Source organism: Chaetura pelagica, unplaced genomic scaffold (genome assembly GCF_000747805.2).
Source record: "Chaetura pelagica isolate M959 unplaced genomic scaffold, ChaPel_1.0 scaffold47, whole genome shotgun sequence".
Classification (NCBI taxonomy): domain Eukaryota; kingdom Metazoa; phylum Chordata; class Aves; order Apodiformes; family Apodidae; genus Chaetura; species Chaetura pelagica.
Window position 1 is genome coordinate 299,404 of NW_009954140.1, and position 67,037 is coordinate 366,440.

At 42.8% G+C, this 67,037-nt stretch overlaps 1 protein-coding gene across 1 annotated transcript; it reads right to left on the bottom strand.

Annotated features, from left to right (window-relative positions):
- Positions 1-34,653: 34,653 nt before the first annotated feature.
- LLGL2 (lethal giant larvae homolog 2 (Drosophila)) lies at positions 34,654-60,540 on the bottom strand. Its single transcript, XM_010002645.1, has 25 exons — positions 60,437-60,540; positions 54,091-54,188; positions 52,994-53,075; positions 51,626-51,741; positions 50,859-51,017; positions 49,921-50,083; positions 49,618-49,750; positions 48,797-48,851; positions 48,459-48,613; positions 44,916-45,133; positions 44,346-44,413; positions 43,249-43,402; positions 43,039-43,143; positions 42,470-42,762; positions 42,108-42,261; positions 41,622-41,772; positions 40,816-40,932; positions 40,147-40,313; positions 39,155-39,419; positions 38,328-38,481; positions 37,576-37,613; positions 37,101-37,148; positions 36,509-36,551; positions 35,721-35,782; positions 34,654-35,336 (listed from the first exon to the last, which is right to left on the bottom strand). The coding sequence occupies exons 1-25, from the start codon at positions 60,509-60,511 to the stop codon at positions 35,329-35,331; spliced, it is 3,081 nt and encodes a 1,026-aa protein (XP_010000947.1). The 5' UTR covers positions 60,512-60,540; the 3' UTR covers positions 34,654-35,328.
- Between the last annotated feature and the right edge of the window lie 6,497 nt (positions 60,541-67,037).

Consider the following 67,037-nt stretch of genomic DNA (forward strand, 5'->3'; position numbering starts at 1 on the left):
GCCTTTGTTCACTTGGGCCACCACTTTGCTCAGAGAGCCAGAGCAGGGATGCTCTGCATCCAATCATGGATCTTCTGAGCAGTGAAGAGGCTGCATAAGACAATATTTGAGATATGAGAAAAGTAGAAAGTCCCTGTAACAAAGGCAGCAGTTTCTGCTGCCTTGGCTATGCAGTAATGGATAACAGGAAAACTAGACCAGTAGAGATGCACAACCAGAATAAGCCCTCTGTTGAGATGGGCCCAGACCCAGAAGAATCTCATCCCTCAGCCTGAGTATCAGGTCTGAGGTCATTGCTCAGGCTTTGATAGTTTTGGGTATCGATTTAGATGCTTAAATCCCCCAGGGCTGTACACCAGCCAGAAGCAACTAGTGTTCAAATCCCTCTTTCCTAAGCTAAGGGAGGTATTTTCTGAATGCTGATTTCTGCCCTGGGAAAGTCCTCATGAACTACAAGATAGCAGAAGGGATGAAACGAGTTACCGTTAAAGGTATGAACATCCAGAATCATCTTCCCTCTTCTCTGGTTTGCAGTCCACTCCAGCTGAGTGGGAGGGTAGGCCCGAGAGAAGGCAGAGTCTGTGTGCTGTGCTGCTGTCAAGATCTTCCGCTGGCAGACAGCGTTGTAGCCCTCTGCACCATGATCTGACACAAACCTAAGAAAAGGCAACTGCCTTCAGCACACTGCTCATCTCTCTTAACATTAATGAAAGTATAGCTTGGTCTTTTCTCCTCCTTACTTTAGCAACGGCTTCTCCAGTGCTGGTGAAGGGGCAAAGCAGCTCAGCAAAGTTGTCATCAGGACCCATGCTTGCTGGCTCTGCTCCATGTCTGGGTTCTTCCATGTCTGGGCAACCACCTGACTGAAGATTTCATCACGCAGAGCCACATTATTCAAACCTCTTCCAGCAATGTAGTTGCCCAGAAGTACCTCCTGCCAGCCATGGAGATTCTTGTCACCAATGAACCGCAAAATCTAGAAACATCCAAGGGAAAAAAAAACAAAAAAAAAGAGAGAAAGAAAAAGAGAGTTTGAGAGCTGTACCCCTTGATTCCAAACTGTGTTGGTGAGGTGGGATCGTAGATTCCAGGGTATTCATGAGCCTAAGAAGAGTAGTCAACACTGAGATCCAGATTTGTTCTCAGGGTTTGTGCACCATCTAAGTTCTGGAGAATCTGGGAGGCAGTGTTCATGAAGATTGGACCCTGACCAAAGGTCAGGATGGCTTCAGCCTCTTCTTAGTTATGCCTCTGACTCAGGACTTCTTGTGTAAAATAATTCCCCTTCTTTGGGGAGAGCTCAGATACACAAACAAGTTACACTGGGCTGTTTGTTACTGTGTCTGAGCCCAGACTACCTAGCTGTAAAGATATGTAAAAGAAATTAATTTGTGTAAAGATTATTTGTATGTAACTCTCAGAAGGATTATGAGATTCACTTAGAAATTATCTGAAGTTTCATTCTATTTTCAGAGAGTTAACATTAACATTTTTAAGAAGAAATATGATTTTCATCCACAGAGATTAAATAACACCACCCCTCTCATGCAAACACTACAGAATTAGGGTGTGGTTCTAGGTGTAGTTTTCTTGATGACAAAGTCTTTGCCTTTTTCCAGCCATTATGCAACAGTTCACTGTCTTCTGTTGTCTAGTGACACAACAATATATTTACTATAAATCACATCAAGGAAAAGATATGGCTTAAGCTTTTTATGACTGACAGATAAGGATAAGTGCTTGAGAAGACAGATCTCTCTTATACTGTCCTTGCTACTGAACCTGGAATATTTGGAACTTAGCAGTCTAATTCCTGTATGTCCTGCCAAATTCTGAAGCTATATCACCAGGCAGTTCACTCTGATCCCCTTGGGCTGTGGCTGGTTTATGCCTCACTAAGAACACAGCAACCCAAAGGGGCTGCATGTGATCTCTGCCACACTGCTCCAGGGCCTAGAAGAAGCAATCATTTCCACTCTCCTTACACCACATGTATTTTAAGAATAGTAGCCACCACCAGCACCTTGTTAGATAAAAGCATCTAAAGATTTTCTTATGCCCACCTGTTCTTCAACAATGCTCTGGTCAAGCAAGACATTTCTTACCAGCTTGTTGATCTCCAGTGCGCTCTCCTGATGTTCAGTGTTCAGGTGGGTTAAGGGGTGCTGCAGAGGCTGCCCAGGGGCAGGGAAATCTGTCCTCTGCAAAGGAACAACAGGACAGAAATAGTTCGTTCCTGGTACTGCTAAGACTAGGGTGTCTCCTAGCAATGAAGCATATAAAGCAATGAAGACATATAAAAAGAGTTCCCACCTGGAAGTGTGACTTAATGAAGGAGGAGAAAGGATAGCTGTTGATGTTGGGTGGTAATGAAAGGTCATCTTTGACCCTGACTTCTGGAGGTAATGTCTCAGTTATCTGGTTGTTCTGTGCTCTGTACTGACCTGCAAGAGAAAGAGGTCTTCTGTTGTAGGAGTTGGAAAGGCAGCCAGAACACATCCCAGACACATGGCTAATGTGCATCTGACCTTGCCCAAGCACCTGCACCAACCCACTGGCTCCAGGGACAACGAGTCCACCCCTGCTGCCCCAAACCCCTAAGCAGGCACATCTTCACTTTCTTGAGACCACAAGGCCCAGCTTCAGGAGAGAGCTTTTATAGCTCTGATCTTTCAGACTCTTCTCCCTGGTTAACACCCAGAAGACAATTAGCACCTGGAGCTTCAGTTCTGTTATAGAGAGTTTACAAGGCAGGAAACACCAAGCCCCTGCAGACATACTGCTGACAACTGTGCTGTCTACAAGTACATGAGAGGACTTCATGATGAGGCACTGGATGAAGGATTTAGCATGGATACAGGAGCAAACATCTTTCTAAATGAAGAGATTTCTGAAGGCAGCACAGCTTCCGTGCATTCCTCTATCTCCAAAACATGTCCCCTGATGCTTTCCTCCTCCCTGTTTACATCCTTTCATTTTCAGCAGTTTCATGTCCCTGGAGCTCCTTTATGTAGCAATGCTCACTAGACCAGCTGATAGTCCCTAGACGGGTATGCCATGAAATATGACAGATTTGGGAATCCAGAACAGTCTGCACAGTTCACAAGGCTCTTCTGCCCCATTGTATCTTACAGAAGGCCAAAGATACAGCTCTGAATTTGTTAAGAGGCCAACCTAAAGAAGCAAATCCTGCCTCTATGCATTGCACAGAGTTACAGAGGAAACAAAACTGCAGATAACTTGCAGTTAAAAATGTTCAAGATCAGGTCAACAACTTGGGAAATTATTTCAGTTAATGGTATTATGATTATTTGAAAACAAAAAGTCTTTCCATCCCAAGCAAAACATTTTAACACTTTAAATCATTATATTGATACATCATTAAGATGTTACATTGTTTCTACCTACTTCTATTTTAAAAAAACACAATTACATTTGAAGAAGTAATTTTTAATGAAAACCCAAAAATATTTCTTTGAAAGTGTCAAAATTGTAGTTTTGGCTTCTTCACCTTCAATTTCGTTAAAGATTTTTGAGAAGAAAAGACATGGGTTTAAAGTTCTCACACCACAGAAATCCACCTCTGCAAGAGATCTGGTTCATTAAACACTTTGCTGTCACATAACTTTGACCAAAAAGGTTTGCACCATCCCTGTCATCAGTTCTATCAGCACAGTTCAATAGGGTTGAAAAGATAACAAAAATATTGAAGTTTAATCTGATTTTCTGCCCACTGGCCCAAGTCACTTTTCTGCCAGTCGTGTTGAGAAACAACACACAACACCATTTGCCTTTATCGTATTTACACTGCAATAATAATAAATCAAATTCAACCCAGGTGACAAGCAGCAGACTGAACAAGCATGTCTTTAAATTGCTAGAAAACAAGGAAATTAACAGTAAAGTAAAAAGCTGCAGGAAAGGGAGGGAAGAAGGGGGGAATTTCTCACCTTCAATTGACTGCAGGAGGGCAGCAAGCTCTGCAGGGATCTCCAGCAGCCCCACATCCTGTGGGGAGAGTGGGCAAGTCAGTCACTGGGGCACCAACAGTGAAACAACACACAAACCCTGAGCTGCTCTGTTGAATAAAGCTGCCTTTGAAAGGCTGGCAAGAAAAAGGACTGAGCACCTGAGCAAAGCCAGTAGTTTCTGCCTGTGCAATATTCAGTAACTTTACACACAGGGAAGTGTGATATTAACACAGGTATGTGACATGGGTCAGCATAGGAGGGAAAGGTGAGTAATTCCTTAAAAAAAAAAAAATCAACTGCCACAAGGGGAAGTGACAGGAAAAAATTGATTTTCATTGACTCATCTCTCATTATGAACAAGTTTGGCATACTGCACAGAAGAGATTGCAGTTGAAGGGTAAGGGCCATTTCCTCCTGCTCCTTTTTCTGTCATCTTAATTTTTATTTTTCAGCATCCAACAGTACAACAGCAGAAATAAAAAGATATCTCATTCTAATATTTGATGCATGCCACTATTTTGGAGGCTCCTAAGGAAGCTCAGATTTGTACCTGGGTAATTCAGATGAAAATCTGGCCAAGAAGCCTTGATTTTTTCACTGTTTTGCACCTTGCATGATACATGCCTTTTTGCAAAGTAGGAAGGAAATGGGCCAATGCAACACAGTGTATCATCATCAATGTCTGTTCTCTACAATATCTTCCATAAATATATTTGTGCAAAACTGTCTCATTCCCACCCTTCACAACAGAACATGATTATCAAAAAGTCTTCCTCTGAGCTCCAAAGAACTGGTTCACTGCTGGGAAAAAACAAAATACTTTGCTGCAGGACCACTTTATGATGCAGGACTATGCCCAGAGATTGGGAAACGCTGAAGTCATGAGATAGTTATGTATTAAAAGGCTCATTATACCAGGCTAAACTGCATCATTGCTGCTAGATTCCAAGTATACACGTGGGCTCTGTACACCTTCCAGATTATTTGCTGTTTCCCAGCAAGCCTGGGCAGAGGAGGCACAGGGGAGGAACAACACCCTGAGAGTCTGGCTTGTTTTATCTCAGAATCCCCCAGACTGTTTGACAACTCACCATTCCTTGGTTGGGACTGTTCTCTGTGTCACCACTGGCCAGAGACCTCCTTTGTTTCCCTTCCTCTAACTCCTGCTGTTAGGAGATGAAAGGGAGATAGTGGTAGGAAAATTAAGAGCTCAACCCCAGCTGCTTCTGGGGGCAGACTCCACGGATGGGCAGGAGTTGGTGTCCTGCTCCACCAGATTAAAAGACAGAACAGCTCCAGAGCTTTACTGGGACTCAGCACAGTATACTGAGGAGATGCCCAGGCAAAGCCCTTAGCTTTGCTGCAACACCACCTGCCCTTCACAACACAATTCAAGAGCATGAGCTTTCACAATGTGCCCAGCATCTCTGCCACATCATTCCTCCCTTGCCTAGCATTTGCTGTGTCTCAGGACAAAAGCACAGACAAGCTGTCAGAAACATTCACCTGCCTCCCCCGGCTTCAAAGAATATGGTAACACAGCCTGAATATGGATGGACAAACTTGTCCATGGAGAGGGACCCCTTTAGAAGGTGTGGGAGGGATACCAAAAGCCAGAGTCCCTTGCAGGTCTGCCCTTTCCCATCCATTCTATTATTCTCCAGCCTTACTACTCACCTGACTCTTCCTCTGAGATGGAAAAGGAGGATCTCAGTCTCTCCTCCTCTCTCTCCTGCTTGTCTGTGTTGCAGAATGGTGTGACTATATGGGAGGTTATGAGGGCTGGGCTGAGAAAGACAGTAGGCATGCTGAAGTCCAAAGGGCAGGGCTGTGGGGTGGGGGGAAAGGAGGAAATGTGCAGCAGGTGAACTTTGAGACTTTTATTGTTTCTATTGCATGTATGGAGACCTCAGCAAGCAAACACTGGAAGAACAGAAACTGTTTCATGAGAGTTCTGCTGTTGTAGTTACCCTGGAGAAAGAAAAGCTGGATCCTGTCCAAGTAGGAAGGGGCAAGAAAAGGAACAGAAACACACACTGCAGTGAGCATGGCATGACAGAAGGAACCTCTGCTGTCTTCCAACAAAACTGACCCTTAACCCTCTGCCCCATCCATTGCTGGTCATGCCAGGAACTGTACTGGGTCCCTCCCTCATGAAGCTGTCAGCTATAGGGATGTTAGTTGCTACTCTAAGAATGAGTGGTCTGATTTCCTGTCTTCAATTTTCTTTTTAATAGCTTGTACAAAATACATTCAACCCCTGTAACAGCACCATGGCTTTCTCCTGCACGTAATTTTCCATCTTCTCAAACCACTGCCAATCCGTTCTCACTCCAACTACAGGCCCAGCTGATTTCCCAAAAGCTCAGGATTTCAGAAGCCTGAGGCTGTTGTAAGGAGTCCAGGGAAGATCACTGCAGACTGAAAAAATCTTGCACTTCAGCCACCATTGGGGAAAACACAAACAATTGAAATGGACTACTGAAAAAGAAAGTTGAAGGATTTGAGCAGAACAGCAGCTCTGAAGGCCACCAATGGAATAAGCTCATGTCTTGTGTCAGGCAACCTCAAGAACCTCACACACAGTCACACGAATCAGCTGCATTTCTACTGCCTTTGCCAATTTCAAACTTCTTCTAGAGAGAGAAGACTCCAGTTTCTGTGGTTCCTTCATTTAACTAGATTTATGGCAGCCAGAGAGTGAAGGACACCTCACTGAATCATTTCCAATAAACTCTCCAAAGCTGTCCCTGCCCTGGCCTCACCCAATCACTAAGTGTCTTTACTTAGGACAGAAATATTTCCTGTAGTACACCTGGTCCTGAGAAGAGTGTTGTTACCTGACAGTGCTTCCTCCTTCGAATCAAAGTTCTGGAGATTAAAATCATGGTATTAAATTGCACCAAAATCTTCTTCAACCTCCTGTAACGCTTTCTAGAGGGATGAGAAAAGAGAAAAATTGCTAATAAGGGAAACATCAACAAAATTTAGGCAGACTATGGACTCAATTCAAGGGTATGGACCAAAGAGAACATTAATACCAATCAGCTAGGCCAGATTTGGTCTTACTGCATTAAGCCTAGTCCTCTCTTAGATGTTTTCCTTACATCATTTACATCACAGTATCAGCCTTAGCACAGCTAAGTTACTAAAATAGTTTTGACATCTGCTCTGTGTCAGGAACCGGGCTGGGAATTTCCACCATTCCAGTAACAGGATACCTCTCTGCAGAGTGAGCCAGGAGCCTACATGAGGATGGGCCTGGCCAGACACACATCCCCACCATGCTGTCCTAAGCAAGGCCAAAGGCCTGTACCTGGCCTGGCATTTGACTCCTCACCTTGCCTGGTAACCTCGGAAGTGAGCCTGGATGATTGTAACTTTCTCCTGAAGGACACGGAAGCGTCTGCGGTGAAGGAGACGTCGGATTTTCCTTTGCAGAGTAACAACAGCCCAGCTCTGCCTCTGGTTCCATCGCCTCTCCAGAAGCTGCCTGGCCTTCTCCTTCAGAAAGACCTGAGCAAAGGGAACAGCTCTTGACCCACAAGGAAAACAACCAACTTCTCTTAAGCATTGGTGAATAATAAAAGCTGCTGGTTTATCTCTTTGTAGCCTTTAAGGCTCCCTGCTAAGGAAACTGCACAGTCTTAATTGGGGAGGCAGGAGGTGCAGGGGAGAGATGGATAAATTTGTGGAGGATAGAGAATCTGGGAGTAATAAAGGTTAGTAGGCAGAAGCCTAGATCTACACCAAGGAATGCTGGGTAGACAAAGGAGTTGGCCATGCTACTACAGCAGCCTGGAGCCAAAGACTCCTGTTCCTTTAGCTAAAATGCTGTAAATCCCACCTTCATACTTGAGACAAGAGACAAGCTGCCCACTGTCCATTGACAGCCAGTGAACAGATGGCTGGGCCTGTGCAGTTGACATGGGATTCTCTGTAGGCATCACCTTTGTTACTCCAATCTGATAGAGATCTGAGGGGTTCCCCACCACATTAGCCAGCACTGCCATGCAGCCTTCTCTCTCCTCCAAGCAGCTGTGCCTTCGTTCAACCAGGTGGCCATATCTGGAAGGTGAAATGTCGATAAGATGGAAGCCAGGGCTGTAACAAGTCTTCAGAGGAGAACAAATCACAATGTGCTGATCAGTTCGTTCATCCAGGCTTTGAGTGGCTGGGGCATCCCAAACCAGTAGACCACTGTACCTGGCAAGGAAGTTGTGGAATGAAAGACGGACTGGGTATCCCTCCTTTTTAATGTGGATAGCCTCCAGTATCCCAGAATGCCGCAGCTGACAAGTGACATACTCCACATCAAAGATATTTGACAGCTGTGAATATAAGGCAGAATAAAAAAGTAAATAAGAAATAAAGAAAGGAGACAGAAGGCAGAGAGCTTAGAAAGGGTTTCCTTTTATTGTCTTGTCCTTGAGAAGTGTTGCCATGGCCTATGGGTGATGGAACACAAAACTCAACACATCCTTTCGTGTCCAACTGACAATGGGTTCTTATTCTCCAGCATGTGGTCAGGTCACAATGAAGGGTGAGGGACAAAGAAAGCAGAAAATAAATTTTAAGCTATCAAATGAAACAAAGTAGTCCAAACCCCAACAATGCAAGGATAGCTGCTGGAGAGGACTAGGCTTCAAGGAACTGAGGGACTCTGTAAGGAGCTCAGGGTGCTGCCCTACCTTTTTGGGATTAGGGGTGATGCACCGAATGAAGAAAGCATGGCTCCTGCAAAACAAAAGGAAGAATCTTTCATCATCCTCTTCTCTGTGCTGACCAGGGAAGACTTCACACACTTGTGGGTGCAGCAATCAGCCCAGAGCAGGGGTGACACCATAACAGTATCTCACCTTCTCAGCTTGGCTGTAAGGTCCTGCAAAGACTGCTGGAATTTGGACACCAGTGTGGAGGCCTGAGGCTTGAGCCCTTTGCCTCTGGCCCCCAGCTCCCTCTGCTGACTATAGGCAGCTTTAGCCTTCTGGAAAATGTGAGACACCACCTGCAAAAACAAATAAATTACCAACGGTCCCTGAAATACAGGGAAAGAACAATCTCTTCTACCTGAAACTAGGGGACTATTCTCCTTTGCCTCTAGCAGTGCCAGGAACCCAGCTCTACCCTCAGGCAGTCCGTGCATTTTATACATAAAATGCACCAATTTGAGGCAGAGACAACTTGCTCAATTCCCAAGAGTCCTTCAGTAGAACAATACTCCTCAGCTCTCCCGACACCTAATCAGGATCTTTCTGCTTCTTACATGAAAGCAATAAGTGGCTTGGTGTTGCAAGAGAAATCTCCATCCTGAACGGTACCTTGAGGCGGCTCTGGGAGAAGATATCCAGCACCTCCGGCCGCAGGCGGTCACGGTTTTTATTAAGAAACTTGTGGACCTGCAGAGGCAAAATCTGATTTAATGCACCATTCAGACCACCAACTAGACAAACACCCATCTCACACACACCTTGACTTGGAGCACAGCTGGAGAGGTGGAGCAAGGGGAAAGCCCTAGAAATGGAGCTTGCTGTTCCCTGCTGCCACCAGAAGTGGAGGGGACAATGACTTCTGCTTTTAGGAGGGATTGCTCCGTTTCTCCTTCACATTGCCCAGCAGGCTCTGACCCCCCACTTTATTTCAGCAGCAACAGATTTCCTGGATTTCTAGGCCTCTGAGACAAGTGATGTAGGCTGTTGTATAGCTGAGGCCATTATCTATTTTGCTTCTTCCCAGAGGCAGCTTAGTTGCCTCTCCCAAAAGGAACCTCCTTGTTTCTGATAAACTGATGCTCTAGGGGGATGTGCAGTTACAAAGAGAGGGCTTGGATCACAGCACTCAGAGCTGGTCCATGAGGACATCCACAGTGTGCTTCCAAGCTGTCCTACTGCTCCAACTGCTCAGAGCCCCCTGCCAGCTCACCTGATAGGTGACAGGGCCTGCATAGTGCTTTACAGTGAAGACTGGCAAAGGCAACTTGGGTTTGGTGTACCAAGGGCTGTTCCCATGATGGTAATGACACTTCTGGAGGAAAGTGTGGTCGGTGGCCTGCAAAGGAGATGACAAACATGTTTTCTGTTGCTGCAACATATTCAGTAGCCTGAAAAGATGCTGTTAAACCAAAGGTAAAAACATCTAATACTTGTGTAAACGCAGTCCCTGTTCAATATGCATAACTGCCTCACCACAACCATCCTCTGAAAGGGACCACATAAGATGTAAGAGCTTCTCACCTGAGTAAGTGAAGTCTGGTCATCAAGGATACTCAAGATGCCATGGGGCTTTGCAGCAATGAAGTCTAGGCATGACTCACTGTACATCTTGGAAATAGGAATCCAAGTTAACTGCTCTTGGCTATATTCCTCCTGTACGTTAAAGACCAACCAGTCAAACCCAGCCATGCAAACAAATGGAGGGCGTTAATTAAGGAATTTGAGCTATTCATCAGGAAGCTGGTGTTGCCCTGCAGTTACAAACTTGCCTAGAAATACCTGGTCTTGCCTTATGAAACTTCTTCTAAAGCCACTAATTATTTTTCTAATTTAAAAGAGGAAAGTTGCTAAGCAGAGTGACAAGTGAAGCGTAAAAGGCAACAAGTCTGACGAACACAATTCCATCTCCAGGTGGTACATAAAATCATACCATGAACCTACCAAATAGGCTTTAAAATTACCAGGTGAGATCTAGGGTTCTTGATCCTGACCAATTCACAAAATCCATAAAAGGAAGTCAGGCACTTAGAAACAAACCTTCCCTTATAATCTACTACAGGATTAGTCAATAATATTACATAGCCAGCTCTTTAGACTAGGATTCCATGGGTATGGCTTGAGAGGGGCAGGTCCATTGAGCTTCCTGATTCCCCACTAAAGGATGATCTCCAGCTAAGGCTGTCTCTGCTCATTCCATATTTGCTGCCTTTCACCTGCTGGCATGAGTTCCATTTACCTCTTCCTGGGCAATGACAGTCTGGCTGAAAAAATGCTGGAGATGCTCATTGGCAAAGTTGATGCAGAGTTGCTCTAAGCTGTTCACACCTAGATCCTGCAAAGACAAAAAGGCATCGTCATATCCAACCCACAGCCCTCTCAGGAGGCTACATCTTCAGTGAATCATGAACAGCACCAGATGGTGCTGAAATGAGCTGCTGGCTCAGGCAGCTTCAGTAAGGGTGAATGAATCTGAGAAATCATCTTATGTCTGATTTCCAAGCTCTCAGCCTGGTTTATTGACTAGGCTGAACTGCAAGAGGCACAACAAGCATCCTACCTAGGTCATGCAGTCATGGAAGACTATGGGCTCTTTGAGATAGCATTAATAACAAGAGTCTACAGTAAAAGTGTTAAATCACATCCTGAAGGAGCACTTCTCTACTACCTCTGAAAAAAATCCCAAATACCTCTGCAAACACAGACATGTACATTACATGGTAGTTACCTTCTCCTTTCTGGAAAAAAAAAGAAAAACAAAAAGAAAACCTACCCATCAGACACCCTCCCATTTCTGTCAGTGACTAAGGAGAAGCAGCACACATACTTGCAGTCCAGACAATATCAAAAGAGTAGGAAAAGCAACCTCAAAACCATGTATGTCCACAATGCCCACAGCACAGTCTGATTCCCAGGGAGCCAACCACTCATTGATCCTTAGCAGCAGCCACTCAAAAATCAGGTAATACAGAGTCTTGGCAATAGAATCCCTAGGTAGGACAGGGGAATAAAAAACAGTTACTACAAAGACAGCATCCTTGGATGCACCTCATCAACCCAAGACAACAGTAGAAGTCACCTGGCATCAATGGCTCCTTCTACAGACAAAGGACTGAAGATCTGATCATAAGATGTCACCTGGATACATAAAGAAATGGAATTTACTGTTATGGTCTCACAAAGACATTTTTTAGAAATCCACAAGGAAGTTGGCTCACTTAATAAAAGGATTTTTTGTCTATTTGGCCTGAGAATTTACCCAGGTATCAAAGGCAAAAGTAAAACTGGAATTTTGCTGCCACATTTCAGGGTAGGAGTCAGCTGACCAAAGCCTGAAGCCACCTCAAGCCAGAAAAGAGCCCTCCCACATGTGAGTTCTGCCATCATTACAGAGCTGCCTTGAGGGCAGTGAACTTGAGCAGATCCAGCACAGCAATCATTTTACTCCTGCTGTTACCTCCCACATTTTGGACCTTCTAAGGTGGTGGCCCTTCCTCTGACAGAGCACTGGACTAGGGAATTTCATGCTTCAGGATGAACGAGAAATCCCCCCCCAAAAAAAACGGTACTCACAGTGACCCGGTGAGTGACAGCACTTTGCAGGAAATCTGCTGAGACACATAACAAATTGGCCACAATCTGAATCTCAGTGTCACTGGCAATGGCTGCATGTTCATAGGATTCTTTCTAAATAATGGAGAGCAACAGATTCAACTATGGATGGGATCCTAAGCTCCACTACTACTAATATTCTCAACAGCACCTCAGCTGCAAACAAAACACCAGCATCTAGGTTCATTTTGGCTCCTCAGAGAGCCACCCAAGCTCTAATAATCTTTGGTTGCCTCCCATCTTCTGTCCCTGCCTAAGTCAGTCTAGAGCCTAATATCAAAATAAAAGAATAGTCTTCAACAGTTATATCTTCCATCCAGAATAAACTCCCTGGTCCCACCACATGGGTAACAAGAGTTACAGCACAGACAGTCCATTCCCCAGCTGCCCAGGGTAAGTGTACCTCATAGGAGGTAAAGCAGATATTCCCCAGTTGCAGAATGGCAGCCAGGACAGCCCAGGTGGAGGCCAGCTGATCCTCTGAGAGGCTGATTCCCTCCAGAGCTTGCACCAAGACCAGAAAGTCCTGACTGTCCTCCTTCCCCAAGATGTCACATGCTCTGCCCTGAGAGAATAGAGAGAGAGCACCGTGGTCAGCCCCTTTTGCCCCAGGCTGAAGCTGAGCTACCAGCAGCAATTTTCAAAGAAAGAGTTCAAAGTTTTTAAGATTCCTCCAGTTCTTAAAAGATCAAAGACACCACTAGTGGGGGCTCAGCATTCATGACAGCCAAGTATGTTTTTTACTCTGGAGTTTTAGGGAGTAAGATCTGTCTTGCCCACACATGCTTTTTTATTATGGTTCCAATATAGGCACTCCAGCTACCCCTTGCCCACAGCTATAGTGCAGCTTGAGAGAAGGGACGACACAATCTACTCCCAAGTCAGTCATGTCAGAATTGCTATGTGAAATAGCACCAGAACCAAATGTATCAAAGCAAATCAGTTCCTGTGCACCTAGAGAACCATCCTGGGCTATAGTCTCACTCACCTCTCTCACAGAGCTTCACTACAACACGGACACATCACTTTTATCCTTCTTGTGCTTTTCTTGTGCATGTGGACACTCCTAACAACTGAGTGTGTCCTTACACTTCATGGAAATCCTGGGTCAAGGGGATCTATAGAACCTGTTTGTGTACAAGGGCATTCTTTGAGAAAAGTTTCCCAGATTCAGCTGAGGACAAGACTAAGGCCCAGGCAACCCTCGGGCTTCTTCTTGCCAAGACAAAGCCAAGAGAGATTTTGTCAGTCTTTGCTAACTTCTTTGCACATGATCTAATATTTTTCCCTTCTCCGCACCAGGCTGAGACACTGTTAAGTATCACGAAGAGTTTAGTTTACAATACAGATCTTCTGCCAGCTAAGAATATTACCCCATTAAGGGTTGGGCCCTTAATTGCCCTCCATCCTTGAGTCATTAATGGTACTTGTCCATTCCTTGCCTGAAGGAAAGATGATAGCAATCAAGGATTCCTCTCATGACCACAGCTGCTGTAAAGGGTTTGCCCACCTGGGAAAGCTGCCCCACACAGCTGAAATGGGAAAGATATCTTGCTAATGCTGTGAACTGCTAAGTACAGAAAACATTCCTAAACAAAATAAACTATGCTCCAAGATGATGGCTTGCCCTAAGCCTAGTGAACAATTTTCCAATTTAAATAGATTGTATTCAGCAGTACATTTCAGTGGTTTAAAATTTCTACCCACTTTCTCAGGCAATTAAGTAAGTTTTTAGCCAAAGTCAGGAAAGAAAGATCCTCTGCTCTTTTCAGTCCCACGATAACTTGCAAACCAAGGAAAGTAAACGAGAAAAGGTTTTCTTCACCACACGGTGGAGCCATGGGCATACACGATGACTCCTTTTCAAAAAGTCCTTTGTAAGCAGAAGGGGCGCAAAAGGTGAGATACAGATCAAGACAGAAACAGACACAGCCTTTCTTAGGTCGGGTGTAAGAAGGAGCAAAGCAGATTTTAGCATAGTCCTGTGAGGGGCACATCAGGAGGGAAGTAAAGTTACCAGGTGTCTCACTAACCTAACAGAAGTGATGTCTTGGCCATTTCACACTATCAACTGATGCAGAGCATCCTCATCTCACTCACCTGATTCAGGTAAAAATAAGACTCTGCCTCTTGCAAGTACAACTCCTCTTTCTGCTCCACAGACAGCCCAGCCAGTAGCTCATAAAACACATGGTAGTTCCTCTCCCCAAGGGCCTGACAGGAGACAGTTCAGAGAGTTCATATCCAGTTCTAAAACCCTAGGGAATACGTGCTGCCACAAACTAAACACAGAACACAACACTGACACTCTGAAGTCAGGAAGGTGAGGCCAGAAGCCACTCAAGAACTATTTCATTTCAGAAGTTTCCAGGGGTTTTTTTTTCACTGACACCTTAAGAACATTGCATATGAGAGCAGTCCCTTTCAAACAGCTCCCATATCTGACCTTTCCACACTCCAGACATTAAGAGAAATTACTTGAAGAAAGATTTAACTTTTAGTAATCCCTAATAAATGGCTTAATTCAACCTGTTTGAGACAGAGTGACCTCCTATTTTATTGAAATAAAGTGATCACCTCGTGCTACACAGAGGAAACATATTTCTTCCTAAGAGGAAAAAAAAAAAGGGAGCTATTTCTCATACTTACTCCCATTCCTGTTATTTAACAGTAAATTTAAGATTAACTATGAATAAGGGAGAGAAGGACTCCTCTAGGAGGAAGGGTGTCATTGGTCCTCACCTGAAATACCACGCGAGACTTCTCCAGCAAGTACTGGGAGATGGATGTTCCCACCACCACGCCACTGAGCATAAGACAACAACAGATCCTGTCAGAAAGTAGTGACATTTCTCTGAGGGTTTAGTAGAGGGAGCTGTTGCTGAGAAACAAGGGTATGACCTGACCAACTTGGTCTGAATTTTGAAGCTTTCCAGCACTGGAAAGCTTATATCAGTCTGTTACAGGAAAAGCAGTTACGAAACATACATATTCAAGGCTAGGGTTCTGAACAGCCTCCAGAGGACAAAGGAGTTTGGACTTGAATGATCCTCATAGGGTTTGTCCTGAAAATAGTCCAGGGAATATGCCATTTCCCTTCCCTTCAGAAACTGGAAAACAGCAAGAATCTCAATAAAACTCCTGAGCTGCTGCAAATGGTTAAGAGCTTATAGAGAGTTAGAGAAAAGCATTATGTGCATTTAGCATTTTTACTGTTGCCTGTATGAATGTTTGTGGCCAATGTTGGAGACACAAGATTCTATTAGATGGCTTCCTGGTATAAACCAGTTCAGCCATTGTTATGTTCTTAATTTATCGGCCATCTTGAGAGGTGAAGATCTATTATTTTGTGGAGGAAACCTAGAAGCAAAATAAGGGTGTAAACTCACCCTCTTCCTATCCTCTTAGTAACAATAGAGTAGGGGAGGGTGGTCTATTGCATAAGCTGAGAAGGAAAGAATCCCAAGATGTTCCTTTAGCTTACTGTTGCAGATGGACATTCAGAAGCTTTCCAAAACGACTTGAATTGTCATTGAGGATGGTTCTGGCATTCCCAAAACTTTCCAGGATGGGTAGGACACTACAGGGCTTAGAAAAAAGAGGAAGAGAACACTTCAGTAGGAATCACAGGTTTTAAAATCCAAAAGGGATTTAAGTAATCAAAGAAAAAATGGGACTCGACCAAAATAATTATTGCCTGGCTAAAGTGTCTCTTAAAATTTATATTGGTATCATTACCTCTAGCCACAGGTGAATTGCTCTATGAGCTCTTCACCTTCACTGCTATCATCTTCCACTTGTCGTCTGTATTTGTTCAGATTCAATTCCCAAACACCACTATAAGGTCTCTAAGACAGGAATCAGCCATTCTCAGTTGTGTCTTACCTTTCTGATCCTGTGGCTGTCTGGTCTCTGGTACAGCATGGTCAGGTATTGCACAATACCTTTGGCAGCTTCTGTTTTACCTGATCCACTGTGCCCACTGAGGAATAAAAGGTAAGGAAGCTGGCATCAAAACAGAATTACCTAATGTAGACATATTAGAGGACCTGTTTACACTAGATCAGTGAAGTTGTACTGATTTACAACAAATGAAGATGACATACTGTTTGAAAGACTGAGATAACTTGACAGAATAAGCCCAAGTAAGATTCCACTGTGGAATGCCAAACACCTTCTCTTGCACACCTTCAAAATGATCTGAAGCTAAATTCAAACTATTTGCACAGAGTAAAATAAAAATCCATCTCATATCTTTTCCCTACTGACAGCCTTCACTCAAGAGCCAGAATGAGAAACTCTTGAACAGTGAAATACAAAGAACATCTTACAAAAAGAAATGAACAAGCCTGCAGAAAAGTACTGTTGCTTCCTACCTGATGATGACACACTGCTCTTGATCTGATGATTGGGAGAGCGTGTAGGCCATTTCTGCTATGGCAAAGATGTGTCTAGATGTTAAAAAAATAAAATCCCAGTTAACTGACCTCACATTTCTACCTCACAAATACAGCACCAAAATATTACTCATCAGTGATTAGAGATAGGCCAGTATCTTGAGCTAAGAAATGTGAGGAACCAGGGAAATCTGAGCTTTATTCTTTCCTGATATCAGGTTAATACCATTTTATAAGCTACTGCAAAGTTGAAGTTCCTTCAGGATCTCTTCAACCTAACCTGAGTACTGTTCTGTGTCGTGGTGTTTAATATAAGGGATAGCAGTTTAATATATGACCTGCACTAGAGGAACCTGTGTTGCTGGCTTTGTTAGGGCTGCAGCTGTGTTAGCAGTGGGGAGCAGAAAGTGCCAGAACTCCTCAGGTGCAGTCCCAGCAAGCACTGACTTCAGGACCTTCAAGCAATACTCAAGAAACCTGACCTACAGAGTTTAACTCTGTACCATTACATGTCCAAGCAACCACAACTTTACCAAATGGATTGCTCATTTCCTGTGGAATTCATCTTGCTCTGTCAAGCAGCTGGGGGTAAATAAAATACTTTCTGGAGCACAAGAACAGAGTTTAAGGAGTTATTTGAGAAAGAGATACATACGGGGCATTTTTTGATAGTGTCCCTTGGTGGTACTGGGTAGCCACATCTTCAGAGTAGATATTGAGGTCTTTGAAAGGATTCACAGAAACCAAAATTTGCCCAATGTAAGTCTAGGACAAAAATGAGGGAAAAAAGGATCTGGTGGCTTCCCAGAATTTTCTGAATAAGGAATGCAACTGAACACATGTATTAATACAAAGATTAAAATGACCTTTAAAGGAATACTGTCTATTCTGACTATACTTCCATCTTATGCAGAGCATAGCACAATTTTTCAGTAGTCATTTTCAAAGCCCTCTCATTAGTATTTTGGGATAAGTTTGCACTCACTGGTCCATGGACATCTTCACTGATCACTGTCTATTCTCCAGGAAATTACAGGCACAGGTCTGAACACCTGAGCCAATAAACAAGAAAAGAGAACAACTAACTGTCCAGAACTAGGTCTGGGCTGCAACACTGTGAAACGTTTGCAGAAACTCTGAAGTTTCTTAAGATTCACAATTTTTATTCAGAACTGCTTTGCTAAGACCAGAGAGTTCCACTAGGAGCAGCTGAGGCTAAAACTGAATCCAACTATACTCATGGGCTGATAACAAATACCAAAATGCAAGAGAAACTCTGAACTTCCAGATTTTCTCGATTTTCTGAGCACTTATTGCTGTGCCCAGTAATGAGTGAGCTCTTCAGCTACTTGGTGCATTATTAAAGCTTGATGGAATGATAGAAAATATTTTCTCTTCAAGCTCATTGTTCAGAATGAATAAGCACTGAAGAAAAAAACCCCAAACACAAACCACACTACCCATACATAAATTAGATTGCGATGGAACCTCTTCTTCAGACACAGCAGAACTGAGTTCTCACAGACTTCCCTACAAACAGAGGAAAGGACTTGTCAGCCATAAACTTCACTTGCATGTGTTAATAATAACCTTTCTGCCCTCTCAGGGATTTTGTAGGAGGTTCAGAACTGAAACAATTCACTGCCATCACATGGTTCCAACATGTCCAGGATTAAACACATCAGAGAGAACAGCCAAAGCTCAAAATATCCAGCCTGTTCATCTCCATGCATACAGCCTTTACAGTTGTTTCCTTCAACAGGATAGCAAGGGTAAAGGGTGCAGCACATATGATAAGCAGTGTTAGGTGCTCCTGTTTTAACAACAGCTGTGAACCCACAATTTAAGAGCTGTCAAAGACGTAGGATGTGAGTTTGCCATAGCTGAAGGCAATGGGAGTCACTAAAGCCGTAGATGCCAGTAGACAAACAACACTGAAAGGTGCCTCTCATCCTGCAAGTCTTCCTGACTCACCACCCACTTCATGCAACAATGGTATGTCAAATTCCCAGTTCTGTCCCCCTGCAACACTACAAAAGTCACAAAGCTCCTAAACTACCTCTTCCCTATCCATGAAGCATATTTGGGGTTTTTCTACAACCCATTTCAAGACTGGGAACCATTTAGCAGGAGAGGTAGAGTTACCCACATGCATCTATAATAGTCTACTAACTCAGATGAACTGCTCTCCCTCTCTCTGGTGTGCAACTGCAGAGATTCCACGTGCACTGTCTCTGCAGCAGAGCCTGGGGACACAAAAGTCAGGAGTTCCCTCTGCAGTTGTGCTCCTCCCCATCAGATTCACTGCAGGTTCAGAACTTAATAATGCAATTCAGCAATTTTTCAGTGATACATGATATGTACCACATTAATTCTATTTTCTCCTGTTGTGGTCAAGTTCTATAATGTGCTCTTGCTGAGCCAGCAGTAGCTTTGAAGGATAACAAGCAAGGTCCTGTGACCTTGAATTAGCTGCAGAATTCCACTGACAACACATACGCCAGTCTGGTTAGATCCTCCACCTCCTCAGCTTCTACACCGTGATCGTCACAGAAGTACACCTGAAATGCACAGGAATGTTACTGAAAATCAGGAGTTCAGCTTCATTCTGGAAGAATGGAGACAACATTTGTACCTGTTTCTGCATGAATTCCATCTCTAGCATATTGTCAGTGATATCTTCTGCCTCCCATTGATCCTTACAGACCTTAATCACATGACTCTTGGCCAGATGTGGGTCCTTGTAGATGGCCCATTTGCTTAGGTTCTCAACGGTTAATCGTGGCAGCAGCAATTCAGAGTTCAGCCATGCTGCAGGATCACATCCCTGAGCCTGCTGCTGCGACCAGTGAACACAAGGTGTGACTACGGACCCAGCAGTCTGAACACTTGAACCCTCCTTGCCATCTACCCCAGTGGAATAAGCTGATGTACATGTTGGATCCTCTTCTTGAGGTGGCAGAGAAACAGTGAACCGGGCTTCCGGAGGGCTTTGATCCGTCAAACGTCTGGGAAGGTCACATTTCCATCTACAACCCTCTTTCACAGGCATCACAGATTTTCTGTCTGATAGAGACTTCAGTTTCTCTAGGGAATAACCATTCCCAGAGCCCCTGGATAAGGAGCTCTTGGTTTTAATCATGCTGTGGACTCTGGGAAAAACTATAGCAAACTTGGCATCGGTAGCATTGGTGTTCTCCTCGTCCAGGCTAAGTAGGTATGGAAAGGAACTAGCTCCATGAAAAGGGGAATCACCAGGAGGCAGATCAATTTGTCCCACTTCTGCCATTTTAGGACCACCTTTCCTCATCACTGATGGAGAAGAAGATTCTTTGTCATTCAACTCCTCCATCCCCAGCTTTCTGTCTGTACCTGGAAAGGCTGTGCCAGATCGACCAACCCACCCTGCAGTGCTTACAATCTGGATTGCCACTCTACTTCTGAATCCAAAAGGCTTGCTGCTCCTCTTCCTCTTCCCAAATTTCTTCAAGAGCCATCTTGAAATACCAATTGCATGTGCCACACTAAGCAGACGAGCTTTCAGGCTTGCTTTCTTGGCAGGTTTTTGACCAAGACAGCTGGTGACTTTTCTAAAAGCCAAATGGTTCTGCAAGTACTTGGATTCTTTCTCATCAAACACATTTTCTTTTTCAGCAGGTGCCTTTGCAACGTCATCTTCTGCTCTCTTTTTTTTTGTCTCTGAATTCTGGCCTGAACTAAGTGTAACTTTTCCAATAACTTTTCTAACTTTCTTCTTCTTGCCAAGGGGCTGCTTTTCAGATGATTTTTTGGTAACAGTGGAGCAGGTTGAAATATTTGCAAGATTTAATCTTTTCTCTTCAAAACTCTGAACTATGTTGGGTTCTTTCTGTGTACTGAGAGCTTCTAGACTTGTGGGTTTTGAACAGATACTTTCAACATTTTTCAGGTCAGAGTTGGTTTCTAAAGCCATCTGGACAGCATCTGGTTTACAGCTTAATAGTTTGGTCTCAGCATTTTGACATTTGGTCTTCAGACTGAGAAGTATTTGGGACTGAGAAGAACATTTCTTTGCAAGCATCCTTGCTTCCAACTCCTGCTTGCTGCAGTCTGATGAGCTGTCCCTCTGTATGCTTCCTACCACTTCACCTTGTTCTGCAAACTCACATCTCCTGGATTTTTCTTTCAATGTCATTCGATGCTTAGAGAGCAAAGAGCCACCTTCCAGTGCACTGCCTTCATCATTCACATTCTTCTCCTGTTCAGTTCCTTGAAGTACTTTGCTAAGGAGAACATGGAGTTTTGTTCCAACAGCACTAGGCAGTGCTTGTTTTGTTGCATTTTCTTTTCCTTGGTCAGTGTTCTCTTCAGTGCTGTTCTCCCCACTGCTGTCAGAATTATCATGCGCATCTTTTAATGTATCTTGAACTTTGTAATTTTCTAGCATATTTTCCTTGCCTGCTTCATTATTGCCATACTCTCTGTTCCTAAGACTTTTAAGGTGGAATTCTGAAATACTTGCATCATCATCTTCTTCACCGTTGTCAGCTAGAATAGATTTTGGTTGTCTTGGCATGTCATCTTGCTTCTTCATTTTCTCTTCTGCCTTCAATCCTGTAAAGTCGGTGCCTTCATCCTCAGATTTATTCCCTGCACCTGTGGTCACCTGCTCTCTTTCAGTTTCATTAGATGCATCATTGCTTTCATCAAGCAGTGCCTTGGAGCCTTTTCCTTCTGCCACAGGAGGATCTTCAAGTATGCCTTCCTTCTCACTACTGTCATCATCCTCTGAAGAACTACTCTTCTCTTCACTGGTTGTAGAGTTCTCCACTACAGCCTCTTTTGCATCTTTTTTATGTGTCCAATGACCTTCATTGCTGGAGTCAGAGCAGGACTTATCTGAGGTTTCCAGGATATTTTCTTCTGCACTTTCAGTGAAAACAAGCCTGGTATGTGTTACAACTTTCTTTTTCCCAGTTTTCCCACCTTTTCCTTGTGCCATAGTGCCTTGAGATTGAGATCCTGACTTCTGCTCAGAAGCTTCCTTAAAGCCATGATTCTTTTTGTGCTTTCCCCTGGGCCTGGCACTGTGCACTTTCTGGGGCAAGTCCTGTTTCTGAAAGGAACCTTCAACACTTTGCACCATGACTGATGTTACAGGCTCTGGCTCAGTGACTCTTTCATTAACTCCAGGACACTTTCCACCCTTCTTTTTAAAACTGTGTTTCTTGCTGCTTGTGGTTTCCTCCTTATCCATGCTGTCCTCACTTTCTTGTCCTGCTGTCATTTCCTGTTGTTTGCAGGCCTTTCCCTTTTTCCCCTCCAATCTGGACACTAATTGTTCTCCATGTTTTCTCCCCAAACCAGATTCTCTTTTATCATTTATCTTGTTGGCTCTTTTCCCCCTGAATAATTTTTTGTGGCCATTTTCTTTCCTTCCCTGAAGCCTCTGGTTTTCTAAGGCATCCTCTTCCAGGGTGTTATCTTGTTCAGGCAATGACCCTTTGCCCTTTAGCTGGCCTTTGCTCTTACCTTCACACTGTCTCCTACCGCGGGTCTTTGAATCTCCTGGGGAACTTGCCTTTCTCTCACAATTCAGCACATTATCTTTCCCAACCTTTTTGTGCCGAGTCTTGGATCGGGAACGCAGCATTTCTCCAGTGTTCAGAAATATGTGAGGGTTTATCTCAATTCACCTGTGAAAGGAAACATTGTGCACTTTGCTGTTAAACAAAGCTACAAAGAGAGGCCAGATCCTCCTCGTTATTACCCCATTTCTGTAGAGCCAAACCAAGGTTTGCAGAACCATACCTGGGCAGGTGAGGAGTGCCAAATGTTAACCCATTCCAGGTTAATCTCTGTATTATTTTCTTATGAATCACTGTTATTTTCTTTTATTAGGACTCTTGCCAGAGGCCAGTCATATACAGGCAACACAATGAATGTCCAAAATTTTCCACAGTTAAAAAAAAGTTTGGTCACCTTACAGTTCAAGAAAGAATGATTTTTTAATTTCAGGTTTTGCTTCTCTAATAACCACCTTTGTGCTACAAGAAGAAAGCTGCATCAAATGAATGCACCGTAAAGAGATGACTCGGGCTCCTAGCTGTTCAGAATCACAGCTGGTCCTGTATGAGCAACACTGGCTTGCAGGTTGAAAATACACAATACTGTGTTGATGCTGTATTGCTGAGTAGAATTTGTGATCTTTTCAAAGATCACAAATTATTGTTAACAAAAAAAAATTAACTCAAACTGTACAAGCTAAATTGATACCGTAGTACTACAACCTGTACAAGCTGAGCTGATATATAATTAGTAAAAAGGATGCAAAAACATAAGCCCTGTTTTTTGTGTTTATTTATTATTCTTCCTGTTATTTCAGCACTGTCTTTTAACAAGCAAGTAAGTCCCTGGTAAATTTAAGTATATATGGCAATTACAGTTAAATAGGATCTGATTTTCCAGAGGATAACTTTTTACATTTTCTGCAGTGCAAGAGAAAGACATTAATGAACAGATTATACTCAAGTATTGATTTGTCATGAAAGCAGTTCAGCCCAAATAGCAAAATTTGAGGAAACCAGCTCTCATAGCAAATAATGTCTGACCCTTAATAGCTCTCCTAAAATCTTACTGGAGAGAAGGCTAAATTAATAAAGGAATTAATGATTAATGGGGAAAAGAGAAAATAACAAAGTGGTAGAGTAACATCTGTATTAGACAATAACAATCCAATCAAGTAAACTGATAATCTCTGCAGGAAAAGGCAGCAGAAGCTAAGTAGGTTAACTTTGTCACAGAAGTCTACACTTCAGAATTGCTTCTGAAGACATAAATTAGTGACAGAAGATTGATTGATTTATTATTAATTTTTCTTTTAGGATAGTGTATGTTAGCTGCCCATAGCAAAAAGATTTCCAGATCAGTATAACTGATTCTACATCAGGATTTTTGTTGCTATATAACTGTACTGCAAAAATACAGTGCTGCAGATGTAACAGCATCTCCACATGACTTGTCCTGAGTGCACTGCAATTAGCTGGCAGTTTAGGAAAGATTCTATATTCTAAGTGTTAATCAACACTGTGTATCTCTTTATCTTTCCTCTAATCATAGGCAGGAAATAAAGGATGTACAAGCACCCAAAAGATTAGTCCTGACCTTTCAGTCTGTTGGAAAATGTAACTTCCATCCTTTGCAGTCATAAATATCCCTTGTTTTATGAGTCAATCCTTGCTCCTTGAGACAAACCAAAATAGCACTTAGGCTCAAGACTCCACTTCCACCCATTTGTCTGAGTGAAATGCTAATGGCAGAGCCTGAGTTTGATTCCCCAGTCACTCCACACTCTGAGGCAAAGGTCCAAACCAGAGAACAGTAAGGGCATAACTGAAAGGAAACAATGGACCAGAGCAAGGAAAACTTAAAGGTGAATGGAAAGGAGAATGGGAGTAAGGGAAAAATCTTCTAGCAAGAAAACACAACAGAAAATGTTAAAAAGCTTCCTGTTAGGAGCATTTGTAACTACCTCAGAGATGACATTAGCCATTGATAGGGAGGAACAAAGCACCCCCACATTCCAGTGCTCTAGGAACAAAATGATACAGAACACAATGATTAAAGGTTTGCCTCACCTCAATCACACCAGGGAGGGCAGCAAAAGCACATTTGAGATTTACACAGTTCAGGAAGGCTGATGCTCTTTTAAAAGCACATTAGGCATATGTAAAGCACATGGTTTTCTTGCAAATGGTTTGCATGCTACCCATTTTGTACTCTTCTGCATCACACAAAAATCTTCCAAGGCTGGAAAAAAAGTATCTCCCTTTTCCTCAGTTGCAACTCTGATACTGAGCAAAGAGCTGCTGCCCTGAAAGCACTGTTGTGTACAATGAAGGATTCCTCAAAAATCTGTGTCTCCAGTGTTCCCTTTAAACTTGATTTTTTACTCTGATCTAGAGCTGGCACTATTCAAAACATCATGGACACATACATTGCACAGTCTAGAGTTCACCTCGTAACAGTGAATCCTCTTTTTTTATCCCTCTCTTTAAAAAATATTCTTTATAATACGTATGTGCATGGTCACCTCATTTCAACTCTCCCTCTCTGCTCAATACACCAACACTAGTGGTCTAGATCTCTAAATCCTGCAACAAGACTTCTCTTACAGAGACTAATACTAGCTGAATTAGACCCTAAATCCTCGGTACAGAATAGTTGTTAATATTTTATCCTCCTGGGAGCTTAAAGGTGACACTGTTTCTCTGAAATGCCAAATGTAGTCGGAAAAAAAAAGTCTGCTTTTATGCACTTCACCATTATTACTGGGAATAGTAAGATGAATCACTGCTTATATAAACAATTCCTTTGACATCAGACTTGCTTTGATTAACTGCCCTGGACCATCTGCCTCTTGGACACACTGGAGCATGTGAAAGATCCTCCTCAACAGCCTTTCAACTCCCCTCACTATACAAACTTCATCTAAATCACTACAGAAAAAAAGAAAAATTCATTTTTGTTCTTCTTTTTTTAGAATATGTAAGAATACATCAGAGAAATTAGAACCTCAGTGCTATTTAGAAACACAGCATGAACCTACAGACAAAAAGAGCAACAGATAGCTCATGCTGTTATTTTAAGACTAGTAGAGAAGTGAGTCTTATCTTCCCTAAACACAGTAGTTTCTCCCAACTCATACAGAGGAAAAAGTTCAACCATTAATCTTAAAGGGAAAGGCTGGGAATTTAATACCTAACAGCTTGTTTTCATTCACCTGTACAAATTGGTCAAGCTCCTTATCACTCTGCACAGTAACTTTGTCAACATACCTACACCTTCCGTCCTAATTCCAGCAAGGTTCTCAGTGCTGCATACCATGGGTCACTCCACGTCTATGGTGACATTCCCTCCTGTACCTTGTTTCTATGCAGCCTGGAAACTGTTCCAGCGTCCCGGCAAGCCTGCCCAGCTGTGGAGCCTAACATAAATTCTGCCTGGGCTGTGCCCAAACAGCAGATGGTTACAGGCATATGGAAGGAAAATGGCATAAATAATTCAAGGTTTCTCATGGTACCTTTGAACTTTTCAACCAGCAATATCACCAGGTGGTTGGCAGAGTTTTGGGTAAGAGGAGAGGTGGGAGTTCACCTAGGCAAGAGCCACGCTCAGATGTGGTATGACCAGGTACATCTCCAAATAAAGACTGAAAGGAGAGGTCAATTCCAATACCTGAACATGTCTGCTGTAATTCAAGAAGCTATCAGACAAGGCATAATTAATATTACCTAAACAAGAACTTAGGCTAGTGAAAAGGATTAAATCACAGGCCTCCTTCTTCTGCATCCCTGGAGTTTTATTTCAGGAAGCCAAGCATGGATAGCTCAGCCTCTGCCCTCTTCTCTTTGCCAATACCAAGCTCTCTGCTGACAGCAGGAAAGTAGTTTCCAGCTCAGCACTGAAAAGACAGCAAAACTGGCACCGTTTTTGTCCTCATTATACCTAAATCTCAGTCCAAATTAAGCAGAATGAATAAATCTCCTTTCAACTTGAATTTCCAAATAAAACTATGCTCCTCTTTTAACAAAGCTTTTGCAGACAGGTAAAGGTCACTCGCAGCAGGTGATCATGACCACACAACAAGTGTCTAATTCAGGGATGTTTTTTCCCTTTCTAGTTTGTTTTAAAGAAAGCAGACAACAGAACAAACAGAAATGCACACAGTCCCGTCTGTATCTGCATCCTCCCTCTGCACTCACTAGGTTGCAAAGTGAGAGTGTGGCTAGCGCAAGATTTAACTACTCTGAGGATGATACTGCTTCTTTAAGGCAGTCCTCTTCTACCCTCCAAAAAACATTTTCCAGAGGAGTTGGAGATTAAACAAGATAAACTCAGGTGTGGCCAGCAACCAGAACAGGTGACCCAAACATAAAACATGATGAATGCTGTTAAGATAAGATAGTAGATGCTTAGCAGCACTAGTTTTGGTGGGGCCTGTTTTCCTATCTCCTTCCAAGAACCCTCTGGCTGTTCTGTACTGTATTTTGGGGGCTCCCTCACTAAGAAAGATAAGAACCTGTTGCTGTAGAGCAACAGGTTAGTTAACTACCTCATTACTTTCTTTTATTTGTCTTTTATAAAGAATTCTGTGCCTCTCTGGAGAGAAGATAGATCCCTTTTGTAAAGCCCAGAATGACTGGTGTTATCTGGACCATGAATTCCTAATCCAATCTTGAAAAAAAGCCCCAAGGCTCTTAGCTCTAATCTTCTGATGCATGTATGGCAGGGAAGAAAAACTTATCTGAAAAATCCAACTCTGTGCAGTTCCTGAGGAGGAAGTGACTGTAACAAACGCTGTCATTATCAGCTAGAGCCACTTCAAGGCTCTGTATATCCAGGGCAGAGCTGGAGCCCTCCATTTCTTTGATTTGTCAGAAGTCTCAGACAGTATGACTGGGTTTTGCCTAAGGAGGATGGCTAAGATGAAGGCACTGATCATGTTCACTTTCTTATCAGACTACTGTCTGCTTTGAGCTACGCTCAGATGAGAAAGGCTAAATGATGCTGTGCAAATATTGCCTCTCCTTCTTTACTCAGAGTCAAGCCTGTCTGCCTCAGCACCTCTGAGCTGGATTGTCTGCACAGGTTAAACACTACATTTGTTTGTCTTCTGAAGTGCTCCTTGCAAGATACTGGCTGTTTGTTCAACTTTTTTTAAGAGAGAGGGAGCCAAGCAACAGGAAAGCTGAAACATTTCCAGATTTTAGCTCCAGATCCCTGAGCAGGCTGGACAGTAAGTTTTGTGGCCCAAGACTTGGGTTCAATGCCCCCCTCAACTTCTGATCTACCATGTAGTTTTGCCCAAGTTATTGCTTCAATAACAGGACAGATTCACTTCAGACACTTTTTTTGTGTGGGTTTCCCCCTCCAACTCTCATTGCATTAAAGTACCTATTCTGTTCCTTCCATATCACCTGTTGCCTCATATTGACATAAAACGTTCTCCCTTGAGCCTACATCCCAGGCTATTGAGAGAGAATTGGTGGCCTCTCACTGCTTCAAACTGGTAAGGCCTCAGCTCCCTTCTTCCAGCTATTTTAAGAAAAGCTAGAAGGTCTCTTCCCCAGCAATAACCTGAGGAAGTCAAATAAAGTATTAATGATTGTAAGAAGAAACCAAAACAATTAAGTTACATACATGTTTGAAAACAGCCTCCTTGAATTTTTCAGGAGCACTTTGTTTCCCAATTGTCTGCCACTCAATGAGGCTGGATGATCCTGTTACACTGGAAGCCAGAGTCCCATGGCCCCTACCCAGAGGTCAGCCTGAACAACAGAGCAGTACACTATACAGATGGTATTTCACCCTACAGGAGAGATGGACTTTCTTTGGGTCTGTGCCGAAAGACTGCACTCTATGCTAAGGCACATCTCAGACTTCCTCCTCCTAATCCCCTGACCTACCTCTGTAGCTAGTGTCTAAAAAGAGTAAACTGAAGCTGTAAGGCCAGGCAAGCCTATACTAACAGTAATCTTGCTGGTCGGGTAACCAGAGCAGGTTACAGTGAATAACCCTGTGTCATTCTACAGCATCATCACTGCTGTTGTGTGTCCTGTGCTACTTAGAGGATAACTAAAGAGGATGTGACCTGTGTGCTTCCGTCATACTTTCTTTTTACTGAGCACACTGAGGTGCCTGGGTAGCCTCAAATAAGGCATGTTCCACTTCCCCTTCTCTGCATAGCTGTACAAGGAGAAGAAAAGGAGCAGGAACAAGTGACACAGGTAGGCAGAACAGCTCTTAGCAGCAACACGACATATGTGAAACTCTTTTACAGCTCTTAAGCTCTGGGAGGAAATGAGGAAGAGAATACAGGGAGGTTAGAGTATCTAGAAGGTTGGGTTCTGAAACTTTGACAGATGCTTTGTCAAAAGCAAATTATTCTATAGTGGGACAACAGAAACTGGAGTGTGATATTGAGCCACTCATGCTTTTTTGTGCCCTGTTACACAGTCTTTTCAGTTTTGCAAGAACAAGCACTCTTACTATGCTTTGCTACCAAAGATCTGGAGCAACCTGGGAGTGGTTTGCCTAGCAAAGCACTGGAAGACACACTCAAAGACTCTTCCTCAAAGGGATCACCTCCAAAACCTGTCATTTATTTTAAAGGATGATAAACATTTTCTCCCATTTAATATTAGCAAGCCTGTCAGTATCTCATGCTCTGTTCTACTGCAGATATTTAATTTCCTTTATCTTCTATAGATAAAACCCTATACATTTTACAATGGCCTCATTTCTCCCTATACACAGGGGATATCCTTGTAAGTAATAAATACCTCTCAACAGATAATAAATTTAAACAAGGTTTAGAGAATTTGAGTTACTTCCATGCAGTATATATTCTAGTGGAAAGTTTCCTTTTTGTGCATAAGCAATCTTAAGTCAAGCACATCAGGGTGGCATCACCACCTGCTGTGGAATCTCCAGCGAGTCAACCAAGTATAAAAATTAAAGCAGTCTTTTTTAAAAGTTAATTTCATATCACTCAGTGCTTAAGTTTTATTACTTCCAGCAACTGTGCCTCATGGGTCTAACTTGACAGAACTGAACTTCCTTGAGATTTTTTTTCGTAAAGTCCTCATTACTGTTCATTGGCATTCAAAATGTCTTCCTATAATGACAGTACAGTCAAATGCCATCAGGTCTCAATGGTGAGCAAACTGTCACAGCACTGCCAACATCACAGGCCATCAAACCAATTAAGGGCTGTCATACCTCCTTTGGTCACAAGCCTCCATTTCATCTGCTCTTATCTGTGTCAGGATAAGGACAGGAGAATGTACTTGTCTGAAGAACAATCACACCCTTTAAGAATACACCTCTCCCAAATTCCACTCCTGTAGCTAGCATGACAGATGTTCTTCCAAATCCAATAATCTTCAAACTTTGCAGTTTGGAATAAAGCTCATTTGGCAATAGCTTGAACCACTTTCAACTCAGTATATTACCTAAAGCAGCAGGTTCTCCCAAAATAACACTAAGCCTTCAGTTGAACCTACAATATTCTCTACTTCCTTGGACTCTTACCTCCATCAGGACTTGAACTGTAAGATCTGACTTTGGGGTGGCATTCAGCAGCTCAGAAATATCCTTGTGTAGCAGATCTGCTTGTTTTGTTTTTAAGAGCTCAGCGTAGCTATCTGATTTAGCTATCTAAGTTAGCTATCTAAGTTCACTTTAAGGAAAGACTGTGAGCAGGAGCCAAGATTTTTATTTTTTTTTAAGTCCCTGCCCCGTGTATAAGCAGAGGTGGCTGACTTTAGACAAATGAACAACATCCAGAGTCTCTTTAGGAATAAGAACATAACAGATTCATTTGCCACAGGAGCATACAGAAAGAAGAGATCCTTATCTTTTGAAATAGAACAGTCTGTGACAGGCTGGGCTCTGCCCATGGAAATACAGGTCTTTCCTACCTCGGGTGATTCTTCCTGACTGCTGTCAACATGTGTTCAGGACCATCCATCTAAAAGAAACCCCCTTCACCAAAAAGCCATTTTACAGTACAACCTAGCTCTAAACCCAAAAGCTCAGCAACAAAGAGCTGGAGAGCAGCAGTCACTGTGCATTTAGCTGGGGAAGTGGTAGGCAATGGTAACAGCCACACATCAAAGCACCTTTTCAACTCCTTTCCTCCCCACTGAAACAGGCCACAAGTGCAGAGCTTATTAGCTCTCCTGTCCTTGTTGTGTTCCTGGCAACTCTCCTCCTACCATCCCCAAGGTTCAGTCAACATTTGTAAAAAGCACATCTTCATGAGATGCAACAGGAAAATTAGGAGTTTGTTTACACAACAGAGATTCATTACAAGAAACTCAGTCCCTCTGAAGTCCCTGGCAGAGCTGACCTTGCAGAATGTGACTTCCTCCAGCACCTGGGCTGTGTCTTTCTCCTCAGAGCTGATTCACTCACTTGAATTTCCCCATCTCCACACCCACCTTTGCTGCTTTGTAGCTTTCACAGTCCTATTTTAGGTGGCAAAAGCAGAGGCTGCTGCGAGGGCAGTGTCAGGAACATTTCTGACCCACTGCTGAGCAAGGGACGGACACTGGGGCTCAGTCTGAGGGCAAAGTATCCTGAAGGAGAAGCATTTCATGCATTTACACCATGCTCAGAAGGTATCCAATGGTGGCAGCCATGAACAGCATCTAGGCCTCACCCAGGGCACTCCAGCGTGTTTCTAGGGAACAAAGCAGCTTCCTGGGACTGCCCTGGGCTCCTGTAGCCCTTGCTCCACCATTATCACAAGAGAGAGACATTTTAGTGCTCCAGCCCCAGAGAGGCAGCAGGCCCCGGTGCCGGGGCGGCTGTTCCAAGGGCACCGCCTGACAGGAGCGGCCGGGGCGGCACTGGAGGGAGGCCCAGGCCCCAGGTCACCCCCTCATGGCAGTCACGGCTCGGAGGGGAAGCAGCAGAGGAGTGAAACCCTGGAAAAGCTCTTGAGTTCAGCCCTCCTGCTCCAGAAACGTCTCTGAACAGAGGCTGTAGGGACAAAAAGCAGCAGACTCGCCTGGCAGGAGGCTGCAGACCGGGCCAAGAAGGGAGGAAGCTCATCCCCCTCTGCTGACAACAGCCGCGGCCTCAGCCCTCTCTCCTGACACATAAGCCTAACCTGTCGTGCAGCTACATGGTAGAAGGTGTTCACTGACACCGAGAGCATTTATTTCACTTGTTTTACTCTTCTCATGCTGTGGGGAAGACTAACAGATAAACTAGTTAGGTGTAGAATATCCACCTTCCCTGCAACCATTTACTATGATTCACTACAAAGAAAGCCAGGCCACCCAAGTCTACTCATCTCCACACAGTACAAAGAAAACCACTACCCAGACGTGTCTGGCAAGGGGTTTTGCTTGAAAGGGACCATTTCTACCCAAACAACAGTTGGAACAAATTAATGCACAGCAGGATGATCTCAAGGGCCATCCTACTGCTACAGCAGCCTTTTGGCGTTGTGCAGCTTACAGGAGGATCATCAAAACCCTGTTGGTGAAAGCACTGAGCTTTTTGGGACCAAGGACTTGTGACAGCTTCTTTCCTACCTGGCTTACCTCAGGGAATCCACTACAGTTGCAGAAAAACCTTGACCTTTGCTCGAGAGAGATCACCAAGTCAAATAATGTGGCTTAAGCAAGGTCTGTTGGGCTAAGAAACTAATTGCAATAATTGCAAAAAATACTCCCACTCAAGTCTGTCTCATTCTTCAGCCATGTTAATTCAACATCAGAACCCAGTCCTGCTCTTACTAAAGAACCCAATTCATGAGGCTGCATAGGCAGTGACATGCTTTGCAGGCTGAATTTAGGACTACAGTCCAGGCATGCATTTATTCTAGCTGCAATAGATACAAACCATATTTTAAGAAACAGACAAATTAAGCCAAAAAAATGTTAGTTCTCTCACTAACCAGACATGCCTCAGGCATTACGACTAAGATGAAAGGTACTTTTCTTTCTAACATTATGTTCTTCTAATATAACTGTTAGACAAATTCAGCAAATATTCAGTTGCTAAACATCTGAGGAAAGCTTGCATTACTATTACAAAAATAAAAAGAGCCCCAGGCCAAGCTTTTCTAGGACTAGAGAATTTTGGCACCAAATATGCAACATTACAAAGGAGTTCACATTACAAGAAAGCATTTGACCTAAAACTCAGGCCACTATAAAACCAGCATCCCTTATTAGGTACTCAGTATGTGTATTCAGATGTGGACAATTTGAACTGTTCTTTAGTTGTGATGCAAGACTTTCCCCTCTGCAGAGAAACAGGTCTACAGGGGCTAGGGAACATGCTGCCAGCCTGGCTGTAAGAAAGGATTTTTTTCAAGCACTGGCAGCCAGTGTTAACAGCAGCTCAGCTCCTGCAGTGAAGAGGACAGACCCCAATGAGACGGGATAAAGCAAGAGAAGGGGAGAGCACAGCCAAAGGCTGACTGGCAATAATGTTAATGAGGGCCAATGAGCCCTCAGAGTGCTTCCAAGCATTAAACATTAGCTCTTGGAGAAAGCAAGCTTCTATCAGATCCCAAACAAGGGGAATTCAAGTGAAAAGCAGAGGTAGGCTCAAAACTCAAGGAGTTTGGCAACAGCTGAATTGTCTGATAAAAAGGCTATTATTATTACTGCCAGCTGACAGGCAGACTAAGGGTAATGGCAAGACTCAGAAGGAAATTCCTGAAAGGGAGAGATTCAGAGGGATTTTTTTTTTCCCATTAAATTCAAAAGCTGCTTACAGACATTCATTGAAGACTCCATCCTTCATGAGCATCTCATCCCATCACTGAATCAACTTCCTAGTAGTTTTATGACAGCACAAAAAATACATCCTGGTTCTGAGGTCATGAGCCTTTCCATCCTCTCTTGCTCACTGCAGAATGTAATTGAAAGCACAATACATGAGTTCCAGCCTTCCCCTGATTTGTCCCCTTGCTATTTCAACTCTATTCTAGGCATGGCAGCTCTAAAAGGATTTTTAATGCCTCTGCTCCTGTGAGTCCTTCCACTGTAGGATTCAAATAAACATTGCCAGGAAAAATCTGCCATTAAATCAACACACATCCTAAACTACTCCTTCCCATTAACATTTTGGTTTGTGCTTTCTTTCAGGAAAATAATCAGAAGCTTAGATAAAGTTCTTTGTTTTGAAATTTAAATTCACTTGAACATGTACAAGTTATGATGGGATTTTTGTGACTCATCTAACTCTTTCGGTGGAGCTACTGGATTAAGTTATGTGGCTAGAACTGGGGAGACGTTATAAACTGCTTTTCCCCTTTCTGAGCAGGACTGCCAGGTCACTTGCCCTAAGCCTGCCAGAAATGAAATACTCAGAAAAGGCATTAGATTCACTCCATCTGCAGGGAGCAGAAAAAAGCAGCTGGGTGTGCCAGGATGATGCACACACACAGGATCACACCAGCTCAGGAGCTGCCCATTAAACTGTAACTTCCTGTAAATTTGCAGCATCAGTGCCACCTGGCACAAGAGGTGGAAAACAGCAAGCCACCTTTCTGTTAGCCTCAATCCTGCAGCAATAGAAACAAGGAAATAATGAAGATAGCAGAAATAAGGAAATGGAAACTAGTTAGTCAGACCACACTGAGAAGGCTCTCTAAAACCTCATTAGCAATAAATTAGGTCTCAAAGGAGATACTAATGCTTGTAGAAGGGTACCTGAAATGCCACCTAGCAACAGCAACTCTGCTACCATATTCTCCTGAAGAACAGAAAGTGCCACCCTAGTAATTTAGGACAAAAAGGATCCCCCCACCTTGCTCAGAAAGGTAAAAACAGGCCCCTAAACAACAGGCTTCCAAAGAGAGGTTTCCAAAACATGGCCAGGATGACAGGTCAGCACCCAGTCTGGGAAGATTTTGTCCTCTCTCACTAACAATTACAGTGCGACAAGCAAGTCACAGGAAAAAAAATATGAATCAGGAAACCCTTACTTTTCTTAGCTGAAAAAAAAGTGTCCTTAGGTCAGGGACAAAGGAACCAAAAGTTTCAAGTGTGACAGACTGCTCTGCACAGAGTTTCACCAGGTTGAAGTCAAAACCCATTAGCTGATTAGTGCAGCATTCCCAGATCAACTGCTTCTCCCTTCAGTGTGTGATCACCCAAGTTATTCCAGGACAAACTAGCAGATGCCCTTCTGGGGACTATGACCTGAACCAGTGCCTTTTCCTGGCAACACAATGTAAGGATTGCAGGACAGTTTGCTTGCCACATGGCCTTCTCCAAACCACCACCTTGCTTCACGAGGCCACTTGATCTCCAGGAGTGCTTTTTGCCTCCACAGCTCAGAGAGGGACAGCTTCACCTTCTCCAAGAGGTAAGTGGGCATGAGCCTGTTACCTGTGTGAAAATAGCTGCTGATGGAAATAACAGATATGAGAGCAGACAAGGATCACGAAAGGGAATTCAGAGTTTTATTTCCAAAAAGGAGCAATGTAGTGTTGAAACAAAAAAATCAAGTTCAATTAGTTTTCCTCTGATTTTAAATGGCTACAAAAATAGATTCTACCCAAATCCATAAAGCCAGTTAACAGTACCATAACAAACAAAAACCAAAATTACTCATTCAGATACCACATACAGCAGTCACAGGAATCTAGCATATATATATTATTGTTTTTTTAAAAAGTAAATTTCTAAAATGTTTCCGTTAAAACTGAAATACCCATATGATTTTAAAAAATTGTACAAAAAAATAATTTTAAACCAGTTGGAGGTAACAGTGTGCGTTTATTAAAATCCTGCACCAAGGCAGTAACATTTATAATTTAAAACCCAGCCCAGTAGAAAAGAGAAATGTGCAAACATTTAAAAGTTAGATGTACTCAGAGGCTTGTGGTGCATCAGACCTGGTGATCCACTTCTGTCCTAATGCAAGGGGGGCTCCAAGAGGAGATGTCTCTAATGAGGCACTAAAAGGGGAGGCAGAGGCAGGCAGGCATGCACATGCATGCAAGTGGCAGCTCACTGGCCTGCAGTGCAGGGAGCAATGCTGGCCCCTCCCCAGGGACGGTTTGCCCAATCAGTAGTGTTATGGCACTCAATCCAATGCCAGGAAGTCCACGATGATTTCTGGTCAATCTGCTTTGGGAGGAAAGGATGCAAAAGCCATTTTAGAAACCAGAAGTTGGAAACGTATCAGAGCTAATAAGTTGATATACTCAAGAAATTATTGCTATGAGGTCTGGCTACCTCTCCAGCTTGCTTTAAGGTAAGGTTAAGAGTTAGGCAGGAGCCTTCAAAGGACTTTTAGCTCTTACTCTAAAGCTGATGCAGCATATTTCCTCCTGTGGCTCAAGGAGTTCTAATACATCATTCAGCCTGCAGATTCTCATCAGAAAATTCAGACCAGAGCTCTACACTATTACAAACCATTTAAACAAGTTTAATTTTATAAAGAAGCCAAATTCTACTTTATGCTTCATTTGGCTACTTCACTAGGCCTGAAATATCTTTAGCCTCACCTACCTCCTCCATTACTTAGTCCATGTCCTAATGGACTTCTTGCCAAATTTCTTTCTGCATAGCTCCTGCAATGACACAAGAAAAGGCTCATTACTGCAATGCAGAATCATCCCATCCACTCCCAGCTGCTGACAGAAGACCAGGATTAGGTAGTGTCCAGAGGAAGTGCGCAGAGCAGAGCATGTCAGGCAGTCACTTTATCCCTACACACCAGCAGTTACCAATCCCACCAAGCTTCCGGCATCCGTTGCAAACAACAGTTCTTTATCTACACTTCTGTAGCCCCTGTCACCTGAACATCAGTATTCTAGGGAGACAAGATAAAGCCCCGCACCCATGGTGGTAGCTTAGCTCTACCGTATAGACAGAATGGGAGCAGAGATACTGAACATGTCCAAGTGACAGTGTCAAGCCAGGATTAAAACTCCAGAGTCCCATCCTCGACCAACTAAGCCCATGTGGCCTGCCCTTAGATCAGTATGGGTCGACACAAATAGAAACCTGTATGCGAATACTCAGAGTCCTGTTCCTTGGGGATGTGGGAATGTGATCTCTCCTGCTTTTCGGAGAGAAAGAGACAAAGCATTATTCATAAAAAATGTCAAGGGACAACACGTGAAAGAGAACCTGCTTCTCTTATTATGGCCCTTTGGTGGTTTGTAAGATACATACTTAATCAGATTCCAGCACAAGGATCCTTGCCATTGTGTTGGTCATCCCCCTGCTTTCAACTAAAAATGCCCTCCCTTGCCAGCACCGCCTGTTAGGAAGAGAAGTTGGTTGATACTCACCCTCTGCCCCCCTCCAGAGTACTCTGGATCTCCTTCAGGACTTCTGGAAAGCAGAGGGTTAAAGCAGTGAGCCAAACCAGAAGAGATAAGCTTTCAAGCAGCAGCCTAGCTGCTTTCCACCACCCTGCTGAAACTGCTGAACAGCCTTTAAAACCTGCCTCGCACAACACAGGGGTCAGACCTTATAATAACAACTCTTCAACAGTACCCAGGTCTTTACAGAACAGGCTGGTATAAAGGACTGTAGCAACCATTTGCCAGAGGAAATGTGGCCAGTCCCAGTGTACCAGAGCCCCAGAGGGACAGTCAGTTCCAGCTGTCACTTTACACAAGTTCTACTTGAAAGTAAAAATCCTTCTCTCATCAGAGCAGAGAATGCAGCTGTATGGAATAGCCCTTGCCTAAGGGCATGACTGTCTGTCCAACCCCTCATTTCTAGGGATTCATGAAAACCCAGTATTTCTACTAGTCCAGTGTAACTGCAGATTCCTTGGAACCCACTACTGGAACCCACAGAATTCCCAGCAGCTTTCTTCTTTTCCCACCCAGAAAGGCAGCTGCCCTATCAGTAGCAAGACTTCATCTCACTCACTTTCATCATTGAGTAAGGCATGTTCCATCAGCTTCCCAGACTTCCTTTCTAAAAAAAGAAAAAGGCTTTTACCTAACAATATTTTCCCTTTTTCAAAAAATGTGCATTTTTTTTAAACCCACAATAGAACTGGATGTGGATTTTTTCCTCATTAAGTACTTTTTGACTTTACTGAATGATTCACAACTAATCCTTAAAACCTCTCATGTATTGAACTGTATTTCCCAGCAATAATAGTTTGGCTAACAGGAGATCTCATCTGTAATTTCAGACCATATCTACCCACAGCATCTTCCTTCCATCTTTTCAAAGCAATCTTGCCACATGCAATTTACAGACAGGTCACAATGTTTCCCTAACATCCCTCCTTATTTTCCCCTTTCTTAGGTAAAAAAAAATAACTGTAGCAATAGGAAAGATGTTTTGGGGTTTACACATCACCACACTACATACAGTACAATAATTTTTTGCTTACCATCTTCTCCATAGTCACCTGAACTCTTTCCTGATCCCCTAGAAAAGGAAGGGAAGCAGAAAGCAATCACTGACTCTGAGGCATAGGGACACAGAGAATTCATGTAAACTCTTGGCAGCTACAAGAAGCTCTAGTGCATGCTTTGGTTTGGTTTGGATGCTTTGGTTTGTTGAGCAAGAATGCAGAAAGGGCTCCATCACATGTTGGTGATGCAGATGCCTGCAAGAACCAGTGAACATTTTTAAATTTTTTTGAATAAAACTCCTATGAGATCTCCATGAGTGTCAGATCTACTGTTATTTGCAGATGTTCCAAGAGGAGAGAAGGAACACTGAGTAACAGTTCAACCTCATCAGTAACACACAGCCCCTGAATTATGCAAAAGTAAGATGTCAGTCAGACACATCATTAGTGAACAAGTAAAGCCACCCAGAGCACAGGGTTTAGGACTCTAGCTTAAGGACACCAATTCCAATACCCTATTATTTCATCCTGTGAGCTGTATTGCAAGTACAAAAAAAAGCAGGGAGAAGGTTATATTTCCTCACATCAATCCATCTAGGAATGTTGTTAACAAACTTCACTGGCTTTGGGGGCTTTCTGTTTTGGTTTGGGGGTTTGTGTTTGGGGTTTTTTTGTGTTGTTTTTTTTTTTAAATACAACATTCTCTATAAAATACAAATCTTTGTTGAAAACAGTCAAGTAGATCTCACTACTCAAACACCAGTGTACAAGACTTTCACAGAGTTTACCTGGGTTTCCTTGCAGCATTCTCCATGCCAGATTTGTTGTGCACATGATTGTTGCTTGTAACTTCTGGCATGTCCACAACACACCGGGGCTCCACTAACCATTTGGTTGAAAGGGAAAACCTCTCAAACTCCGATGGTGAGATCAGATAGAAACCTACAGATTGGGAATTGACAAGCAATTCTTAGGCTCAAGAACACAGCCCCTTAACTAGAGGTGATTAAAAAAAAACACCCACAGATTTAAGCATCCTCTAGTTGGCAGAAAGGGTTTGCATTTTCTCTTAAGTGAGGAGGAATCATTGAGGAAGATACTACCCCAGTTTCCCAAGGATTGGTTAGCCTCAAGACTGGACAATAGAGAATTATGCTGGGAGGTAACTCTATTGTCCTGTGCTGACTCATGAAAAACAACACAAAAAGATGTAAAAACTGAATTGCAAAGCAGTGATCCACCTTCAGCAAGCATAGCATGTTGGATCCCAGTTCTGCAATTTGAGTGTTGAGCCACAGGCACACATAAGGGGCACAATGTGGCCATTTCCAGAGTGTCTGCTGCTCAAAGAGCTGTTCTCTAGACTCTAGGCAAGGGAAGGGTGGCCAGATAGAAGCTGCCTATGGAGCACATCTGACCTGTTAGCCCAAAACCACCATATGCATGAACAATGGAATTAACTCACCTGTTGGCAACTGGTACTGGCCAGAAACATAATGGACGTATTTACATAATGCTCATATATTCACAAACCCAGTTCTAAGCCCTGTAACCCCTTTTCCATCATTTCAAACACACAACAAAGGTGGATGATTTGGGAGACCCACACCCTTACCCTGGCCATACTTGGTGAAGACACAGGACGCGATGCCGCTCACATCCTCTTTGCGGATGCAAGGGTAGCGAATCTGTAACTTGAGGAAGGGCAACGAGATGATCTGAATGTCTCCCAGGTTCGTCAGGACAGCCAGGTCATTTTCACTGTAATCATCAGTCTTGCAGCTGCCAAAGTTTGCAACCATCACCTTTCGTACCCTACAGCCTTCCAATGCTGTCAGCTTGAGCTTCAGTTTGGAGCTAACCTTGGGTAACGTGAACACCTGTCAGGAGAAACCAGACCCTTACACCTCTTTCCTGCACAATGGCAGTGCCCACACCCCAGGACATCTGCTGCTCCCTCCTTTAACAATGTTTTCATTCACAGTGAATGCACACAGGTGTAATCTGAATCACCCTGCCCCCTTGCTCATGGGAGCAGAAGTGATCAGCCACAGTTAGTACTAGATTCTGTTTCAGTTCTGACATCAAGCAGTTTTAACCCTCAGGCTGAAAACTGTATTTCTCTCCTCAATCTTTCAAAGTCTCTCCATATTTGGCTGCAAATTATTAGAGAAGAAGAACAGGGCTTACACTAAGTGGGTGCTCTTCCACACAAAAAACAGCCAGGGCCAGCCTACAGCAAGCTCCTTCAGGTCTTCTCTGCTGACTGGTTAGTGTGCAAAACAAGAAACACTTTTTAGCTGCTCCATAGAAATGTTTACCAATTCCTGCCTCTGTACTAACCACAACAAAAGCTCTTTCCTAAAAGCATAAGGAACCCTGTCCAAAGAGTATAATGTAATATAGGAATAAAATGTCTATGCTCAGTTCCCAGTTTGTCAGCACACACCTGATTTATGGACTGCACCAAACAGAAAAGCTGTCCCAGGGCTGTTATTTAGGTAGGCAAGAATAAGCTCTCTCAAGAGTTATGCTAAAGCACTGAGCACTGCTCAGTGGAACGATATTTTATGCTCAGTCTATACGTATCTTCTGGGTGAAACTCACCTTAAACTGCTCTTCAGATACCACCAGCAGCTGATGGCTGCCTTGCATATCAGGACTCTTAGAAAGGTCATGTGCTACTTCTAGAGGTTCTGGGAGGGGAGTGCTGCGTCCATCCAAGACAAGTATGCCCACAACAGGAGCCCTGTGCATCAGCTGAATCTCTTTGGCTAGACAAGCAAGATAAGGAAGAAAATAAGCAAAAAACCAAACAGAAGTCTAAAAAAAACAGTGTTAGAACCTCCCTCACATTCTCAGAACTGGAGACCTATACAATGTGGCTATAGAAATGCTGCCTAGAAAATTTAGTAGTTAAAGGGTATTTGGACAGAACTGGTTCCTGTTAAACAGTAACCATTGTTAGATAAAGATAGCAGGCCCAGCTCTCAGAACAAGGTACATGTGCACTGAGGCCTGATGGTAAAATTCAGTGACAGCTGACACACATTATAAAATTTCTAAAGTCAGTGGGAAATGAGGCTAAGGCATCCCAAGCAATGTTGGAGCTCAGCCTTCAGTTAGCATTGACTAGCTCAAACACTGCTACATTCAGCTCCACTCGCACTGATAAACAGCAGTAATTGAACTATCTTGCTTTTCTGCATGTAGCTCTGGGTTATAAGAGTGATAGCTCAGCTCTATTAGGACCTTGCATTCCCAAGGCATACTCACCCTGCTCTGCCCTGACAAGTTCATCCATCCTCCTCTCTGCCGGAGGAACACGTAAACAGAAGGCATAGACTGTACCTCCATTGGTGCCTGCCCACAAGGATGGGCAGTGGCGGGAACCTGGAGCAACAAGAAAGCTCATGAGCAAGGCACCATCTGTGACATCTTTGGAGAACTGCTTTCCATTAGCTTTATACATCCTCCCTCTGTTTACAGACTAAATATCTTTATATTAGGGCAGACTTGCCAGGGAAACTACAGGTTCTGAGCACTTCTTTTCCCAACACTTGTCCATCAGCAGCCTTGATAATGGCACATGAGTCAAGGGAACAGACTGCAGTTCCAGCAGATGCTACAATTGTTGCATCCAATTTTTATGTATTTATATCACATATGAGCAAAGTAAACTTGTGCATAATATTAGTTTGGGCTCTGATGCACAGCCACCCACCACTCACACCAAAATTATAAGGCTCTGGTGGGGACAGGGGTGAACTTTAAAGTAATGAGACAAGGAAAAGCTTATACTCAAAAGGCCAGATGTCATTCCAGCATATTTGAAAACCATACACACAGACTACACCCAAAGATGAACTAGACTTGCCTTGGATTAGCCAGCAGCCAGAATGGCTAAATAACAATTCTGCATGACAACATATGCTCTGGTTCTATATTAGTTTTTCAGCATCGCACAAAGTAGGACACAGGAGGTGCTGAATTTTCCTGGCAGTGAATCCTAATACATTCCTTGGCAGATGGAGAAAAAAACCACTCATTTGGAAGAAAGGAGAGGTGTTTTTTCTACTCACTGTCTCTCAAGAAGGTATCAGCAAAATATAAGGTGCGCACAAAGCCAGTGAAAGAGTCTTCTGCAGACCGGGCTTCAATCTTCCGCTGGACTGGAGCCAGTTCCATTTCCTGCAGTGCCTCTTGGTCAAATTTGGCATTTGCTTCTTGCACCTTCAAAGATGAGGAGACATTTGGTCAGTCAGGCAGAAACATAGGGGGGAGACAGACACAGTAAGAGTGGCAGCAATGGAAAGGGAGAGCACCACTGTACCAGTGAGCAGGTATATTCTGCATCATACGTTCAACAACAGACAACACATTTTCTCTAAAAATGTGACTATTTTTACCTAACAGCAGCATTCGAAGTTCCCATTTTTGCCCTCATAGCAATAGCTACTGAAACCACAGCAGAACTGCAGACCACCTTGTGCTCTAGGCAGTCTACTCAGGAGTCCGCATGCTCCAAGCTGCAAAAAGACAGGACCCCAAAAAGGTGGACCCCTCACCTCTGAGGTATTTCCACTACCTCCTCGTCGCTTCCTACTGGACACTCTGCTTCTTCTGATCCGCCTGAAGGACTGACGGAGGGATTTCTTCAAGGATTTTACCCGAGACAGTGGGCCTTCTAAGGCCAACTGGTCACTGGGATGCAGCGTACATCTGAAAGAGAGATAGTAAGCACATGGTCACATTCTGTTGGGTCACAATCACTCCCAACAGTCCAAAAAGACACATATGAATGTCATGAGATCTTTATATTCCTGAAGATTTTGAAGGACAGAGTCCAACAAGGCACAGCTTCTCTAGTTAGCTATTCCACGCCATCCTTAACAGGGGACTAACACAGACCTGAAAAGTAGACACTTACTTGACAAATACCAGCCGTTTCTGCTGGTGGTCAAAAAGGCCAAAACCATGACTGGTACCAAAGGCCACAAGTTTCCATTCAGAGTGAAGGGCCAATGAGGTAACCACAGCTGGTGGTTGACATTGGACAAGGACAAATGGCTGAAAACCAGCTTCAAATCGAACAGGTCCATCTCGAGTCTTTAGTTTCTCATGACCTTTCCATCGATAGCCCTCTTGGTCCTGTAGGAGATCTGCTTCAGCATGGTCCACAACATGTTCTGCATCTTCATCGTTCAGTTCCATCACCAGTACCTGCAAGGAAAAGAACAAACTTTGCTCCAGCTTTTACTGCCTTCTCAGCAGCTGCAAAACTACAGCATCTCTCAGGACTGATAAACATCAATCAGATGAAAGTCCAAAATACAGATCAGAGAAAGCAGAGAATCCCAAAACCATGTTTTCAGCAACTGGATCAATTTATGACTACAGAAATTCATGATTCTATGACTTCCAATTTAAACACATCTCTAAGTTGCACTGTGACAATCTACACTAAAACCAAGGTTCATGGTGACTGCATTTCAATACCTGTCCCGCTGTACCAGCTACAGTCAAGTATCCGCTGTATTTACACAGGTAGATCTTCTGGATCCCAAGTCTAGGATCATCACTGTAAGGGTCGAAGGTACCAACCTAGGCAAGAGAACACAGCAGCTGGTCTTTGCAGATGCAATAACCAGGACAAGAATCAAAACTCCTCAAGTTTTCAGAAAGCTTTACAAGCAATAGGTGTCTTACCTTGCGGAGTGGAGGCCATTCATCCTCACCCAAGGTGTTCATATTGTCATTGGGATCAGCATCTGTGAGGAACACTCTCACTGTGCTTAGCTTATAAAGGAGATGTAAGCAGACACCAGATGCATCCCAAAACCTCACGGTGCCATCTTCATGCCTGTATGGGGAAGGGTTATAGAAACATCACACAGGAGCACAATCACCCAGATGATGATAAAACAGAAGAGAAAAACACACAACCAAACATTAAACTACACTGTTTACAAGGCTCTGAGCTGTGGCAACTTACAGCTTCAAGAGGGAGGTTTTCTTGGAGGGTTTAGTTTGTTTAGGTTGTTTTTTTATCCCATTTGTTTTCAATGATCTGACACCAGCATACAAATCAAGATTACTCCAAAAAGCACTGACAAGTAAAAAAAACATTGCATACAGAAGGAACAACTCGACCTCACAAAGATATTATTACTGGAAAGAAAGACATCAAGCTTTAATCTTAGTTCTCCAGGTGAAAAACTGCAACATTCTTCCAGAATAAGGGTAAGGACTTCCAACAGCTTGCTGCATCAAGAATGAAGTCTGAACAGCCCACAGAAATTCTCAAAAGTGCTTTGAAGAGAAAATGCTACATTTTAATGCAATGGGACTATCTCTTGCTAGCTACCTCCACTGGTTAGCAAGATCTGTTCATGCTGACCAAAGCAGACAGGAGTCCAAGCTAACCTCCTTATTTGAGATTCAGAGCGGTGTAAGGTAAGGGGTAAAACCCTTCAAAACCTGCAAGATTAAGCTCCACTTTTACCCTTTGAACCAGTCTGGATTACTGCCTCCATTTCTACATTGTTTGGGAGTGGGAGAGAATGGATAACACATCAGAACTACAAATAAGCCAACTTTATAGGTTATCTGCAGGGTTACCTGTTTGCTCAGGAGCAGTAGCTTTGCAAAGCTAGCAGCCCAGCTTTCAGAATTTATATTGTAAAGTTACAGCCTTTTCCCTACCAGATGAGCAGACTTTAATCCCACAGGAAAGCCTCAGTTAGTTCATAATGAAGAACAGTAGCTGGAAAGGGTTCCTTGACCGTTACCAGTTCAGTACATACCCTGTTAGAAGCAAGTCCCTCTGCGGAGGATCTGGAGCTATATTGGTGCCACCATCAATCGGCCAGGGCTACAAATACAGTAAGGGAAGACTGTGACTTCCTAGGCAGTGACGGTTGTGCAGAGAATATGCTAGTCAGCAGGAGAGCATGAACTTCAGTGCAAGTGGCAGTGAAATGGTCCGTGCTGTTGGCTTTTGTTTTGATTAGATGTTCCTGTTCTGACACCAGCTGTGCTTTTTAGAAGATACTCTACACACTTCCTCAAGAAGCTGTGCCGAAAGCTCCAGGCTTCTAAATGAGAAGTTTGTTACCACTGACAGCTGGCAACACTCAGACTTCCCTTCTAGCTTGTCAGAGCCTGAAAAAATATTACATTTTAATCCCTCAGTGCAAGTCTCTGTATTGGTAGTGCTCTGGGAAAAAGCCTCTCTCGACCCTATTAAGAGGCAGGACAAGGTCTGCTGGGACTCATCCCTCCACACGCAGTTGGCAGCACAGACCACCCACACTCTGAGGAGTCATGCTGCTCTTAAAAGCATGGGAAGACATCTACATTAAAAGCTGCCATACCATATTTGAGTAGTGAATGTTCTGCTTGCTCCCAGCACTGATAATCCTCTCCCACAGTTTCAGCGGGATGTTGGAGACGTGGTGTGAGCACGTGATGGCTGAGCAATGGAGGGAAGCCAGGTATGGAGGATGGACTGCTGGCCAGCCTGCAGTTTTCAAGTCTATAACCACTAGCTCTTCTTCTGCCAGCACCACCATAGCAGAAGGGTCATCAAACTCTGCAGAAACAAAATTCATTGAGGCTGACAGGAATGACCATCCAAGGTTAAAAGAAACAAGCTTTCTGTAAGGCTTATATGAAAATTGTTATCACAGAGCTCTACACAAACATTTTTGCTGGCAGTGTTTCTGTGTTAACTGAGCCTCTGGAGGCACTAATATTAATGGATTTCAAGATACCAAGAGTTTACTGCAAAATCTTGTTTCTTCACACCACCCCTCAGACTGTCAAGAGTAACTTTTTATAGATTCCACTGCAGAATACAAAAAATCTGTTAACAATGTAAATGGCTAAATAACTGAACTTCATATTCACCGTAACTCAAAGGACTTCACCTACAGCTAATTACAAACATGAGGTGGACAGACATGCATCCACCCCAGCAGTGACCCATTTAGCACTGTGGAAGGACCACAGTCCATTGAAGCTAAGCTGCTTATACACAGTAATGCCTTAGGTCCTGCAGAATGCTTCTGTGTTTGGACTAACAAGTCTTTACAATTCAGTTCTCTTTCTTCTCATTTTCCCTGCTTCTCATACATTGCAATACATCCTCTGGACTTTCTTTCCTAAAGACTGTGTGCATCAGCCAATCTATATTCCTAAGTATATTAGACAAGAGTACAAACAAAACACATCTGTTAATGTAACCTTACAGATGACACCTGACAGTCAAGAATTTCAGATTTTTTCAGTGGAACTAGAATTAAAGTGAAAAAAAGTCAACAAGAACAGTATTGCAGTAACATTTGCAAGACAGCCACAAGCAACTGGTGAGGAAAACCAGGTTGGTTCACACCAATAAACAATTAACACAGTTACAGAAATCCAAGTGAATGCATAGCTGTGGTGTGTCACATTGAGGGGAGGTGGTGTGATAGAACAGTGAGGCATAAGCAAATTAGCAGCTATTCAGTGACCTTCCCTGCTAACCTCTGACTTTCCTCCTCCTTTAGTTGTTTGATTACCTGGAATACACTTGCAAGAAGACACGTCTATAAGCAAGCACATACCAACGCTGTTCACTCAGCAACATTAACTTCAAGTAATTAGCACTTGGCATCACTCTAGTTAGGCACCCAAGTTTCACCTTTGACTAGCCACAGCCATAACACACCGCTAATCATTTTCTTAATGAAAAAATGTCCTACATTCAGTTTTACTTTGCTTTATTACATGCTGTCACTTGCAACTGCCTACAGGACTTCTAAACAGAATAAACAATGCCATACTCACACTACATTATACAAGATCAGCCCTGCACTCCAACTCATGCTGCCAACATTAACCAAATACTGTTTCAACAATAGTTTTAACAATATTTTTCCCTGTAAAGGCACACATCTGAGCTTGCTGCTTAAGGCAAGAATCTATGTTAAGTTGCTGAAGTAGCAGGCACCCTAGAATTTGTCATGATTGCCGTATACTCATCCACCTGCTAATTAAAAAAAAAGCAAACAGGAAGTGCTAGCCTTTAAAAAATTGTTTCCACAGCATATTCAGGGTAGTGGAAAGTCACCAGCAATGACCATACTGCAATGCCTAAGCTTTGTGCTTATTAAATTAAGTGGCTTTGGTATACAATTAATACCTTCGTATTGCAGGGAAGAGTGCTTAAGGGCAAACAAGGTAAGCTACGTAGACTCACTAGGCTTAGGCAGTCAGCCACAAAGAAGCTTGTCAACCACAGAAACCTCACTTTATTGTAAAAAAAACTTCCTCATCTAAGTGCAACGGTTTCAGCTTCCTGTAGCAGCTCCTGTCTGTGCCCACTAGAAGTCATGGTAACTAGAGAATTCAATCCTTGGGAAGTTTAAATATAAAGTCTGTTGAATTCATTTACTTCATACTAAAGGAGTTCTAATCATATCCAGGTATTGCACTTTAACTAGTCAACCTCTAACCTAAAAACCTCTAATTACTTTCATCTTTAATACTTCCATCACCTAGAATCTTGGCCCTGACAACTTCATGGAAAGCACAAGGGTCTAGTTTCTTTATTGATAAAAGCTAAACAATACCTCAAGTTTAATGGCTTTGTTAAGCTTGAGGGTTTAGACCTAGAGATTCTCCACATTTGCAAGATGCTTATAGAAGTCAGTGTTGTGTAGGTAAAACCTGTAACAAACACACCCAGGCACTTAACCTCAGTTACATTTTATTTCTTTACTGGTTTTTCAGTGACTTGAGTCTATTAAAGTCTGGGAAGAGAGTCAGGAGAAATCCAGTAGCTGTTTCTTTGTGCCCACTTTCCCAAGACAATCCTGCCCAGGATGTGTCTTCTGCTTTGTACTATAAGCCTGAGGGAGCCAACTTGCATCTACATATTTGAATGCTCACACCTGCACGGTGGGTAGTTGGGAGCTGTCATCACCTCCACCACAATAGACAATAGGTTTGGAAACTAGTCTACTAGGCATCCCAGAAACTAGAAAACATGGGAAGATTCATTAACAGAAGATTTACCTGAAAGCCCCTACAAAGCATCTAGAGTTATGCAATTTGGTCTGACCCAGCTTCCAATACTGCACATTTGTGGAGCTTGAAATAGTATTTTATACTCAGAGTTACTTCAAGTTAACCAGAAGCAGGAACTACACCATTAGACAAACAGTTCTCAAGGAATAACCTTTATAATTCCATTACAAGAAATAATAATATGGCTATTGAGGAAGTAAGTGCAACAAAGCCCTTCAACAGAAGCAAGAATCTGACAAGCTCTGAACAAGCCACGGAATGAGTGCTATTCAGTTTTAGAACTGCTTACATTCAGGTTCACCAGCAGTGAGTAAATTAAGTTCTCTCCATAGTGACCGTTGATTTTATGTCACCCTTTGCTGATTTATTACCCAGAGCCCCAGTCATAATTCCAGGTAGTAATTAAATGAAACACTGTCTCAGTGGGAGTAAATTCTGGTTTTAATTATTGCCTACTTTGAAGTGCTATTTCCAAACAGCAATATTCAGCAAACTCATTTCACGACCTGGTTACGTCCAGTGTCCAGCTTACACAGACATGAGCCTCAGGAATCTTCTCACTAATGGAGTAGCTTAATTTTTAGAGGAATGCAGGGTATTTTTAACCAGCCCATTGTTTCTACCAGTAGTTTACACTTCACTTTTAAATGGCAAATCTCTTATAGTCAGACTTGATCTTAAAGGGTCTTTTCCAACCTAAATAATTCCCTGATTCTCAGTTGCAGTCTCAAAAAACCCCGAAACAACTGACCTCCTTCATGTTTCCAATGCTATTTATACCAGGCAGATTTCCACACACGTACACAGCTATTCTAATTCCTTAGTAATGCCCTTTCATCACATACCTGCAGTAGGCTCTGAACTGAAGATTATGAAGAAGTCTATCACCCGTGATGTGAAGTCAAAGGCTGTTTGCTGACTGCCATGGACAACAGAGATACTGTGCCGGTCACCATAGCTAGCCCGGGGCATCCCTCCTTGGAATATTATGTAAGGAAGCCTTAAGAGAAAGACAGAGCAGTGTATGCTGAAGTGAGGAGTATGCAAAATTTCAAAGCCATGAAGCAAGTTAAACTGTGACAAAAAGTTCTAACGTTACTCTAAAGGGCTCTTACATATTGTGCACAGAGCCCTTAAAATGTCTTTAAAGAGGTGAGAGTGAAGGGATACACCACCAACTTACCCATTTTTTGTTGTCTGCCAGTAGATCTTGGAGATGGCCTTGCAAGGAAAAGGACCTAAGAGAACAGAGTAATTTGCCATAATTGAATATGTGCATCTTTACATTATGAAGTTCCTTGTTCTGTTTCACCTAGGTCACCTCAGCCTCCAAGTCAAAGGGAGCCACCTGAATTAGGAGGCACCACCTCCCCAGACCAAGCCACATCAGACAAGAACTCTTCAGGGACACACTGAGCACTCCTCAGCAAAACAAGGCTTGGACTCAGGGGAAGTTTTGAACCATTATGGCTAACAAACAAGGAGTGGAAGTGCTGCTGGAGAAGCTTATTAATTAGAAAGGATTGTTAAAAACACAGGCATTCCTGAAGCTAATGGAAAGGTCATAGAGCTTTAGAAGTTTCTATATGCTTGAAAGATGAGGTCATCCCCAGTTGATGGGTTTCAGCAAATCAGAGGCATCATTTCATCACTGCTCAGGTCGACAAAAAGTACACTTAGCTCACTATTAATTACAGAAGATCCAAGCAACCCCTGCTATACAGGACACTAGAACTAAAACAAAGAGCTGAATCACCAACACCCTTCATAAAGGGCACAAATTCCTTCAACATATTTGCTCTTCACGTTCAGGACAGAACTCAGTGTAAAGGAGTAAAATCCAAGGAAAAAACTGGACTGAAATCCCTTAGTCTAGGCTCACTCAACGCTGTATTTTGCCATCAGGATGAAACACTAGGGAAAACACATCTTGAATACCCTACAGAAGCTCAAAATGAGTTTGAGTTTATACAAATATGCAACAATTAAACCTCACTTACTGACCATAAGGCATCACGTTCTCCAGAGGCTCAGGCTGCCTGTTGTCACTGGATACTGGCCACTGGGTATAACTTCCATCATAGTGACAACTAATGAATTTACTGCCATCCCTCTGCCAATACAGGTTCTCCAATTGCTGAAGAGAAAGACATACAGTGATTGCTCTCCTCCTCAAAACCAATGCATTCTTAGTAAAAAAACCCCAAACTTTGCCAGGCTCTCCCTGCACCTATTTGTCTTCAGAGTGCTCTGAGAAGAAAAGAGCCCTTCCTCCCCACCTGACCTGACTTCAGATTGAATTAATACCTGGCTGCCCAGAAAATGATGTGTTGCTTTGTTATTCTGCAGGTCCCAGAGAACAATCAAGCCCCTGCTGTATCCAATCAGGATCTGGCCAGGGTTCTTAGGATGCTCCCGAAGAGCTTCCACCAATTCACATGATCGCCTGTTACAGGAATCTTCTGGTACCCTGCAGAAGCAGAAAACCAAGAAAAGTTGATACAACTTAATATGACTGTAACAGTTAAGGCCTAAGAATAAGAAACTAAGCAACAAGAAGTTGAGACAGAAGAGAATAACTACAATCTTTCCACATATCCTTCAAGCAGCAGAGAAATCTTACAAGACATCACACTGGGCCTGCCACATGAAGATACATTCAAGCCTATTTTCTTCAGGGAAAACCCAAGGTATATAATTAATTCCAGGATTGGATCCAAGGAGTGTAAAGACAGTCTGACTCACTTGCCCTATTCTCTTGTGACCCTTACAGAATAAAGGTAATACAGAAATGTCAGGAGGAAACAACAATGACATGAAGTAGGACAGTTTTCAGCAGTACTTGAATCTCCAGAGGGACAAAACTCTCATTTGGACAAAGCAGCATCAGAAGTTCTCCCAGTGGTCAAAACAATAAATGGGCAATTCCAGCTAAGCACAACTTTCGCAAAAGTAAACACAGGGAACAGGGCATGAGGTTTGCAGATTTACTTCAAGTGTCTCCTGTATAGCTCTACCCACATGCTGTACCTCCACACTGACAGTACTGGGTGGGCCAGGAGAGAAACTGTTACTTAACACATACCAGAACCAAAAGTTATTTTCACAGGAGTCATGCAGATCTGAACAATGCTTAACACAACAGTGAGGCCCCAGAACATAATCGAGGGTGACATCTTTTAACAAAAGATATGCCTGCTCATGGGATTCCACCTCTACACAGCAATGTCTGCTTGCTCACTCACCACTGCAGCACAGCCTCAGAGGTTATGGTCCTCTCCTCTAGCAGCCTGAATGATGGAAGCTCCACCACAAAGATGTTGCCACTCTCTGTGCCAAGATACAAGACTTCCCGTGAGGAATGGGGAAGAACAGCTGTAATCTGCGTGGCACTTGGTGGAGACCTGGGGAGGCAGAGAGACTCTCATCAACTGCATGCAAGAAGACTGTCATTACTGAACCTGAGAGAAGTAACAACTCAAAGATATTTACAACTGTAATTTGTTTTATAGGCAGGTATTTTGAGCCAGGCATTATTTTTCTGAAGGAGGAAAACACTAGCTTTAAGATAAATTATATCAAAAACTCTTGACAAGTGTGTGGACAAAGTCCCAGATGCCTTTTTACAGAAATATCTCTTAAGTGTCCCCCAAAGGAGCTAAAAATAGCTCACCCAAAGATGAGCTAGATGAAATGAAACTAAAACCGCAGCACTATTTTAAACCTGGACTTCAGGGATGCTCAGATTTATTTAACCTTAAAAGTAACACTCCTGTTCATACAGAAGTGGATGCACAATAACAAGAAAAGATGTCACTCTTTCTAGTGGTAAAACACTCTTAAAAGGTGGTCTCCCAGGCCCTAGTCAACTCTACTTGGTTTCCATGGACACCCCTTTAATGGATTCACAGCAATGAGGATCTGTAAGAACAGGACAAGCTCTAGCTGGGACAACAGCAGAATTTTCTTACTTGCTTATGCCCAAACTAACTCAAAAGCTCTCATGGATTACCCAGGTGGCCCTTTCAAGGTGAAGCGGTGCTCCTCCCGCAGCTCAGATGCTCCACTGTGCTGCTTCAGGCTCCAGAGATGCAAGCTGTTATCATCTAGCAATGTCACCAGCTGGCACTACGAAACCACACAACATGCTTTTTTTCAGACTCAGTATTAAATATAACACAGTAAATCTAGCAATAAAGTTGCTGCTGTTTGTAATTCCCTGCCACAACAGCCCTGAGGAGCCAGCTACAGTTCTTTATAGCAGCGGGTATACACTGCAGCAACACACTTAGCTAACAGCAAGGGATTTGGGGGAGACAAGGAATAGCCTAAAGGCTGAAAACCCTTTTATATAGGACAAAGGCACAAGTTATCACTGAGTGGGATGGCAAGGATTTAGGCTCTTGATCAGGCTATGCTGTGAAGCTCAGCCAGGCAGCTGCAGGCTGTTCGCTCGCCACCTTCTCTCTCAGCACGGTTTGCTGCAACACACCCCAGCTTTGGGTGGGGCTGATACAGTCTACTACACCACACTCCTTGCATTCTTCGTGTCCAACCTCATTCTGGAGGGTTGTGTCAGAGTCCTTTTATGAGCCCAGCCCTGCTGGCTGTATTTTCAAATTGAAGCATTTTACCTGCTGAAGCCACACCTGCTGCAACACTCCCCGTGGGAGTTTCAGTTTATACCATTATTTAAGCAGACACATCCAAAACCGCCTCAAGAATTAAATCCCTCTCATGGAGAGGCCACTCATGCTATACTGGGGGCATTAGGAAACTAAGTATGTGGCCAAAACACCAGTCTGCCAGTCAAGGTAAGGGAGAGTGGTTAGACAGCCACCAAACATTTGGAAAATACTGCTTTCCTATTTTTAGTTTGTGGCAATAACTGTTCAGCAATCCCCAGGAGCAAGATTCAATAGCCCGAGACACAAAGGCAACAAGGTTAACAGCAGGAGAGGTTAGCAGTACTGTTTTGAACTCCTGAAAAATAATTAAATCAGTCCAGCAGCAGCTACTGTTCTATCTGTTCTGCAGAAGAAAGACCACCCTGGCCTACAGAAAGAACAGGGGCTGCAAAAGGAAAATGAAATTCTCACTTCTGCTGCCGACTGCCTGAGCTATTCTGGCCTTATTACCATTCCCAATATGTTGCTTGAGATAAATGACTGACAGTTCCAAACAAAGCTACTCTTAAGTTTTACTGAGCATCTCCACAGCAACAAGTGCTACTGAAAGCACCAAATGCACTGGGATAAGCATTTCTGACCAAGTAGCATTTGAATATTCTTGGTAACAGGAGCCCAGTTGCCTGGAACAAATTCATCACCTGTTTGAGTGAGGTCTACCTAGGTCACAGAAGTACTGAAAACACACTTACCTGATCAGGTATAAAGTGAATCTGCATTACAGTATTGTTTTCTTCATGTAAACCCATGAACTCCACACCAGGAGCACCATATCTGAAGAGTCTGTTGAGGATCTACAGTATTTAAGATGACCCACAGCTACAATTAATTGCTAAGAAGCTTGCAAGCAAGCAGAAAAGAGATTAGTTTGAAACCCTGGTTTACAGTTAGTGGCCTGGACTGAAAAGAACCAATGCAAATCTACTTGGATTTTATATTCTCGTGGCAGGCTTTGCACACTACAGAACATGGATGTTTATTTCACCCTTTGAGCATATGCAGAAGAGGTGCCTGGACCCTGGTTTTGTTTTTTTTCTCAGGGATGTTTAGTGGTTTCCCAGACAGTACAATCCTGCTTAACTAATTTGTAACCAAGAGACAGATGGCTACCGCCCCAATGTGGAGTCCAGCCTCTGAACACAAACACCACCAGGAATGAATGATTAAGCAGGCAGAGACAGCACCAACTTTTCCTTTCTGGGCTGAGCAATATGCCTGTTTCAAGGCTTGCCTGGCTGGTACTGTGCCATGGGAATCACCTCAGCACCTCACGTTGACACTACAGTCAGACTGGGTGTCATGAGCTTAAAAAGTCACCAGCTTCAATGTTTAGGTTTTGGATGCTTGGATGGTCAAAATCTCAGGAAGCTGAAGTGATTTCTGACTTCAGTTTTAACCTTTGAAATAGCATTGCTTTAAACAAACAAAAAACAAAAACAAAACACACACACAAAAAAGGAATTCTGTCCCACCAAATACTTAAACAACAACCCTGAAATTTACAACATGAAGGATTGCTAAACTTAGGCCAGATCTAGTCTAGCCCTCGGCACAGCAGGAGCAAAGAGCCTTGTCTAATACCTGCATCAGCTCAGCTTCTGATTGAGCTATAATTCAGCTCTTGGCAAAAGAATGCCATTCTGATCAGACAAACCACTTCAACTGTTCCAGCGTTCAGGAAGCCTTGTTTGCAAATTTATACTTAGTCTGATTTTTTTTTACAGTATCTTTGAAGCTGCATGTTGTGGTGAATTCAGAGAAGCCCAGCCCAAGCTGTCCAAAAGGATACAGTTTGATGGCTCCTGAGCGCGTTCCAATGGCCATAAGGCGCAGAAATGGGCTGTAGCCCAGTGCACTGGGTTGGTGGGGAAATCCATGTTCCACAGTCTGGCAGAGAGAAAGGAAAAATCATCATCAACAGGATGTTTCGTGGGCATTGTATACAGATAAAAAAAAACTCCAGAAGATAAATATTGCATAGCAGTCTGAAATATGGCATTTTGTGGCAGCTTTTTTGTTGAGAAGTGTTCAAACAGGTTAGATTCACTGAATAACCACCTACAGGTGTATCTATCCCAAAACCCCCTGGCTCTGCAGCCAGAATATGCAGAAGTATAACAGAAATGAAAGAGAAATATTCTGAAAACTGTAACCCAAGCAGCTCTTTATGTTAAGATTATAAATAACTCTGCATAAGCACAGCTTACTCAGCCAGCACAATACACTCCATCACTTCACATCAACTTTACTTTTGTAAACCAGCTGCTCAGCACAATTTCACAGTCTGACACAAATACTGCATACTGTAAGGTCAGCTTTATCTGCCAAATTCCACAAGGGTCAGCCCTCCTGACCTTCTCTTATTGACTGACATCAAGAAATGGTGCAAAGTTATGAAGAACTTTTGAGTATCAGTGCTCATGAAGAAAAGTAAGCATCTTTCCTATGGGGCAGTCAGGAAAACTAATGTATCCAAGTCAATTTTCCAAATGTAGCACAAGGAACAGTGGAATTTAACAAGAGCAGGAGCCTGCTAGGCCACCTCAGAATAATTCTATGCCATTTGGTAATAAAAAGATGTTAGTCACTATCATGGGGAGTACTATGTTGCTGAGCCTTAGCAGCCAATTTACACTGCACCAAGATGTGGATGCATGTTGTACACACCAGGCATTTGCACACTATGGAACCATGTTCTGCCATACAGGATGCAACTAAACCACTTATGAAATAGTTCAGTCAAGTTTTTAGAAGTGCTAATGTACAGCTATTATGATGATATAGACAAAACAAGTATGCATGAGTGTTCAACAAAATAGAGCTGTATAAAGAGGGATTGGTGTGGCCAAAGATTAACAGGGCTACTTCCTGGAAAACATGGCTATCCTCACAGTCCCAGCTTCTGGAAAATGTGTTCTTTCAAGCTAAGCTGGTCATCAACAGAATAGACATTTGTTACAAAACAGCCTGAGGACCACTCACACACCAAGAAGCAAAGCACTGCTCATCTACAGAAACAAACTATTGCACCTCAGTCCCATCCTCATTTCCATCATGTCTTTGAGACAGAGCTACCACATGAATTGGCTTTCTGGTTTATTCAACCTAAAAGTAACACCTGGACTTTACTTCCTGTAGAGTGATTTCCCAACTTAATCCCTTGCAGGAGAATCAAATAAAGCCAGTTTCATTTCTGTGGTCACACCATCAGCCTGAGGTGCTCCCAGCTGCAACAAAGTGGTTTAATGCCCCTTTATTGTTCCTGCTCAAAGACACAGACAAATGAGGATATGGTTAACTCCATAGTCTGCCAGACTGCTTCAGTATTAGCCATTTAATCACAATTCATAAATGATAAAAATAGACTTCCTCTAAATCATCAGTTACCCCAGTCTAAGGTCCTATTAGGGAAAGATGAGCCATTTTAGAAGATACGAAATTGGAAATACTAGAACATTTCCCAATTTTCCACTTGCCAACTCATAAGGCTGGGCAAAGGATTAGTTACTCATTTTTAACCTTTTATATGTAGTAAACTAAGATACTACTGGCTCCAAGACCACTGAGTTTATGTCCCTTTATGATAACTTAATCTCCAGCCTTATTTATATCCTAAGAAGGTAATTTAAATGTTGTTTGTATTATTAAATACAAATTCTGAGAAGCCACTATTTTTTAAGTCACCCCTGAAGCTATTGCTCACCAGCCTTTGCTTAGCTACATATATAAAACTTCCTAGAGTATGAAATTAATAACTTATTTATGGACTCTGAATTGAAACAAGGCAGTTTGTTATTCCAGCACAGGCAAATAGGAATTTCTCTGTGCCATGGTAACTCCTGAAACAAGACAGAAAGGCTTCCTATTGTCAAAGCTGTATGAAGCCATGGTATACAATTCTGCAAAGAAGATTCAAGGGAACAAGTTATCTTAACAACAAATCAGACATTTAATTGCATCAGGTGTAGCGTGGGCAACAGACACCATTCTACTCCTCTCCAAAACAGTGTGAGGAACTTGTAAGGGAAACACCAGTGTCATTCCACTGATAGTTTTAATTGCAGCTTTTTCAGTCACTGCACTGCCATGTCATCAGCACAACGAGGTGCCATTTTCAATGAAACGTCCCTTAGAAACAGTGTTTATTCAGAGATGTCTTCCAGCCTAGAAGATAAGGCTTTAGCCATAATTCTCATAATAGAAAACCATGACTTACACAATACTCTACTGCCTGTAAGGAAGCTCTCAATAGTAGCCTTAATGCTGGCCAAATTATATCTTTGTCCTGATGTGTTAATTTGTAAACACATTAGACAAGTCAATAAAAACTTTAATTTTCAAGTAGGAGACCTATGAACTGCACAACCAGGTGTGTGCCATTCAGTAACAATTATAGGAGGGTAATCTTGCAATCTTTCCTCCATGTTTTCCTTCAAAAGAAAATCTGAAGTATTCTTCTAGCCCATAGCCACGTTTCAAAAGATACAGTAACTACTACATCCAGGAGTGAACCCTTACTAATAGAAGGCTACCGTAGAAAACAGTAACACATGCAGAAGCACAAGAGGCAGGTATCAGTAACAACCACAGTGTGTTACACAACTGCTTATGCAGTAAATTACTCATGGTTTCTGATAGCTTTGAATCTTCAACCAAGATGCCCATAAGACATGTGGTTCGTTTCCACAGCCAGGCAAGAAGGGCAGCAGCTTTTTGGCTGTATCTGACACCACCAGGACAAGGCACTCACATTCACTGTCCTGATTACCCAGATCTTTTCTTAACGCTTATTTACACCCAGTTGTTAAATCACATCAAGTCAGCTTTTACGCTGGCCTCTCCTTCCCTCTCTCAGGCAGCTTTCATCAGCCAATCCTTTCACCTGCTCAGCAGGTAAACTCAGCAAGGGGGAGTGAGGGGGCAGAAGGCAGGAGAGGTTACAATGGAGCCTTTCAGCAGAGCTGAAATACGAAACTAGAGTGCCCGCAATGTGCCCTCCCTCCTCAAAGGGGCCTTTGTTTCTCTGAGGAAAGGTAGGAGCTTTCGTTTTCATTTTCCTCAGATCACAGATTTGTCAGACTCGGTAGAAGTTTGCCTGATGTCAGCAGCCTTAACTAACATAAATGCCTCATGCCAGGCGTATTTACTGCAGGAAAAATGCGGCCAAACTTAACAGTTGTTCCCAGCCCACACTAAAGCTGTGAAGATAAAATTCAGTGCTGTCTTCCTCCTTTCATTTCTCTCCACTTCTCCTCTCAGGTCGTTTTGACAAAGCAGAGACAAACCCGACCACAGGTAACACAAACCCTGCACCTTTGTTAATGTGTCTTTTGAAGAAACAATGAGTCTATGTTAAATCTATTTCACATAGACACTAATTCAGATTTAAAGTAAACTATCCATCACACCCATCAGCAAAGGGCTAGGAAAACTGAAACGAGGGGAAAAAAACACAAAGCCATAAATTAAATTCAGTGTTCCCAGTTTGGTAACATTCAGCTGTAAGACAGGCTGGTTCACCTGTAAGTTACCCATTATCTAGTCTGACAATGCCAGCCTGAACATGTCTGTTCTGCAGGGCTTGCACGGAGCCAAAGGCATCCAGATACTACTTCCAAAAGCAGGATAAACTTAAAGTAGTAGGGTGCCAAGTCCATATACCTTATCCTTCATTCTATCCACTGAGCTAAAAACAGATACTTGCAACAGGTACACACAAGTATGGGAAGTTCTTACTCATACAGAGAAACAGATATGCAAAGCTAAGTGACTACCAGAATTTAAGAAGGTGTTTTTTTGAAACAAACACAAGTTTGACAACAGTTTGAAAGTCCATCAGTCCTTTAAAACCACCTGGACCACCTCTTATCTGGAACAGCAATGCAATAGGGAAACAGTAAAAAGACTGCAACCTTTTTACACTCAGGGGAGTAAACAAACAAAAAAGAACCCACCACCACCAATTAAGGCTACTTTTTAAATTTAAGTCCATGACTAGGTCAGCATGGCCAAATACATTCCAACATATTGACATGAAACTTGTTTGACATCATGAATTCATGCTCAAGTTCAGTGTAAACAATGAGAGCAGGTATCCCCAGCACTTTTAAGGTACAGATTTAGCTACTACCAGCATCACACACCAAAGAGGTGCAAATACACCGTGCAATTTCTCTGATCAGCAATTTCATAGTCCCACAAAATATTTCCCAAGCAGGTTCGTAACCAGAAGTGTTTCACAGACCTCAAATAACAAGCATTTAAAAACCTGCTTACCAGCACTAATGTGCTTGCTTTACTAGCACGTTAGACAAGGGTGATCTTGGCACTATATTTCTTGGCTGCTTGAAACCACAGCCTTCAACAGATCAGAATTAAGGCCTGACTTTCCCACATCTTCTCAGTCTACTTAGCTGTGAGTAGAAGTTTACTGTATCAAAAGAGGCTTTCAAATGATCCATTATGTCTGGAAATACTGGAATAGGACACACTAGACTTAAAAAAAACCAAACCACCAAAAATTTTATGAAAGAAAAGTGTAATGTAAAAGATTCTGGTACAAGGCAATGGGATAATGTCCATTCCCTTTCCAATTCTTGTCAGAAAAGAAAAAGCTACTGTAGCTTAAAAGTGCAAATGCATTTTGCAAGGTCTTTAATTACCAAGTTGTTAATGACAGTAAAACATTAGGAAGTGTCCGAAGTAGTCTCCTCCCTAGAAACAAGATGCAATATTTCCCTTCAGGATTGAATCAAATGGAGTCATAAATCCTGATGCCAACTTCTCATGTATTTGGAAGTTTCCCTCTGCTGCAAAAGCTAGTTCTTTCAACCCTGTTTTGCATCTTCCAAATTAGTCTGTCTCAGGCACATTAAGCTTAGCCAAACATCCTCATAAGAGAAAGGCATATTCAAGAAGACATCCCTGAGACAGCAAAGGTTTTTCCAAGGTACATACAATTTTAAATGCTTATAAGCAATTCTGACCCATCCCTGGAACATCTTTTCTGAAGTTGACATTGCATTCAACTAAATGCAAGCAACTCAATCCTGGTCTTCATTTACTGAAAATGTTTCTGTATCTGCACTAGCATTTCCTTACATGAACAGGCAGAAAATGGGCCTGAAGCACTTGAGTTCCTTTTGTCTCCCCAATAGGAGGGAGGTATGCATGGAAATGGTATGGTTTACTACCAAATTACACTAAAACATACAGCTTAAATATCCAAAATTACACTTTAAGTATATATCTACACTAGAATTTTAACAAATCAAGGAGGTTATTTCCTAAGCTGACTTCATTTATCCATTATGCTTTTCAGCAAAATTCCTTTTAAACCTTGCAAATACAAACCCTACAAATGTATTTCTGATACCCAATGAAGCAGCCATTAGCATAGCAATTAATAGTATGCATTTACAAAGATTAAAGCACCATGTTGCCAGCTGGGGCTCAAAAGCAAAATCGCCCAGTGTAGGATGGGTAGCACAGCCATTGCTTTTTCCCTCTTCAGAGAGAAAGGAAAAAAAACAAGATACAGATTCAGACTAAGATAACAGCAAATTCATTATTAATGGCCATTGTGCTGAGTAGGTGCTACCACATTTCTACCACAGACTTTGAAATTCACATATAAAAGGAGAGGGATACTTACAAAGCCAAATTACAATAATGGACAAAGAACTCTGGCTTCAGCTGCATCATAAGTTGTGGCTTTTGTGTATCTTTAGAAAAATGTTTGCTTTTGTAGCAGTACTGTAAAGACTACCTATAACTTAAGCAGTCACAGCACATAACGGGACAAACTACAGAACACACTACAAAACACTCAAGAGTATATAAAAGCTGCTATGAAGATGTCTTCTTTCAGCCAGTGCCACTCACCAGCAGGACAATACCCCTTTCTTAACAACCAAAGCCAGAATTGAGAACATGCTCGTGAGTTTGAAGAAAACTAGTCAGGCACATCAGGGAAAAAAAAAGGACAGAACTGAAAAAGAGAACAAACCACCTCTCCTAAATTTAACTGTTCCACCCACACTCAAGTAGTTTTTCCTTCCCTGCACCCTGTGCAGTGGCTCAGGATGGATCTGACTTCCACACACATACCATGAAGTTTAAGGAAAGCACCATACCTTGTTAAACTGGAAAAGATCACGTTTAAGCCTCTCTCTCACTGGATCATGTCCGGGTCTTAAGAACCTTCTCATCTTCCTTGCTGTAGTATCTTGGCACCAAAAATCCTAACAACAACAACAAAAAAAAGCCATATAAACAGGAGCAGCCTGAGAAGAGAAGCCAGCAGAAGTAGGTTATTTATTTTGGTTTACCAGGTAACACAAATCAGGCAGAGTAGAATGAGACAACATGACTATCAAGTAACTAAAACTTGATACCACACAGAGCAGCATCTCTGGAACAGGACTTACATATGACCATTTTTACATTGCTAAAACAAACCAGTACATAAGCCAAGAGGATTTTAGAAGAGTTTTCACACTTAGCCATTTTGCAGTCACTTCAGAGGACCTTATCCAAAGAAAGGCAAGCAAAACTGCAGCATTTGCATAAACGTTTAGACAAACCCAATCTAAACACTAACTTCCAAGCTCACAGACACTACTGACCAGTATTAGTTTTCACCCCAGGTAACCCTCCAGCTATTGAGCTAAAAAGAGAAAGAATCACATTTTCAGCTCCCTCCATGGGTACAGCAGAAAGGGCACCGAGCTGCCTGCAGGGTAGCTGTGTTAATTATTAACTTGCTTTTGTAAAATACCAAGTCTGACTCCCTGCTCGAGGTGGGGGTAGGGGAAGGAAATTTTGCACCTGCAGTTCAACGTGCAGCCAGAAACACAAGCATTTCTTTCAGTGTATCTCACTGCCTTGTCTCTCACAGCACTGGAAGGATCCACAAAGGACAAATGAGACCCAACTTGCAGTCTAGCAATCACACTGGAAATACCAGGCTACAGCCTCACATTCTGTACAGCTCAAGAATTCTGTCACATCTCCCCTCTGCAGAAGTGCTAAGTGGCAAGTAAAACTCTGCCAATCCCATCCTGGAAACTTACCTTGGCAGAAGTGCTCCTGCCTGCTCTGGTCACCATTCAGAAGTTCCAGTTTCCACTGCACAGACAGTTCAGCTGCTCCTGAAGCAGCTACTGGACGCTCCACTCAGTATTTTAATTTGTTGAACAGGGAATCACAGCAATTTACCCTGTACACAACACACTCTGAGGTGCAGTAAAGAATCTGTATAGATATTCTACAGTAATCCATCATCAGAAGAGGTACACACACGTACAGTAAGGTGGGGAGCAGAGCAGAAGGCCAGTGTCACAAGGGCAAAGAGTGGTACCAGGAGCTTTAAAGGGACTCTCAAAGTGAATGGAGGCCCTTGGACCCTTCCAACTGTGGGGCTGGAGGGAAGAAAGTTTTCACAGCCTATTTCTATAGATGGGAGTAGCAGAGCTGGCAGACAAAGTGGCTATCTGTATGCTCCTGACAATAACCATGGCCTTTGGATAATGACTTAAATCAGCCATTCCTGAGGAGCCTGAATTGTTTTTCAAATGGCTTCTAGCAAGGCCTTACCGACTGTGAAGGACCAAAAAAAAGGAAGTACTATTATTAACAGGATGCTCCAGAGCCATATTTTGCCAAGGTCCTTCAGAAACTCCCCAAGCTAGAACTTGCACCTCTTCATGGCATTGCTCCCCTTTTACCTTTTGCTTACACTCCAAGATCTCCAGCCACCCACACAGTACTGTCCAGATCTCACTAAGAGGACTGCAACACAGTTCTGGTTCAGAGGGCCAGAAGATCACATCAGCAACACAAGCCTTAGTCACTCAGTGACTTAAAATCACTTAAAAGTGGCTCTGAGCAGGTAGTAACAGGCACCTGTGTTCATGCACCATGTCACCAGCATGTGCAGGGGTGAAGAGCAGGCACAGAAGCACATCTAGCAGGGGGCTCCAAAACAGAGATGAAGAATAGAAGTGTAGTTCACTTGGAAAGCACACCCTTAGACAATGATTTATGTACCTCAAGTGAAATTGCAAAAATTGTAACAAATCTTAAGTGTGCTTTCCTCAGACATTCCTAAAACAGGGACATATTTACCCAGGGCTAGATTTACTCTTAAGTCTGCAAAAGCTACAGAGCAGTGACAAGCTGCTGTGCTATGCACAGAGAGTACATCACACCCATGTCTAACACAGTTTGCCCTCAGCCAGACAAGGAAAGTGCAAGAGACGCACCCTTTCCCACTGTCAATCAATATCCTGGAACCTGTTAAACTAGGCAAACCCACAGAAAAACTCTACTAATTATGCTCCCCACTTTAGAAAAGAGTTCTCAGCTGTGATACCAGAGACAAACGCACAAGCAAAGAAAGAGTAGCCTATGAAAAAGACACAAACTTTATATGTAACCACCTGCTACAATGTTTCATCCTGAAATATTAATTACATCTAGAAGCATGTTTTTTTAACCTGCTTATGCAAGAGATCTAAGCATTCACACTCCAGCCCACAACAACTTGCTCAACTGGCTAAGGAGCATAGTAGCTCAGAATCAAGCAGTAGTCACTTGAAAAAATGTCATCCTGGCAAGCCAACGTGTCCATTACAATCAGAGAGCAAAACGCATGCAACCAAAATCACCTCTCATTGACTTGTGCCAGGCTTTAATGCCTGACAAAGAATTGATGAGTGCCACAGTAGGGGAGGAGATGAGAGAAAAAGCAGTTTTGAATAAAGGATAAGAAGAAACAGCAAAAAGAACGGCAACCTCTGTAGCTCAGGCTGTTCAAGTGGAATTCTTATTAAAAGTTTACAAGTCAATGAGATGAATTTTCTTTTTAGTACAATAAGCAAGTGCTTTTTCCAATTCTAGAAGAACAAAGATTCCACAATTGGTATAACCTTATCTTCCAGCTGTACATTTATATATCAGCAGTGTCTCTACCACACACATTTGCTGTCTTACATAAAACACCAATCCCATGTGCTCTGCAGCTGTTTGCCAGTCAGCATTTACAACCATATGGTAATAGTTGTGGCTACCAGTAGCCAGAGAGGAATTCTCCAGTAGCCTCTGAAGCCATGCCAGGTCTGTATGTATCTAATGTGCTTATTTTCCAGGGAAGCAATTCTTCAGGCTTTCAAAGATGAGCCTTTTACCAGAAATTATGTGCAACACTGTCTAAGATGCATTGAGGTCAGCTGTTTGTAGACAACAACAGCCTAAGGCTGAGTTAATCCCAATTTTGTTCATCTTCAGTACATGGACACCTCACAGGAAAGCTCAGAGTGCCCTGTACATTGAGCTCCTGCTACTTCATCAGCTGAAAGCTTAGCTAAATATGAGGTACTCTTTCTCACCTCATTTGATTAGATCCAGCCTCAAAACAAAAGTTCTTCACTATTCATATAGAAAGGCAATAAAAGCATGTGTTGCAAGATGATCCTATTTCAAAGCACAGTCTAAGGAGCAGTTAACATCAAAACCAGATTTCTTCTGGCTTCTTCACTCAGCTCTGTTCATTTTAGATGTTGAGATTTATGGCAAGTACACATGCCACATCTCACAAAGACCCATATTCAATAGAAAGCCAAATGCTTCCTCCTCAGAGAAGTACTAATTGTTCCTCACTGCTGTGTGTTAGCAATCCCATCACAACTCCACATTTTGCCATTGCTTTTGCACACAGCAATGTGCCTTGGTGCCCATGCACAGCTTGCTGAGATGCTCTGGATATTCTTCATCAACTAGGCATGGGCTGGGAGGCAAGTTACCCTCTGTAGAAATCTGTTGCAATTTTTGCTTATGTCCTCCCATGCAAGAGGGATTTCCAGCCAAAACAAAAAAAGTACCAATACTGTAAATCCCAATCACACAAGTTAATCTAGTCTTTCAAGAGGACAAAGCCCAGGGCAGACTTTTTTTATATGTAGACAGTATTAAATGTGGATACAGTCCCAACTTAATCCCACAACAAAAACATACCTATGATGAGTTATTTTGCTCATATAGAAGAGCTGCAAGGTACCATCTGTGTGCTTCCTAGGCAACCTTTACTCAACTTGAACATGTCTTCAAAAGAATGAAGTCCAATAGCTTTCTGTTCAAAATGCCATCAAGTATCTCAAGAACTCTAATATCTTGCCTTGCTTTAGGTCTCCTTTTCATTCCTTTCTCATCACCCCTTCCTGCTTACAGGTCCTTAAAGGGAGAACTTCTACCTATGCATCTGATAAAACTTTATCAGCCCTGCTAAAATAAAAGAGGCCTTATCAACAAGCTTTGTTTGAACTTCAAGCAGTTAGTGTTCCTATAACAAACAGTCACCACCATGGCCTTGGTTTCCTCCTGCACCCAGAAGTTTGGCTTGTCCCTGTTACCAACAGTCAGCAGCAAGAGAACAGAGGCCAGATCAACTGCACAGAAAAGTTATTTCTTTGCACAAACGATCTAACAACAAACATTATCAAAGCATCATTTAAACACTAGCCTTATCAAGTTGATCAATTAGAGAAGCCAACAGACTCAGACTCACTGTGAAATCACAAGCTCCAGAACACTTTTAGCTTGAAATCAGTGAAACAACCCCTAGCTATTCTTTAACTGGGCTATGACTGTAAAGTTCATCTCTACAACCAGCCTCAGCTGTAACATACTACCATGACAGATACTCAAGAAGGAAGGAACAGATGCAGCACACTGGAAGACTGGAAGTGTAAGGCATCACCCCCTTTCCCTGGGATAAGGCTTCCCTGGCAAGATGCTCTAACAACATTAATCTCCTAGTTTAATGCTGATCAACTCCAAGTCCCCCAGCACCTGTAGTTTTATAAACAGGAGAGTATTGAGATGCACCTGCACACAGTAGCCAGGCACTGGCAGAGAGCTACACCAAAAGACCCTGATGTAAAAATGATATATTTTTGTGAACCTGTAGAGACAGTCAGTCAAATGAAACTGAACAGACTGTGTGTCAACACGATGTGCAGGTGGCCACTCTCTAAATAAAGACCAGAGATAGATTTGCCAGGAACTCCTGGAAAATAATTGAGAACCAATCACATAAATCAGATAAGTACTTTCACAGCTTTGTGCATGGAGTTACCAGGGACCGCCCACTTGCAATGAATTTACTAATTGTGCAAACCTTGTGTGTCATTATGACTTCTATTGTGTTCTCCTTGTCATGGGAGCATGACAACATGAAGTTTCAAAACGCTACAGCAGAACAAAGTCTTTGCACTGAACAACATTATTGCACATGCTGCAGAACTCAAATGGAAGAGTGGCTTGCAACTTTGGAACATTTTACACCACACATAGTGGGCCAGTGGAGTAAACCATGAAAGCATTTGCTTCTTAAAGTAACATAAAAAAGATCTAGCTAGAAGCTTTTAGATGAGAGCTGCAGCTTCTGTAGAATTTCTGCACAGAAACCAAACTTGTATTACCACCAGCCCCTGCTTTGATAATCTGTTTTAAAGAAAGATCAGTATCACATAGCAGTATCACATGCTTTTCTTTATATTTAACACACTAATTGTTACATTATACACATTTAAAACCTCTTTGACATCTCTCAAGCCTCTATGTCAACCAAGAAAAAAACACACCACTTCCATAAGCGATTCCCAGTAATAATCACATTACTGTACCAAAAAGGCACTAGAAGATATGACTCTCAACTCCTCCAATAATCCCCTTGTCAGTAGCTACAGAAGATGCAATTTATTCAAAACCAAAGCAATTCCTCAGCACCATCCTGCGAAGCTGTAGGAGAACTCTTGTTTCCAATACCATGAACTACATGGAGGCCCTCAAATGGCTGCAAGAGCACTGAGCAGGATTAGGGACTGTTCAGTACTTGCACAGATGATCCTTGTCCCATCCCTGGGCCCTCACAGGGAACGTGCCAGGCTGCACGGAGAAGCCCTGGGACGTACCCCCACTTTGCATTCTGCTTGCCAGGAGCACCAGCTTCCCGAATCAAAGCTAAAATCACCAGGCAGCTGCTTTGGGCATACAGCTTCACCTGGGACTTGGTAAAGCAAGATATTCCAGTTAACTGAAGTGCTTTAAGATGAGTACAAAGAACAGCATTCCCCACCAAGTAACACATTACAACGGACAACTCCTACTGTCTCCATGAACTTCTCCAACAGCTTTTACCACCTCCAGTCTTGCCACGATCCTCACGAGTGCAAAGCTTTGTGCCACCACACCACAGAAACACAGACCCAGGAGTCCACTTCAACTGCTCTACATCGTTAACAACACTACATACAAACCCACAAAACTTTCTCCAAAGCCAAGGTTAAGTCTCACCTAGAGGAGAGATGTCAGTAAACAGCTTGTTCCCAGGGCAACCCGAGACAAAGGCTAAACAACTTGTTTCACCTGCTTGCTGGCTCTTAGAAGTAAGTGCTAATGTTACTAACCTAAGTGCTCATGTGCTTCCTCACCCATTGAGCTCCTGCAACTTCGGGAAGGAAAAAAACCCAACAGTAATATGATATATTTAATACAGGCAGTGACTTGAAGGAAGAAAAAAAAAAAAGAGCGTCCCCAAGGAGACACTGCAATTCTTATTAACCACATCTGCTCCCAGCCAGGCGCAGCAGATGGAGACCCCCAAGGCCAGGCTGCAGGCAGGGGCACCTCCCCCGGCAGGAGGAGGCGGCAGCAGGATGAGGGGCCGCTCCGAGA

Bases quoted from the DNA above. Each gene is read 5' to 3' on its own strand.
- LLGL2 (XM_010002645.1), bottom strand. From the start codon at position 60,511: ATGAGAAGGTTCTTAAGACCCGGACATGATCCAGTGAGAGAGAGGCTT. The intron at 51,018-51,625 runs GTAATCCATGAG...CTGCCTCCCCAG, and splicing joins ACCTTGAAAGGGCCACCTGG to GTCTCCACCAAGTGCCACGC. The intron at 43,403-44,345 runs GTATGTACTGAA...TTCCCCATACAG, and splicing joins AGGGACTTGCTTCTAACAGG to GCATGAAGATGGCACCGTGA.